General features: G+C 33.0%; 4 protein-coding genes across 4 annotated transcripts in view; 3 read left to right on the forward strand and 1 right to left on the reverse strand.

The window, feature by feature from the left end:
* Window positions 1-11,720: 11,720 nt before the first annotated feature.
* On the forward strand, window positions 11,721-12,703 carry LOC112031997 (uncharacterized protein At5g65660). The gene is made up of 2 exons (XM_024064707.2): window positions 11,721-12,080; window positions 12,277-12,703. The coding sequence occupies exons 1-2, from the start codon at window positions 11,847-11,849 to the stop codon at window positions 12,445-12,447; spliced, it is 405 nt and encodes a 134-aa protein (XP_023920475.1). The 5' UTR covers window positions 11,721-11,846; the 3' UTR covers window positions 12,448-12,703.
* Window positions 12,704-28,970: 16,267 nt separating this feature from the next.
* LOC111992077 (uncharacterized) lies at window positions 28,971-32,454 on the forward strand. The gene is made up of 2 exons (XM_065765070.1): window positions 28,971-29,972; window positions 31,555-32,454. Exons 1-2 carry the CDS (start codon window positions 29,016-29,018, stop codon window positions 32,308-32,310), a joined length of 1,713 nt encoding a protein of 570 aa, XP_065621142.1. The 5' UTR covers window positions 28,971-29,015; the 3' UTR covers window positions 32,311-32,454.
* Window positions 32,455-38,366: 5,912 nt separating this feature from the next.
* On the reverse strand, window positions 38,367-40,125 carry LOC136063988 (transcription factor bHLH93-like). The gene is made up of 4 exons (XM_065765066.1): window positions 39,437-40,125; window positions 39,070-39,240; window positions 38,807-38,974; window positions 38,367-38,711 (listed from the first exon to the last, which is right to left on the reverse strand). The coding sequence occupies exons 1-4, from the start codon at window positions 40,016-40,018 to the stop codon at window positions 38,625-38,627; spliced, it is 1,008 nt and encodes a 335-aa protein (XP_065621138.1). The 5' UTR covers window positions 40,019-40,125; the 3' UTR covers window positions 38,367-38,624.
* A 29,487-nt stretch (window positions 40,126-69,612) lies between these two features.
* The window catches only part of LOC111992066 (probable beta-D-xylosidase 6), a 5,375-nt gene continuing 2,898 nt past the window's right edge, over window positions 69,613-72,089 (forward strand). Inside the window, exons 1-5 of the mRNA XM_024023865.2 lie at window positions 69,613-70,558; window positions 70,657-70,823; window positions 70,931-71,028; window positions 71,132-71,482; window positions 71,899-72,089. The exon at window positions 71,899-72,089 is cut by the window's right edge and continues 226 nt beyond it. Coding sequence (XP_023879633.1) covers window positions 69,818-70,558; window positions 70,657-70,823; window positions 70,931-71,028; window positions 71,132-71,482; window positions 71,899-72,089 — 1,548 coding nt within the window. The 5' untranslated portion in view covers window positions 69,613-69,817. The remainder of the gene's footprint in view (window positions 70,559-70,656; window positions 70,824-70,930; window positions 71,029-71,131; window positions 71,483-71,898) is intronic.

The raw sequence follows: 72,089 nt of genomic DNA on the forward strand, positions 1-72,089 counted from the left end.
CCTAACCTCTCGAGAGCCCGAAGCGGCTGTATCTTCGTCCACCGGACCGCCGTTGGACGAAAGTCCAGTCTCAAGCTCACTCGACCTAACCACCGACATATCTACTCGCACCCCAACCTCGTCCCTAAACCAATCCAAAGACTGACGAAGCAGAGGCACCAGATCAGCCAAAGCAACACTTAAGCAGTTACCCTCAAAAACAAAATCCTCAATGTTTGAGGGAACCCCCAAAAATCCACCTAGCCGAGCAAAAAGAAACGAAATTGAGGGACAAGCTACCCTAACCTCTGAGCTACTAAGCATGAAAAACCCAGAAAACACAACAGCAAACTAAACCCCCATAAAAAAAACAACAACAAAACAAAAAGAAGAAGAATAGAATCAGCTTTTTTTTTTTTTTTTTTTTTTGGAAAAAGTTATATATATATATATATATATAAAGAACTTGTAAGTGTAACTAAAGTCTAATTACCATAATTTGGATGATACATTTGCCTAAAGAAGTTTGTGATGATTTAAGAACATAGTCAAATTTGGAGAGAGAAGGAAATTTCATCTTAGCAAAACGAATTTGACTTTATGTTTATAAAATCTGTAGTATAATATTGATAAAAAACTAAACCACACACTAGTTTAGCTAGCTAGGCTCTAAAACCATCAACTTTAACAACAGCATCAGGAAACTCACTCGGCAATAGAACCCTATTAAAATTACATTTAAGTCTTTACTGTCACATTTAGACAATTTGGGGAATGTATTATGAAAGGAACTATGTGTATTGTACTTGGTCTCTTTAGTTTTAAGGGTTCACTTAATCGCTTAGCCAAAAAAAAGGGGTTCATTTAATCAAGCATCAACAATTAAATTATGATACCTACAAATCCAACACAGAAACAAAGTTAGAGACATTGCGGGTAGAATTTGACAAATTCAAAACTATTATTTACTTTCTTCGTATTTCATAACACCGACAACAGTGACTTACACTAAACCTTGTTGCATTTTAATATCTATACTACTAATTAAGGGGTTTCCTCTGTTTGGATTCCTCAATTTTTTGTTTAAAAATAGCCCTACACTCATATGTTTAAGTAGAGACAAAACTAAATGACAATCTGGTAAAAATACAGCTTTAACTTCCACTAAAACGTTGCCTAAAAAATAGAACCACTCTTCTGTTAATTTTTAAATTGCCTTATCCACTTATCAATTAGATTAAAAAAAAAAAAAGTGTAGAGCCTTTTCTTCAGTGAGAAACCCATCACTGCATTTGTTTTTTGTTTTCATTTTGTAATTTGAAGATTGAAAATAGGTTTTACTGTTTGAGTGTTGTTCATTAAAAGATGAAATTTTTTCAAGAACCTAGAAGAGATCCTGTGGGTCAGGCTGGAGTCGACTTTGTGGTTGAGTCCACTACTGTTTTTAGCAAAACGAAAAGGTTGCTGCCCATTTGAAGGTTTGCCTTTTCTTTTTTATTCAGTTGTAAGAAACTGTGTGTTATACATCAAAAAATGTGTTTATGTTTTAATATCATATGGGGTTGTAAAATCTAGGCTTTTCTTAGTTTTTTTAATAAAATTCAATTAGGTTTGTTTTCGAAATTCTTTTTGTAATTTTGTGATATTAATTGACAGCACAAGAACAACAGTATACCTTCCTTTTTCTTTTTCTTCTATTTTCCTTAAAAATTGAATTCTTCATAGTCATCCTTAGTTTCCAACAATGGAGATTCTGTTTTGAGGCACCAAGTCACCATCAATGGAGATTAAGAAAGTGGTTTGCAATAAGTGTGGCTCTCTCACTTTGAGTATGATTTTTTTTTTCTATTATAGTAATGGGTTTTCATAGGTACATTTAGTGAACAGATATGTACATTTCTTATTTGTTTTTAATTTCATGTTATTATTGGCTCCTTAGATTACTACTTGCTATTTGTAATTGAAAGCTAGGATACATTATATCTCTTGGGTTCTCCTCTATGATTCACTTGGGTATGTATACTTTTTCCTCTCTAGAGACATGGCTATCGTATGGCCACAGTGTTACAACTCGAGTTTTGCTCGACATCAAAGAACTCATCACATGGGTATTATGTATTCATCTTCCAAGCTAGATTAGAAATTGTTTTTGACATTTACACTGGGGCTACCCATCATATGACGAGTAATATAGTTGCATTTGTCTCATCCTCACCGTACCAAGGCAAAGGTGTTGTCTTCACCGGTGACCACACCCCACTCTCTATTTCAAACATTGGTACGATCTCTTTATCATCTCGTTCTTGTAATATTCCTCATCTCAATGATGCTATGATGCTTCCTAAAGTCAATCTTTCAAAAGATTTGATCGGATGGACAACTTTTTGATGATCGCCAAAGCTATGCTATCTTTACTCTGACTTCCTCTGTGTTGTCAAGGATCTAAAATGGAAGTTATTTGACAAAATATCCCATTGGATGAGTACTTTTTTTCCCTTAATATTTTGTTTAGATTTTTATATCCATTATATTCATTGGATTTGGTATTTTACATTTTTTGTTTGAATGGGTGGGAATTCGTGGAACAAACTATTTTGTCAACATGGTTTTTAGTAAGGTGTTTTTTTTGCTAGCACTGATTGAAGACATATTGTAGTTTGGTTAATATTTTGTTATTCATTTTTATCATTCCTTTTTTTTTTTTTTTTTTTTTTTTTTTTTTATGACTTTTGTTTGTTCTAACTATAATCTATCGAATAATAGATTTGGGTTTAAACATTTGGAAGTTTTGTTGCGAGTGAAATAATTTTTTGGTATAAATATCATCACGCCCCCTTGATTTTTTATGATTTGAAAATTTCTTCGAATTATGATGAATGAACACTATTAATCTTTATACAAAAAATATAAGAGTCTCTGAACACGCGCGAGTGTGTGTTTAGAGGCTAGTTAACTACTAAGGTTTTTATTCTTTATGAGCGATTAAGTAATTTGTGGTTTGAGCATGCATGCTAAAGTGTGGTTTCCAGTCCTGTAATAACTCACTAACTTGCATATTTCTCTTGTAATCAATATATAAATTAGAAATCACCAACTTCGCTCCACAAAAAAAAAAAAAAAAAAAAGGCCCATGTAAATTACCATCCGATACCTTGGTTGCATTTTGGAAGTCCATGCATGATAAGTCCAACTTGGCAGAACTTGTACAGCATTTTGCTTTTTGCAGATGTTAGAACTTGTATTGTGCCCGTGATTCAAGCCCAATTTCACATCCAGAGAACCAAACAATCGGGCTTTATCAACTTCCCGTGGGCTTTATCTTCATAAACTACATTTATTTTATTTATAAAGTAAGGTCTTCAAAATCAAGTGGTTACATTCTCTGTGTGTCAACTGTCAAGTTTTTTTTTTTTTTTTAGAAAGAAAACTAGAAACTTTATTCAGAAATAGGCAAATCCCAAAACTATGTAACTTTATATAGTATGGAGTGGTTTTAGATAAAAACCAAAAATATTTAATTAAAATTATGAAAACTTTAAATTGTCCCAATTCACATTCTCAAAGAGTCACTATAAAGTATAAACTACTGTATATACAATGGCGAAGCCATGAATTATTTTCAAGGGTGACCAAGCATCAAGCTAAAATATAATCTCAAGTTTCAAACTCTCTGTGGTTCAAACCTCACTTCTTTCACATCTATTAACAAAAACAAAAAATTATATTTAACAATAACTTAATATAAATACTCAAACCCTTATTATCATATATAAATATCAAATAAACAATACATATTATAAAATAAAACCCTTGTAATGAAGATTCAAAACTAAATAAAAACAAAAGTGCAAGCTCTAAAAACAAAAAACACATACCCAATTACAGAACATATACACGACTCCAGTCTAGAAAATAGATAGCATTGTTTAATGTTTATTTAATTAATTTTTCTGAATCAAAACAGTAGCATTAATATCGAAACTAGAAACAAATTAATGTAATATAATATTAGCAATGCAAGCTAGAAAAAACTAATTTTGTGCTTAAACCAATCTTGTTTTAGTGTTTTATGCAGTTCAGATGAAAATGTTAACTCAAACATAAAAAGGAAAAAAAAAAAAAAAAAAAGAGATAGGACAAATTGAGAGCATCTCCAGCATATTAGGCAAATTTTTGTATTGTTTAGAGAATGAACAGTAACTTTTACCTTTTAGCTACCCACTTTTTCAAATATACTTTCTAACAGATTCTCTATCTCATCCTCTATTTCATTTAAATATTATTTCTTCATTCATTATTTATTCTTTTTTTAACAACTACACAACTTCCAACATTTTTTTATTCAATACCTTATTATTATAATAGAAAAAAAAAACATTTGAAGAATGAACAATAGCCCATAAGACTTGATGAGCTATTGTTCATGAGCCAAAAAAAATTCTAGGTATAGAGAGTCCATTGGAGACCTATTTTGTGAGTTTACTCTCTATAGTAGAGATGATTTTGTATTTAGCTCTCCTGTTGGAGATGCTCTGATAATTAATATGGAGGGGGTAGCCAACATCAGTCGTCTAGTGGAGGCTGGAAGTGTAAGGGAATTTTTTTAATCAAATCTGGGTTTTTCAGCAGACCGTAAATATTAAAGTTTTTTTTAAAATTTTTTATTTATAGTTTTCTTTTTTAGTTGATAATGTTGTTGATATGGGATTTGTTAAAGTTGTTTATCTCTGTTTGAAGGGGTTATCGGCTATGAATGGGCTATTTTCTTGAGTTATTTGTTTCATTTTTAAAAAAACTAGCTCTAATATTTGAGGAAACTGGAGGCCTGAATGAATTTTAGGAGAAAGAGTTATTAGACCAGGGGGGTCGAGAAGTGTATTTATAGGTAATTCGTGATAATATTTAGTTTTAGTAGTACTATTAGATGGAATTTTGAAAAGCCTGGGGGAACATGTGCCCCCCCTCCCCCCCCCCCCAAAAAAAAGCCCCCTTTTAGCTCTGCTCATATATATATATATATATATATAATTTACATAAATTATACGGAAACCCATCTAAACACACACACACACACACACACAAATTGCATGTAAAATTATAAAGCCTTTAGTTCACTATATGAGAGTTGTGAAATTATATAATCCTGTCGTTATTATTGATATGGGATTTGTTAAAGTTGTTTATCTCTATTTGAAGGGTTTATCGGCTATGAATGGGCTATTTTCTTGAGTTATTTGTTTCATTTAAAAAAAAAAAAAAAAAAAAACTAGCTCTAATATTTAAGGAAGTTGGAGGCCTGAATGAATTTTAAGAGAAAGAGTTATTAGACCAGGGGGGCCGAGAAGTATATTTACAGGTAATTTGTGATAATTTTTAGTTTTAGTAGTACTATTAGATGGAATTTTGAAAAGCCTAGGGGAACACCCCCCCCCCCTTCCCAAAAAAAGCCCCTTTTAGCTCCGCTCATATATATATATATATATATATATATAAAATTTACATAAATTATACCGAAACCCATCTAAACACACACACGCGCGCGCGCACACACACACACAAATGCATGTAAAATTATAAAGCCTTTAGTTCACTATATGAGAGTTGTGAAATTATATAATCATGTCATTATTGTCAGTTAAATATTCACAATAAAGTTACATATTATATAAATTCATATCCAAATCATATAAGTTATTATATAATTTTTCTTTAAAAAAAATTATTATATAATAAAAGTTGTCTTACTACATGCTGAGGTTGTGCTAAATGCTAACTGGATATACTCTCTCTCATATTTTCTCCTCATGTTATGTTATGAACTATAAGCACATTAAAAAAAATTAATATAGTTGCTATAAATGAAACTCTATTACCAAAGTTTTAAAACGTGTAAAAATTACAACCTTGATTAAAATTATAGCACTAATAATTTCAAGAAATTTCATTATTTAATTTGTATGTCTAGATAATATACTATAAGATTGATTTAGTAATAAAATTTAGGTTTACATGCCTGCACTATGTATATAAGAGCATTCACAACAGCTCATGCAAAAATTCATATCTATTTTAGCATGAATCTATTTTTTTTTTCTATTTTACATACTTACTTTTCAAAACACCCTATATCAGATTATTTACTTTACACTACATTTGATTAAATTATTAAATTTTCTTGATTTTTTAATTGTTTATTTTTCTTCATGTATAACAATCACCATCCACCATCTTCTTTCATCGTTGGGATATATGAAAATAAAAATAAAAAACTAAATGCAAAATAAATTGTACCAGTGTAATTTACACAATTATTATGACAATTTTAAATTTACATAATTATGCATTTACTAATGTGGGTCATTTTTAGACAAAAAATGTGTAAATTTTATGCGTTTTCTATTATACATCCATTGATGTGAGTACTCTAACTAAATGCAAGTATAATAAGTTGTGCGACATAATTTTTCCACGTGACTCATTAGAACTACATTAACATAATTCACTTTAAATAAAGCTAATATTACCTAAGCTTTAAGAAATTTAAATAGGATTAAAATTTAATTATTAAAAGCTTCAAGAAACTTATAAAGAGTTTTTATTTTTTATTTTTTATTATTTTATATATTCTATTTATTTTATAATCTATTATAATATTTGGTTTTAAATAAAGGATTTGGTTAATGTGTGCCATAAGGGCACACATTAAGCTTTTTATTTTTGAAAATATTTTTTCGGGAATTGAAAAAGCTGTCATTACTTTTTCAATTCTCAAGAAATTTTTTTTCAAAAATAAAAATTAATATATGCCCTAAGAACATACATTAGTAACATCCTTAAATAAATACTTGATCTTACACGATTTGCATTTGTTGGATAACCGTTCAAAGGATTTCTTTTTTCCCCTCTTTTTACACTTGTCACATGGCCCAATCTTGTTGGGTAAAAATGAAAATGAGCTCAACAAAATTATTCCACTGCACGGGTTGAGAACATTCTCTTCACTCCACTTAAAGATTTTTGGGCCTACATCTATCACACAAAAAAGGGCTTATAAACCCACCGTGTTACACTAGACCAAAAGACCCTAAAATCCCTTAGCCGAGTCAGCCAGGCCCACAAGCCCATTATTTTCCTTACGTGGGGTAGGTTATCCTTCCAACGCTCGCCCTCGCCCCAAAGCTACTTCAGCGGGGTAAAACTTGTCTCATTTGTGGCGGGTCGGGTAGGTTAACTCCGGTCTCTGCACCATTTATTAAGTTGTTATGAAAGGGAGAGTAAAACTTGTCTTATTTGTGACGGGTCGGATTTAAATTGCCATCTTACAATAATAAAAACTATTTTTTTTGTTATGCATTAACATATTAATTAAGTATGAAATTAGGTGTTTATCTAAAAATGAAAAAGGGGCGTGGCGCAGAGGGGTGTGGTGGGGGACAATGGTAATTGCCAAATAGGAGCATATGCTGATATGCATTGCACTAAAGTCTTATCAGGTAGGCAAAAAGTACAAGAGGTTGGATTTTCCAATCTTATAAGCCAAATCAAATCCATGGGCTGGAAAGGTTCCGTTACCAAAGGCATCTGGATTTTACTTTTATCTAAAAATGAACAAAAAGAACCTTAAGAATCATATGCAGAAATGCCTTGGCCAATTAAAAATTCTTTCACATCTATTTTGTGTTACGAACCCCTAAGATTGAAACCGTTAGGAATATGAAATATTTTGCTTCCAAGCTTACTCATCAATTTTTTTTTTTCAAATTAAACTGGTATACACTATACATAGTTACTTGTGAGTTCTAGAATTAGTGAGTGAGGGTGACTACATTTTGGACATACACAGTGTATATCACGAAAGCGTTGTAAGAAAAAAGAGAGTACAGTAGTAACCATTTTTGCTTGTTTCTTTTTTAAAATGGAGGGCATATAATATTCTTCTTTTTTTGCTTTTGATATGTTAAAGAGGATAAGAACAATAGGAAGCTACGATGAAGTTGCACATGCGCCCACAGGAGAGAGGTGGGGTGTAATCAGCATTTAGAGCATAAGGAAGCACTATAAGTACCCTTCTTGGGCAGCAAGCCAATCTCAGTGGGGCTGGTTGGTTGGACTAAGACATACGAAGGTGCCCAGGGTTTTGAAAATGACGTGCATTTTGTTTCATGCCTGTTTTTTTCTACAGCTAGAACAAAATGTTGATTAAGTAATGAGCTTAATCATGGTTATCCAAATTTTCTTTTGGTGATCTAATTAGGTCAAAATATTCCTTTTGAGCTTAGTTTTTGCGTACAATTCACTAGTAGTAGCATAATATCATCATCAAATCCTCCCTCAATTTTTTTTTTGGAAATAAAAATAATTAAAGACTGTAACTTACCCAGTTACCTTTTAATTATTATTTGTCGATAAAGTTGATAGTAACCTTCTAAAATTTTTTTTTCACCTAAAATTTCTTCCATTATTTTTCAGTATTTTACCGCAAGAAGTGTAAAGTGCAATCAAATTCTTGATTGACCATTACATAAAGATGCAATGCAAGTGGCTAAATTAAAAGGCCACCTATATTATTAAAGTTAGCTTAAGAAAAAGTATTAGTTAATTCGCATGGCTAATCATAAAAATGAGGCTCCACAATGCAAAGAAATATCGACAAAAATAAATTTGTAAGATTTGATTCAAGAGGAGTGTTTATGTTAAAAAACAGGAGAGCATTTCAATTTTCAAACTTTGAAATCCTCACGGCATATATTCTTGGTTAGCAAGCCTTTATGTTGCTATCAATCACAATTGAGACTGGACTTACGTGAATTTAGAAGTCTGCAGGCCAAAATGAGAATATACTCATTTCACTTAAACTTTTTAGCAAAATGCTTCATGTCTAAAACTATTTAGGAATATGTCTCTGTTTTAAACTTGATTTTCTAAAAATTAAGTTTCAATGAAAAAGTCGATTTGGTGAAAATCGAGTTATAAGCAATTAAACTAATAAAAAAAAAAACTGCATGGAACTTGAGTTCTATGCAGAATTTTTCAAACAACTCGATTTTTGACAAATCGAGTTTTTCATTAAAACTTGATTTTTTAAAAATTGAGTTTCAAAATAAAAAGTATATCTTTAAATAATTTTAAACAGAAAGTATTTTATTGAAAAATTCCGACAAAAGAGATATTTTGCCATATTAACCGACGTTTGCACATTTTTATTTTTTACACTAGTTAGCTGTACTCCAGGTCCAGGCGTGTGTACTTTGCATGGAGGATAAAGGTGAATCTAAAGTATCTTCTTTTTTTTAGTCGGTTGCAATATACAGTGAGAGTCCCTCCCTACAAGGGCTCTTCCACAACTAATTTCGAAGCTTTAACTCCCTGTTCCCACTTGACCAATTTCTGTTCTTATCAGAGATTTTAATTTGTACGACATTTCCTCTCCTTCACATGGCTATTGAGTGCCATGTAATGTACAAGCATTTAATTCTCAACTTGGCGTGCCGATTGCAGCTTCATGTTGTCACTTCCAAGTTCAGATGCCGAATTTTAAAATTGGAGGTTAAATTTGGTCGATCACTTGACACATGTTAGCCTCTCAAGGCGGTTTGGAAGGTTGGACTTCAAAATAGTTTGGAGCTAAATTTTGTCTGAAATGTAAATTTTGTGTTTTTTGAAAATTGGTGCATTATTACTATTATTATTATTATTTTTATTATTGTTGAAGTGAAATTCGGCCAATTAATTTATTTGAGAAGAGACACCAAAATTTTACTTGGTATATCTTCCTAAATTGTGTAAGGTTATGTTATTGGTTGGTCTACCCCTTTCATGACATTTTTTTTTTTGAGAAGAAAACTTGTGGGGTGATGAGGACCCAAGTGGCTAATAGAGTTCATATAGTAGCGGCCTCGGGGAGCATAGGCAAATTGTCCTCGGAGGGTATGCACGTAACTCCCCACTGGACTGCCCCAGCAATAATTGATGAGAATGTCAAGGATATCTACCTAACCTCGGATGGTCGAGGGGCAAAGTCAAAGGGTGCATGGGGCAACCCAAGAGGGAACAAGGGTAACTTGGTATTGAACAAGAAAGAGAAGAAAGAGGAAGTACAAGATGGTCGTCCCTTTCGCATTAAATGCACTGTAACCACTTAGCTGGGGCAACCCATGGGATAAGTATCAAGATAGTTTGATCATGGCCTAACAAATGTAAGATTCGGATGCATCTTTGCTAAGATATATAAAGCCAAGAAGCACCAGGATCGAGGGGAAGAAAAAATAGGAAAAAGATCATAAACAAAGAGAGGAGAGATAAATCATTTGTAACATCATGCTCGGGCTAAACTCGAGAACCAACACTTAGTCTTTTTTCATTGATTTCGTACTTGAATGTTAATCACTACGATAGTAGTTTTTTTTTACTAGATTTACATTTTTATTGCATTATGACAGGTACTAAAGGGTTGATCTCACATCCCATCTCTAGAAAATAAAAGGTGTGAGCAAATAGTAATTGAAGCCATAATTGAATCAAATTCGCGCTAATCTCTTTTTTTCCCGCACAAAACCTATGAACTTTATTGCACAAAAACTAACTGTAATTAGCTGAAAAAACAGAATATAGATGTGGAGGAACATCTTCCAGCGACATCTATAAACTTTTAACATATTTAGTATATTTACTTAAGTTGTGAGTTATAGAATTATCTAATTTTTGATGGAGGAGAGAGATGGTATTAAAACGTCACTTTCTCCGCCTCTAAATTAAGAAGACTAAAAGAAGTCCAAGTCACAAAGGTAAAGACAAAAACATGAGGCCCATTTCTCTCGGCAGGAGAGGGTTAAATCAGAAGACAAGTTTAATATTTTCAGAATTTTAATTCCACACGGCACATTTCTAGGCTATCATCTATTTATATTGCGACGGGCCACCAACACCTCCGTTTTACACATGGCTAGATTGCTGCCTCTTAACCTCTTCACACCCTATTATTGCATTAACCATACCATTTCCTTCATTTATTTTTATGTTGTTGAAATAGCACAGGTACGAGATTGCTTTTGTGAAAATTCAAACTTGATAAACTTCTTAATGATTACCCTTCTATGCATACAATTTAGGAATGCCAATCTTACATACATAATCACAAATAGGCTATTTTAGAAAGAAGCAAAGCCCTCAAACTCTTATTACTTGGAGATCTAGTATATGCACCAAGTATGCAAATACTTCTGTGGAGCTCTTTTAGTCACCACATCGTGATAAGCATGCGTTACAGTGTAGCAAACCAAATCCAACTGACCCAAAAAAGAAAGAAAGAAGAAAATGCAACCATTTTAATTAGTAACTTGCCAGCTAATGGGGCATTTTTTCAAAATCCATATCATGCACACACATATGGACTACAGGCTACAGCCACCGTTTTTTCTACATTTTGTTCCCATAATATCTCCATTATTTCATCTCTCCTTTCTGCTTCTCTGCATATTCTAACCAAATCTGTCTACGAACACGTCCAAATTCACACTGAATCTCACAACATTCACATATATTTTAAAATTATTATATTCTATTTCATTTCTTTCGTTATTCCCCGCAAAGAAAACAGCAGTTTTTTTTTTTTTTTTTTTTTAAGTAAAGCTGAAAAAGCAGAACTTGCCACGCACGTGGTCCCCCACCCTTGTTCCGTACCATGGCCCCGTTCGTACCTTTACACGTACTCTCTTCTCATTCTCAATTTTATAAATTCCCACTTCCCTCCCCATATTCACACTGCCTCAAACTCAAACCCCACTCCCCATTTTCTCAAAAATAGTTTGTAGTTTTAACCTCTTCCTCCTCTTAACACATGAGAGAAGGAACAGTATCAATTACAAGATATGGAGAGTCAGGATCTTTCACCACCCCAGGCGGACGCATCTCGTCCGTCCCTGGGGTTCCCTCTGGGCACAGCCCTCCTCTTGATCATCATCTTCAGCTTGAGTGGTATCTTCTCTTGCTGCTATCATTGGGACAAGTTCAAAGCACTCCGAGATTCTTTCTCTCAAGACCAACCCAATGATCCTGAGTCTGATATCGAATCTTCACCCTCAAAACCTAACCCCATAAGCACGGTATTAATTTCTCATCTTTTTAAGAGTTTTATAGCTCAGCTGGTTAATAAACGTTAAGTTAAAACCCCATCTCTCTGGCTATCAAGCTAAGAGAAAAAAAAAAAGAGCACCCACAAAACAATATAACATGATAAGTAAGAACTTTCAGTAATTACTTGTTTTTGTTTATACTAATTGTTTTTTTTTTTGGAAACAGGGTTTGAAGCAAAATCAAAGCCAAAGCTTGCCTGTATTGATGCCAGGGGATCGGATTCCAAAGTTCATAGCAATGCCATGTCCATGTAACCCTCCACATCCAGAAAAGGTAGTGGTAAAAGTGCAAAAGCCACCAAAGCCACTACCACGTCTTCCAGTGCCTTTGTACTAGCAAAGTGACCATTTGTTGTATAGGTTATTGTTATGTGTGACACTGATGGAAGCAAATTTTACTTTCGATTCCCCTGTAAAAGCACTTGGTTTACTGATGCTGTTATTAGCCACGACTAGAACAGGCCGATTTGTAAATTTTTACTAAAGTATTTCATTTAATCCAAGTGTTGTAGTAAATTTTGTAATTATTCAAAGAGGGAAGAGAATTGATCAGTCAGTGCCATGCAAATCCAATTTGGTTGCTGAAGTTGCAATGCTTGGTTTTGTTGGTTCGTTTATGGATCTTCAAATTTAACACACACCCCAGCACTTAATTAATTAATTGACATGATACTGATAGTCCTTTGTTTCTACTTTATTGGCGTATAAATTGCTCTCTTTGTATCCGTCCGGGTTTGAATTCCACAATTTGGAAAACCAATCTCAAAAATTTTAATTTCCTATAACCTTTGTTTTGGTAAAGCTACCAAGGTTTAGTTTCCCAAATTGATCTGAGAATATGGCCAATAAAATGCTCTACATGCTGATGACAAGACCACTCCAAATTTGGGGCTTAAAAATTCAATGTAATGTTTACCTTTGTAATCATTTAGGCAATCCCACAAGATTTTACTTTTTCATTGCAAGGATAATCGTATTTGATGCGCTCACACCTCACTGCTCATAATGATAGTTGATAAGTATATCATATCTTTCAAATTAGTTAGTTGGTGTGCCTCTTCTTGAATAAGAAGTGTGATCTAAATTTAGGTAAAAAGCCATTAGTCACTTATTAAATTATCTATGAGGTCTGCTATGTTTTAAGAAAAAGGAATTTTGGCAACAAATACATTCCTAGGCCTAAAAGGGCATTCATTCTTCACAGAGGTTAGCGTTAGTTCTGCTTTACCTTATTGTCAACAAGACATCAAATCAAGCGCGAAATAGCACCAGTCAGCCAAAAAAGAAGTAAAATTGCATCCTATTTTATCCTATATTTTGAAAATTGAAAATTTATTAATATGTTAATATCAAAAATTCTTATTTGACAAAGAACCCTAAGTTTGGTTAGAGAAATCGTCCCTATTTTCTCTTTTTTATTGTACGCCTCAGCAATCTTTAAATAAAACTTCACCGATTTAGTATAAAGACGAATATGAAAATATCAAGAATTCATAGAAAAATATTATAAATTTACCCATTAATAATTTTTAATACACCAAGCCTTAAAAAAAAATAAAAATAAAAAAAGAAAAGAAAGAGAGAGCATAAGCAGGGAGGGACACTCGTGGTATACAGCTATTAAATATTCACAAGCTATTATGAAAAGTGGTGCCGCAACATGATGATCAACAGAGGATATGCTCCACCACTTGGGTGTTGGTGCCAAAGTAGCCCCTCATGTCCTAATTTCACTGTTGCTAATCAAAGCGACTATAAGACCACTTTCTTCCCCAGTACTACAAGTTTGTACCCTTTCCGTGATTCTTGCGAGTACATTTGAGTTTGCTTTATTGAGATTTTGACCATCCCTATTCACAAGTCTGACACTTTAAAATTTCAAGACAAAAACTGTCCCCACTGCCCACATTTATCCCTTGTTCATACGGCGCTCAAATTAATATCATTCCTCCCTCAACTGCTCAACGTCAAAAGTAATCACATTTTATCTATGCATAAAAAAATATTTAAAAAAAAAGTTCACGTTTTATCTACCTTTAATTTCAATTTAGATTGTGCTAGTATTGGCCGTCTTTAGCTTCTTTTCCTAATTAATATGCACACAGAGCGTTAGAAATTTTACTTGTTGCTGGTAATGGCACGAGGAATGAGAGTGTTTGGGCATTATTAGGCTAGTCATTTAGCTTTATGTTTTCTTAACACATTAATGGATTCTCATGCCAGATTAGTAATGCTCCTAAGGACTCTTTGAGGGGGGACATACCTAGACTCCTTACTCGAGTTGGATCAATGAGCAGTGTGAGGGGGCAGCATGTGAAAGCACCTTACTCCACATAATGCCCCAAAACCATGGCAAAGTAGTGCCATTGTGGGCAGAGTTGGTTTTCATGATGGGCGGCAGCAAGTGGTGTCGACCTTATGTGGTAGTGCATGACATTGGTGGCTTATTGATTGATTGCTTGTGTGTGGGCTTGATGGCTTGTGTGTGTTGAGGTTCAAAAAATCATAATATAAGGCCCAAAGATTTGAAACCCAAGATCCATGAAGGAGCAGGTTTTGGATTCATAAAACAAAAGGCCCAACTTGCCAAGATCAAAAAAAAAAAAAAAAAAAAAAAAAAAGAAGAGGAAGAAAGAAACTGGGTTGGGATCCCAGAGATCGCCAAGAGCCAGGGATTCCTGGGATGCGCAACACAGTCAGAGTGGGATTGAGACAGCTCGAAAAGGAAGAATCAAAAAGCATAGGAAATGAAAGATAGATACGTCCTTCTCAAGCGCTCAGTAATGCAACAAAAAAAACTAGAAGGCTTGGAAAGCAACAAATCGTGAGAAAAAGGTTGGCACTTCGGGGAACTCAGAAAGATAAAACATAAGGGGAAGTAGCAGGGAAGACCTTCGACTTGGCAGGGAAGGATTTGGCTCATTTTGGAAAAATGACAAAGGGTAAAGGCATGGAAGCATTGAAAGAAAGGAGATTGAAGGTCGGCTACCTAGGAGCACCATCGAATGGAAAGTCAGCGACTTTCAGGGAAACAACACCAAAAAGAGAAAACTATAAAGAATGAGGAAAGAACCTACCATCTGGGTAACAGGCACAACACAAGCTTTGATGCATAGGGGAGCAAAAGAGAAAAATTGGTGGTACCTTAAAATCCTACCATGACACTATAAAAGAGGTAGGCGGCCAACATCAAAGGGGCATTCAAAAATAGTGGAATCATAAGAGAATCATTGAGAAAACTCTGTCAAAATTCAAAAGAAATAGAAAAATACCTCCCGGTATCCCATAAACCACCACTAGTATTTACTTGGATTCAAGGGGATTCAAACTTTGTAAGTCTTAGAGGCTTGAATAGCCATCTAAGTCTGTAATTTTTAAGCTTATTTGGACCTTGTATCATGTTTTAGTGAGCATACTGTGATCAATAATTAAAAAAATAATCAAATACTTCATAGTAGTTTGGAGATCCCTACTAGTTTATGAGCACCTTGTAATTTATAATTAAGAGAAAAAAGATAAGGAAATATCTCATATTGATTTGAGGATCTCTAACAGTTATTTCGCATATTTCTCTATTACATTGTCTTCCTTTGTTGTTTTTCTTGCTATTCAATACATACATTCTTTCTTGCCAGTGTATATGTGTTGCAGAATTTTTGCTTTGCGCATAACCTGGTTCATAAATAGCCTATTTAGCTGCGGTGAACCAAACCCAGTCCCTTCAAACTATGACAAGAGGGTCCGGGGTCCTTGCTTAAACTTGAGTTAGGATACAGTCAAAAATTGACCCTCACAGTGTGCAAGGTAGGGTTGGATTGCTACGATGAACAAATGTTGTGTACAAGGCATTGGGCTAATAGGTGCTGGCTAAATGCATGGATAGATGTTGGTGGACTAATGGCAATTACTTGGTGTGTTGCATCATGTTAATCGTGTCAATCGTGTATGGTGGTACTTGGGGCCCTATTTAAAGGTTTCGTAAAACTTAATTGACAATAAATTATAATTCTAAAGTAAGTTTTAATTAATACCTAACCATAATAGGAACCAAATTTAACCTAAAAAGCATTAAAAACAACTAAAAACAAGGAAATAACTACCATAAACCTAAAATTTCAAAAATTACAAATTAAATACCAAAATTAATAAATAACCAAGTCTAATTGTAGATTTTATCCTACATCAATACATATTTGGTTTTATAAAGTTAATGAGTTGGGTCATGCTAACGAGTGCCCTTAGGGCACTCATTAATAATTCATTTTAAGAAAGTTTTAATACCACTTTTATGGGAAATGAAAAAAATTGTCAAAATATTAATTTTTTTTTTTATTTTCCATAAAATATTTTTTTAAATGGATTATTAACCAGTACCTTTAGGGCATTTGTTAGCATTTCTCTAATGAGTTTATGTACAATACATCAATGACTAATGACTTTTTTTACACATGCACACTCATATGTGCTCATGTGCATGTGCATGTGCAAGCAAGTGCACACACAAATATATGTATGTGTATTTGTGTATGTGTTTTGCATTTTTTTTAACCTGTATGTCTCTTCAACAAAAATTTATAAATTTGTCATTTATTTAAATTATAAGTACTTTAATTTTAAATTCATTTACGGACATGCCTCTTTCCACACTTTGCTTATGTGTAAACTCATTATTGGATTTTTACACTTTCACATTGGTCCAACACAAGTACTTGAGCATGTTGTATCAACTTATGCACTAATCTTGAGTTGACACATAAAAATGTGTGAATTTGGACGAGAAAACAGCCGTGTTCCTAATATTATTATTCATTAATTCTCACGCATCAAACTATCAAGTATGTCTTTTCAAGGGCTTATCGCAAGTTGATTTTTTTTTTTTTTTTGGAGATGAATTACAATTTGCAAGTTGATTTGAATGCTTAGTTAATGGGAATGGCAATCCAATGACACGATGGAAAAATATCTTGTATGAGGGACACAAATAGTTTTAGGATGCATGACGCCCTCTTCAATTATTTAGAAGTTCTGTTTGGTTAAAGTATCTTGCAAGTTGCAATCTCATATCCATATGACACAATCCGAAAAGACTAATCTATTGGACTAGCTGGTGCAATTAATTATCAGAAGACGGCATACTAATTAAATTAATAATTACTACTAATTAAGCTTATGTATCATCATCAACCTAGCTAATGACTCCAACCGTACAACTGAAAATTTCTTCATGGAGCTCATTTCATTTTTGTCCGGCAAATTAAAGCATAGATGGCCGCCATAGACGCAGACTGGCCCATTTTGGCTAATTGCATGCGTTGAATTCAAAGAATACCTCTGTAAACGTACGGATGTCAAGCAGTTCATCTAATGGGTCCCTTCTGCACCAAATTCACATGGGACAGAAGCCTTTCAATGGACAATCCATAGTGCGTTCTGAGTCGTCTTATCACAATACTACTAATTAAGCTTATGTATCATCATCAACCTAGCTAATGACTCCAACCGTACAACTGAAAATTTCTTCATGGAGCTCATTTCATTTTTGTCCGGCAAATTAAAGCATAGATGGCCGCCATAGACGCAGACTGGCCCATTTTGGCTAATTGCATGCGTTGAATTCAAAGAATACCTCTGTAAACGTACGGATGTCAAGCAGTTCATCTAATGGGTCCCTTCTGCACCAAATTCACATGGGACAGAAGCCTTTCAATGGACAATCCATAGTGCGTTCTGAGTCGTCTTATCACAACAGTGGTTGATGATGTCTTTTTTTTTTTTTTTAATTTTTTTTTAAGCCATCTTCTTTGTGTAATGTCAAAAATTAAGAGTCTGTTGGGTAGAAGAGTTTGAATAATGTTGTTTACGTGTAAATAACTAAGTGTGTGAAAATGCGTATAATATTGTTTAAAAACTGAAAATATATGTTTAAAATGCTCTACCAAATGACCCTAATTGGCTTAATCAAATTTTAAACCACTATCTTAATGCCACTTAAATAATGGTGGGATAAAGATAAAGACAAACATAATTTAGCAAAAAGAAAGTCATGGATATAGTTTGAAACTTTGATCATTATGTTTAGTATCAAAACAATTATGAATCTTAAGAAGCCATCAAAAGATTCAAAACAGCCACATGCCTCTAGCTCTAGTTAGAGATTATTTGGCTGTTAAATTCTCATGCACTGACTGTTAAGTTGGAATAAAATTACCCTAAGATGAGATTATGAAATATGTTCATATATAATAGCTATAGTTATCAAATGTGAGTCTGGTTTAGCTCAAATGATGATGTATAGTAATGTATTTAGTCGTTGAATGATTAGATACATGAGTTTAATTATATTTACACTAACCAATTAAGCTTTGTCTTGACCAACCCTATAATAAAAAACAATTATCATAAAACATACGTTAAAAGTTTAAATCCTATTTATATATTAAAAAAAATTAATGACAAAAGAATATGAAATAATGCAATTTAAAAAAGAAAAAGAAAAAGTGGGCTTGCGCACGATTACAATTTTCCACTCACTTAAATCTTACCCATATATGACAAGAGGTTGCACGAGTAATAGTGAGACTTGCCACTATTCAAACCCTTAACTCTTAAACTTACACGGATTACAATAATTTCTTATCACTAAATCGTTTTTTTTGGTTTGAACAAATTTCTTATCACTAAGTCACACCCCAGATATCAAATAATGCAATTTAGATTGTATCTCATAATATATTGTACTAAAAATGGGATGCCAGGTTGGATAATGCGACCTGATCTCACATGCTTTCTCATCAGAATCTGCACAAAGCTTATTCCAAGCATATATGAACAAACATATATACAGGATTTGTTACCAATCAAAGCCAGGATAGTACTAATAATATTACTATTCTTTTCTGTAAGGTTATAATTACATCGAACAAAAGTAAAATAAGCCCCAGTAGGACCTGACAATAGCGTAAAAAGGAAACAAAACGTATAAGAGTTAGAAATTGTAGGCATTTTCCTATAAACCCAACAGGTTGATGATGTTGATGGAGTGGGCTACTCCAAGCACAAGAAATCAATCAAGTAGATCTTCAAATAATGAGTAGTTATAATGGAATTCCTCGTAAAAGTTAGGTATAAACCAGAAAAAGCATGAATGATAAATTTTCACCCATTCATTAAAATAAAAATTAAACAAGGAAACTTTTTTGTTTTTGTTTTTTTCTTGTCCTTTCATCCTTGGTCCTTTCCATTTTTATGGTACACAGAGGATTAGTTAAAAGAGTTGTCCTCTTAAAATAAAAAAAATAAAAAAATGAAAAAGAGGAGTTGATGCACATGTAATTTAATTAACCTTTGGAACCATCTAATGTGCGCCCCAAGCGTCTAAATGGATGTGCTTATTTATCGGAATCTAATGAATCATTAGGGTGAAAGTGGTGGGGAAGCCAATCACAAAAATTAGGTAGATAACTAGATAAGGGTAACCTTTTCATCAAATATTATAATGCGGTTTTTGGATGAGGAAAAACCGAAAAATACATTGGTCAAGTTGCATGAGTGGGATTCTTGCTCCAATGTACACCCTTCTTCCAAGCATTCACAGCAGTGCATCTAAAATTTTAGCTATTTAGCTACACAAAAAGTCATTTTATCTATTTTACCTACACACATGTTACAACAGTGAGTCTATTTTAGTTTTTAACCCAATAAAATAATATAAACACTACAATAAAATAATATTTCTACAACAATAAAATAATATATCAAACTACCAAAAAAAAAAAAAACATCACAACACCATCCACAACCAACTCTACCATCAGCCACAGCCACAGCCACAGCCACAGCCACAGCCACTTCCACCACCACTACCACCACCAGTCCATAGCAAGGAAAAAAAAAAAAAAAAAACCCAAATCTCTAATTTTTTTCCTCAGCCACAACCACAGCCATAACCATAGCAACCACCAACACCACCACCACCACCACTAGTCCACAGAGGGGAAAAAAAAAAACCCAAATCTCCAATCTTTTTCCTCAGTCACAACCACAGTCACAGCCACAGCCACAGCCACACCAACACCAACACCAACACCACCAGCAGTCCACAGCATGAAAAAAAACAAAAAAAAAAAAAAAAACCCCAATCTCCAAGCACTCCAATCGGTGAGAAGCACTCCAATCACATCAGTGAGCTGGGTCGGCGATCCACGAGCAAGCACTCGATCGGCGGCTTGGGAGACCGGAGTTGAGAGAGTGAGAGAACCAGTGAGAGAGTGAAAGGCCGTAGTGGAGAGTGAGAGGCTGGAGTTGAGAGAATGAGAGACCGGAGTGAGAGAGTGAGCTTGAGAGATGTTCAAGAGAGAGAGAGAGAGAGAGAGAGAGAGGTATTATTTTAATCATCGGTGGATTAAATAATATATATATATATATATATTTTTTACCTTTGAGCTACAGTGCACATCTATCTTTAGATGTGCATGTAGCGGAGAAGCAAAAAATTTTGCTTATTGCTCCACTGCTGTGCGCTTCTTTGTGTGCAGTGGTGCTAAAAAATAGCAATATAGCTATTTAGCAACTGCTGCGAATGCTCTTATTTATTCATTTTTGCTTCATTTTTCCCCCATACCACGTGATAAAATTAACTTTTGAAAGTGTAATAATATAATTTTTGGGTCACTTGTCACAACTTTATAGTAGTCGATTATGAATATAATAAAGAAAATATGGTAAGTTAATATGAAATGATTGTCTATTACTCACAGTTGATTACTTTATCAAGTTGTAGTAAACAAGGACAGAGCTAGACTTTAGACTTAGGAGGGGGCAAAACATGCGTTAAAAAAAATTCTTGACTTGTAACTAAATGAGACTATCTTATATAAATTAATGTTTTCATTAGTTTTTTTTTGTTATTTATTTAATTAATTTTCAAATCTTTCATCAATTTTAAAATTATAGCTCTACTAATTGAGAATTAAAAAGAAATATGTAAACAAAGAGAAGAAAAGAAAAGCTCATATATATATATATATATATTCTTAGGCTACTAAAAAACTTATAAGCCACGTGTTAAAGCATGTGGTTAGGTCCACTTCAACACATAATAAACAAATGTTAATTACTTTTTTGTGAACGTTTATCATATTTATCTACTAAAATTTAAAGCTCACTTTATATATATATTGAAGACAAAACTTAGATATAGTATTTTTCACCAATTTAAAATTTTTAAATAAAGTGATGGTTTTTTTTTTTTTGGTTGGTTGGGTTCGAAGGGCCATTTGTGGTTTGAAGGGGTTGTAAATGGGGGGGGGGGGGGGGGACGACCAAGAGTAATTATCTTGGACCAAAATGTTAAAAGAATTCAAAAAATATATATACTGTTAGAAATAAGTCTGATTGGAATGTGTAAACTTTGGGCAATGAAAAGATTATGTGAGTGAGATGTATATCCATAAGTGTCTATAGGGGAGATGTATATCCATAAGTGTACTGATTATTACAACCTTATCTCATAAACTCTACAAGCATTCTAAAGTCCTATATATATGTGAGATTACTTTACTGTTATTGTACACATCGAAAATAGATTAAAAGAATTGTGGATGACCACTTGAATATAAGAGTTTATCAATACATATTTCTTGTTTCTTTTACTTTGTTTTACATATTTCTATCATTTCACAACACATTATCAGCACTAGTCTCTACCCAATTTCAAAAGGAAGTTGTAATCCAATTGCTCTTCAAACATCAAAGATTATTTGTGTAGTTCTCTCAACTTACTGTAAGTTTTCTTTTTAAGGAATTAGTAATTATCCTGTTTGTTTGTATTTACGTTTTATGCTCATAGTTTTAGTGATTTTTAATTGATTAAAAATTTTATGAGATTCACGTTATCCTATTGTTGTATATTGCTATGAGATTCACGTTTAATTGATTAAAAATATATTGTTAAAAATGGTTAGTGATAAAACAACTCAATCATACCTATAGCAAAATGTAATGTGTTTTGATAAACTTTAAATATGTAAGTATTGTTTCATTACAATCAAATTTTGAATATGTATGTGTAGTATTGTTTCATTAAAATTATTTATTGAAAAAAAATTGTAATTTTATATCTGATATAAATGTCAAACCTTATAAAGCTTAAATTTGTTGCCTTTGACATCTTAGGCAATAATTCTTTATCATGGATCCTTGATACTAAGATTCATCTGGAAGCAATGAATCTTGATGAGATCTATGTTGATGTAATAAATCATGAAGATATTATTATGGCAACAGAGTATCCTAGAAGGATTGTTCAAAAGCAATAATTTTTATTTGTTATTATTTACATAAAAACTGAGTACTTTAATATAAAAGACCCCTTAGCAGAATTACAAATTCTAGAAGAACTTGATCATCCTAAAAGCTCAATATGACTAAAGTTGCAATAAACTAAAGGTGCAAGTGAGTTACTCTGGCACTTTAAAATCAGCCCACAATTAAAATTATATAATAGAAGACACATATATCATGTTTCGAATGTGCTCCTATAGTAGCAATATCGAATGCATATGTTCATAAAGTGTTATGAATTAATGTTTAATCTTCTACTGGCTGAACTAAATAATGAATTGTTGCTGAAAACCATCGAAGGGTCATGAAAATAAGTGTTAAAGGCGTGGTATGGAAGATCATTGCTCATGTACCTATAGTACTCCTAAACATTTGGTAGATTTGTACCAAGCCTTCATAAAAGAAAAGGAAAAGGGAATTGAAATGAACTTTGCTAATCATAATGATCCTGAAGATCCTATGAATTATCTTCATTTTTCCAAATGGAATGGATATGACTCATCTTGATGTCTCTAATATCTTTGAGGATGTTAATGGAAAATTTGATAATTTGATTGGTGATAGAAATGTCCATACCAATTAATTATTTTCTTTTATTATATTATCGTATTCTAATAAGTATGACTGGTGATGGAAATGTTCATACCAATTAATTATTTTTCTTTCATTATATAATGGCATTGTAATAAGTATTTTTATATGTTTTATTTATGTTTAAAGTAATAAAGTTTAATTTATGTTTTGCACATATGAAGATGCATGAGTTCTACTGGTAAAATCAATTCCAAGATGAATAAAAAAGATTTCTGTCTAGCAGATAGTGCAACAACTTATACGATCCTTAAGGATAAAAAATATTTTCAAATTTTAAAATTATGTAAAGCCAATGTCAATACCATATCAGGTTCATCAAACTTAATTGAAGGCTTTGAAAGAGCGATTATCTTGTTGCCAAAGGGCACAAAATTTTGTATTGATGATGCTTTGTATTCTTATAAATCAAGTAGAAATTTACTTAGTTTTAAGGATATACGTTATAATGGTTATCATATTGAAACTAATAATGAAGGCAATGAAGAATTTATTTATATTACTTCAATAGTATCGGGCCAGAAGCTCATATTAGAAAAACTGCATATTTTCTCTTCTAGGTTATATTATACTACAATGAGAACAATTGAAACAAATGTTGCAATACACCAAAAGTGTTCAGACCCAAAGGCTTTTATGCTTTGGCATGATCGTGTAGGTTAGGGCTGTCCAGACCCGACCGGAGCCCGACAACCCGGACAACCCGCCCGCCGGAGACCCGATTCCGGCCCGAACCGAAGGTCCAGTCGGTCGGCGGCGGGTTTCCGTTCTCTAGAACCGACACCGGCGGGTCGAGTGGCGGGTTTGCTTCTCCAAAACCCGAGCAACCCGAACCCGACCGGAGATGTATAAAAAATCCGGCCAAACCTGCAAAATCAAGCCAAATTCGAGGAGATCTCTACCAGATCCGGCTAGATCTAGTGGGATTTATCCAGATCCGGCCAATTCCAGCAATTTTTAGTGAAAAATTTCAGATTCCGGCGAAAAAAATGCAGATACCGGCGATATTTTCCAGATTCCGGCATAATTTTCCAGATTCCGGCGATATTTTTCAGATTCCGGCGACCTTTTTTTTTCAGATTTCGAAGATTTTTTTTACTCCGGCGCCCGACCGACCTGACCGACGCTCACCCTCACCCGAAACCGACTCGACTGATTTTTCCGGCGGTCGGTTTCGGTTTCCTCCACCCTCCCACCCGACGCCGGCGGGTCGAGTCCGGGTTGGGCCCAAAACCGACCCGGCCCGACCCGTGGACAGCCCTAGTGTAGGTCATCTAGGATCAATAATGATGCGTTGAATTATTGAAAACTTCCACAGACATCCCTTAAAGAACTAGAAAATTCTTTTACCTAGTGATTATCCATGTAATGCATGTTCTCAAGGTAAATTAATTACCAAACTATCACATTCAAAGATTGTTGTTGAGTGTCCATCCTTCTTAGAAAGAATTCAGGGTGATATATGTGGACCAATACAACCACCTTGTGGTCCATTCAAGTATTTTATGGTTTTAATTGATGCATCAATCAGATGGTCACATGTATGTTTACTCTCTACTAGAAATAGGGGTGTTCGCGGTGTGGTGCGGTGCGATTTTGGATCATTTTTAGCACCGCACTTTGTGGTACTGTTTAGCTAAAACTATAACTATACCGCACATTATTTTTGCGGTTACTTGTGCGGTGCGGTATGGTGCAGTGCGGTTTAAAGTTTAGGCAAAACCATAACTGCACCACACCTCATTTTTGCGGTTACATATGCGGTGTGGTATATAAGATGCGATTTGAATGATTTGAAGTTAGTATATTTTTCAAATTTTAGGCTTTTTCTACCCAGTCCAAAACTAATTTTTCCCTTTGTTTTGGTCCAAGTTTTAAACTATTGAGCTAGTTTTTCTTTATTTTGGGCTAACTTTCCTAATCAACACTTACTAGGATTATCAAACTATATATATATATATATATATTTAACTAGGATTATTAAACTATTAATAATATATTTAATATTAAAAATAAATAAATATATTAATATATAGAGAGGGTGCGGTGCGGTGCGGTGTACTATTACTTGCGGTGCGGTGCGGTTATGTAATTTTGCGGGCGGTTTTGGTGCGGTTTTTGCGATTTATGCGGTTTATGTGGTTTGGTTGAACACCCCTAACTAGAAATGTTGCATTTGCTAGGATTTTTGCTCAAATAATTAGGTTGTGAGCACAATTTCTTGATTATCCAATTAGGAAAATTCGTTTAGATAATACTGGTGAATTCACATCTCAAGTTTTTGATGACTATTGCATGTCAATTGGAATTGATGTTGAACATCCTGTTGCCCATACACATACTCAAAATGGTTTAGCTGAATTACTTATCAAGAGACTTCAAATTATTACTCGACCTTTGCTTATAAAATCAAAATTACCAGTTTCTGCTTGGGGTCATGCTATTTTACATGCTGCATTATTAGTTCGTATTAGGCCAACTGTTTATCATAAATTTTCACCATTGCAACTTATACTTGGTCAACAACCAAATATTTTTCACTTGCGCACATTTGGTTGTACTGTATATGTACCTATTGCACCTCCACAACGCACTAAGATGGGTCCTCAATGTAGACTTGGAATTTATACGGGTTTTGATTTCTCATCTATCATTAGATATCTTGAACCTCTAACTAGTGATGTTTTTAAGGCATGTTTTGAGGATTGTCATTTTAATGAAACAATTTTCCCACCATTAGGGGGAGAAAAGTCGTTGCCTGAAGCACGACGTGAGATTACTTGGAATGTCACACCTGAAGTGTGGAAGACCTATCGGTGTTAAAGATAAAATTCCCCGGAAGAGAAAAATACAAGAAAAATAAGTTGCAGCCTATAAAGAGGCTATACCCAAGAAACAGGTCACATAAATAATTGATCTATCCAAAACTTATGAACAAAAATCTCCTAAAAATAAACCTCTTGAAGAGTTATCTCCTGAAGAGGATCAAGTACCTGAAAATAACGAGATCTCGATATATTATGTACATACAGGAGAAATATGAGATAGAAATAAAATTGTTGTTGACAACATATTTTCATATAAAGTTGCCATTGATATTACCAGAAGTAATGATAATGAATATGAACCACAAATTGTTGATGAATGTCAACGTAGAAATGATTGGCCAATGTGGAAAGAAGCGATTCAAGCAGAATTAAATTCACTAAGTAAACGTGAAGTTTTTGGACTTGTAGTTTGAACACCTAAAGGTGTAATGCCTGTTGGATACAAATGGGTATTTGTACGTAAAAGAAATGAGAAAAATGAAATTATAAGGTATAAAGCGCAACTTGTAGCACAAGGTTTCTCACAGAGACCTGGTATTGATTATAAAGAAACATATGCTCCTATAATGGACGCAATTACATTCAGATTTTTTTATTAGTTTGGTAGCAAAAGAAAATTTGGATATGTGATTAATGGATGTTGTTACAACATATTTGTATGGATTATTAGATAATGATATCTACATGAAAATCCCTGAAGGATATAAAATGCCTGAAGCATATAATCTTACATCCCGAAGTATGTATTCTATTAAGCTACAAAGATCCTTATATGGGTTAAAGCAATCCAGACGCATGTGGTGTAATCGTCTCAATGAATATCTTTTGAAAGAAGGATTTGAGAATAATCCAATTTGTCCATGTGGTTTTATCAAAAAATCAGAACTCGGATTTGCTATTGTTGCAGTATATGTTGATGATTTAAATCTTGTAGGGACTCCAGAAGAGTTAACAAAAACAGCAAATTTTTTAAAGAATGAATTTGAGATGAAAGATCTTGGTAAAACAAAATTTTGTCTTGGCCTGCAAATTGAACATCTTCCAAATAGAATTCTTGTTCATCAATCAACGTACACAGAAAAAGTCCTGAAGTAATTTTACATGGATAAAGCTCGTCCTTTGAGTACTCCAATGGTGGGTTGGTCACTTGATGTCAAGAAAGATCCGTTTCGACCCCAAGAAGATGATGAAGAAATTCTTGGTCCTGAAGTATCATATCTTAGTGCAATTGGTGCTTTGATGTATCTTGCAAATTACACACAACCTGATATAGCATTTGTAGTTAACTTACTAGCAAGGTATAGTTCTGCACCAACTCGAAGACATTGGAATGAAATTAAACATATTTTACGTTATCTTCGTGGGACTACTGATTTAGGATTATTTTATCCAAATAGATCAAAACCACAGTTAGTTGGATATGCTGATGCAGGTTATCTTTCTGATCCACACAAAGGCCGATCACAAACAGGATATTTATTTACTTATGGAAATATTGCTATTTCATGGAGATCTGTTAAGCAAACAATTTTTGCTACTTCCTCAAATCATGCAGAGATTATTGCAATTTATGAAGCAAGTCATGAATGTATTTGGTTAAGATTGGTAATTCAACATATTCGTGAGAACTGTGGATTATCATTAATCATAAAAGGTCCAATGATATTATACGAAGATAATACCGCTTGTATCACTCAAATTAGGGGAGGATATATCAAGGGTGATAGAAACAAGCATATTGCACTAAAATTCTTTTATACACGTGAGCTCCAGAAGAGTGGTGATATTGATGTTAAACAGATACGATCATGTGATAATTTGGTCGACATGTTCACTAAGCCATTACCAACTGCGAATTTTAATAAGATGGTGCACAACATTGGTATGTGTCGACTTAAGGATATTCAATATACTCATGAGGGGGAGTAAAGTTTCTAAAAGATGTGTGCTGATTGTACTATTTTTCCTTCGCTAAGGTTTTTTCCCACTGGGTTTTCCTTTGTAAGGTTTTAATGAGGCAATCTTAAGGCACTAGAAGTTATACAAGAATATTGTATTCTTTTTCCTTAGCCAAATTTTTTTTTCCACAAAATTTTTATTTGGCAAGGTTTTAACGATGCATATTCTTAAAAAGTGGTCATCCAAGGGGGAGTGTTAGATAAAGTTTGATAGGAATGTGTAAACTTTGGGCAATGAAAAGATTATGTGGGGGAGATGTATATCCATAAGTGTCTATAGGGGAGATGTATATCCATAAATGTACTTATTATTACAACCTTATCCCATAAACTCTACAAGCATTCTAAGATTCTATATATATGTGGGATTACTTTACTGTTATTATACACATCGAAGAGAGATCAAAACAATTGTGGATGATCACTTGAATATAAGAGTTTATCAATATATATTTCTTGTTTCTTTTACTTTGTTTTATATATTTCAATCATTTCACAACATATACATATTATAATTTTTTTTTAAAAAATTGGGTGGCCACTACCCCCCCTAGTCAATGAATAGCTCCGTCCCTAGTAGTAAATTGTGTGATTAATTTGTTTAAGAAAATCACATATGACCATATTCAAGTTGCACAAGATTTTTTTATTCATATCAAATAGTAAATAACAATTAATTGACATAAAATTTGGTGTACATATTAAAAACATAAAAACGTGTATTTAATGATAGGTTTGTCAAAATATTAATATAATAAAAATCTATTAATTGGTGTAACTTTTAGCAAGAGTTACACTACATAATTTACATTGTCATTGTATACTTAAAACATGTTTGAAAACTAAAATAAAAGAGTATTAGTAATTAAAATAAAGAGACTTTTGGTCTTTATAACAAGTATCTAAGTAGAGAGACACTTGGTTCAACTCTTAAAGAGAGGAGGTGCTCCGAGTTGGAGAAGAGTGCCACCAATTGTATTGCCCTTAGCCTTATTTTCTATTGATAAAAATAAATAAATAAAGAAATAAAAGGAAACCCGAATAGTGGTCTTAAGGAATTCATAAAGAAGCCCAATACCGTTGGATCCGGCCCATCGAACCCCACTTCTTCCTTTTTATTCTTGTAAAAATTGAGAAAAGCCCATTTCTCTGTGGAGTTTTATCTTTGAATATCTTTTTCCCTCCTAATGAAACAATACCATGAAGTGTTTGTGAAAATGCCAGAGAGAACACCGATTGTGAGCACCGAGCAACCCAGGAGTCTCCGCAGATCTCCGAGATTTCTCCTCCATAAGAACACACCAGAACCACAGCAGCCCACGAGTCTCAGAAAATCTCCGAGACTTCACGGGAAAAGAATAACCTCAGAACCCGAAGATCTTAAAACTCCCAAGACCAACTCCAGAAACAACAGGTTTCTCAGCTCTCAGCCAGAAAGCAAAAAATTCCCAGAAAAATCTTCAAAGAAATTGAGTAAATCCGCTTGTGGGTCGAGAAATTTGAGGAATTTTAGTTCTTGGTCGAGGAGATCTCCAAGGCTGAATAGTTGCGCAGAAGTGTTTCGGAGTCTTAGACGGTCTCCGAGGTTTACTAATCAGCAAAATGTAGATTGTGAGGAGAAAGTTTCAACGAAAACAAGGAAATCTGATGTTGGGTTGAGTAGTCGTGGGAATATGAGTTCTGGGTCGAGGGAGGCTTCAAAATTGAATGGTAGTGTTGAGGAAGTTGTAGGGCATAGACGATCTCAGAGGGTTTCTAATCAACGAAATGTTGTTGATGAACATGTGGAAGAGAGTGGCAGTGGCACGTCTTTGGATGAAGTGGATTTAACAGACGATGAAAAGTCTTTGGATGAAGTGGATTTAACAGATGATGAAAAAGCTGACAAGGTTGTGAATTCTTGTGAACAAATTGTGAGGAAACGTGAGAGGAGCACAAGGAGGAGTTCTATTAGTCCGGAAGCGGTTATTGTGGAAGACGAAGAGAGGATGGCTAAGGACATTGGGAAAAACAGGAAGCGAAAGCGAGATGAGGAAGATCGTGGGATGACTAAGGAGTGGACAAAGGAACAAGAATTGGCTTTGCAAAGAGCCTATTTTGTGGCAAAGCCAACACCCAATTTCTGGAAGAAGGTTTCCAAACTGGTATTTTTCTATTTCTTTGATTCTATGGCCTATAATTTGCTGTTTTTTTTTTTTTTTTTTTTTTGTTCTGTTTGTTTATATTTACATGAGGTAAGTGTGCTTTGGGGAAAGGGCATAGGTTTGTTGATTTCTTTTATAAGTATAGTCTTGGAATAGAATTTGCAAGAGCTAGGATCATATTCTTTTCAAGGAGTGGCAAAAGTTGCTTACTTACTGGGAACTAGGTGTTTTTCAATAACATGGTTGAGTTTAAGTCTTACAGTTGAGATTGTTTAAATTTTGTTAGCTTCCATAAACTTTATGAACTACTGTTTTTTGGAGATATCATTGTTCAACTTGGAGTACAAGTCTAGGTACTTCCAACCAATTGCAGGACTTATAAGGGAGCTTCGAACCTCTATTGTCATTTCAAATAATAGATATTAACATAAAAGCCCATACTAGAGTCAGTTGTAAAGTGTCTATACTCGTTATATTCCAAATTGTTTGGTTTGGATTGGATTAGATTGTATAAAGAGTGTTGTTTTGTGGACGTCTGTTGAGTCCTGCATTGGGCATGAACTAGATCAATCTGGGTTATATTAGTATTTAAGAGGAGCCATAATTGTAATGTAGCCAGCCCTTTTAGGGCATAGCATAGATGCAGCTAATCTTCCCTCGGTTGGTGACAGTGATATTTGAAAGATTTAATGGTTGTGTGTCTAGTATGCCTTTTTGATTAATGCTATGCAGACGGGAGTCATGGGACAGGTGAAAGAAAGGAAAGAAATTGAAAAACTGAGGACACAGAGAATGAAATTTGTATTCAAGATTTAATGGTTGTCTGCATCTGTTATTCCATTGATCAATACAATGCCAGATGCACCGGTGAAAGAGAGGAAAAGAAGAAAATGAAAATTTGAGAAAGAAATAGAGAATGAACTCTGTATTTAAGATTTGACGGTTGTGCATCTGGTATGCCTTTGATCAATGTAATGCCAGATGGCACAGGTGAAAAGAAAGGAAAAGAAGATACTGAAAAACTGAGATGGAAAGAGAGAATGAATCTGTATTCAATCATTTGTCAAGCACTGATACTAACTTCGGTGAGTCTGTTATGTGTTAACTGCTGTTTAACTAATCTAGGTGCTGTTACTAACTGCAAGGAACTGCTTAACTAATTTCACTGCTGTTGATCACTTTTTGTTGAGACACAGCGCCTTGATGAGCTGCAGTATGATCACTAACACTATTCTGTCAAAAAAATGGGGGAAAAAGGGGGAAATTAACCTCTCTTTTTTTGTATGAAGTCATAAGAGAACTAGATAAGGACATATTGCATCAGTTTTGTTGTGATTATCAACTACATATTCAATCAACAAATTTTTAACGTAGCATTGGCATATAAGTCTTGTTATTAGATTTATGTGAAAAATATAATTGAGAATGTTATGCTAAAGCCTGCTGTCAGCATTTACTTCCTCTTTAGTATTTATTTAGTGCACTAACTCTGCCATTTTTAATCGTGGAGTTAGCTTTATCAACAATGTTTATTCAAATTTTGTCAATGGTGAACTTATATCCATACAAAAATATATCACAGGTGCCAGGAAAGTCTGCACAGGAGTGCTTTGATAAAGTTCACTCTGACAATTTAACCCCACTTCAACCTCAGCCTCGATTGAGGACTAAAAAAGCAGAGTCTTCACCCATTCACAATTTTTCTCTCTCAGAAAGTAAATTGCTTAAGCCAATGGTTAAAAGGTTGAGTTGCAATAAACAGAAGACTCGTCCTGGACGAAAAATTTTCAGACACTTAATACAAAAGCATTATTGTGTGGACCAGGATTATGAGGCAGATCTATTTTCAGTACTTGAGCCCAATATGGATCCGTCTACTCAAGCTATTCAGCCGGGTGTTATACTTTCCACTCCAATGCAGTCTTCAGGAAAACAAGGATTTCTTAAAAAGTGCCATGAGAGACCTTCAAGCCATAAAAAGCCCCTTTCTAGATTAAGTGGCTCATCGTTGACAACCCTTGCTAGTCCCCCAGTACTGAAGCAGGTCAAAAACAGGGTCTTACATGATAAGTATATTGACCAATTACATTGCAGGGAAGTTAAAAGAAAAGTAGCATCAGCACGGGCACGCAAGTTCTTTATCGTTAAAGAGGATAGAAAAGATATCCCTGTTCAGAATATTGACGTTGTTAGGGCTGCAAAGAATGCCTTGGCATCTGATGCAAGAGACGTTATCATTCAGTATCAACACTTACAAGCTAATGCCATGAGCAACTCTGATTCCAATGATGATGATAGTGTTGATAGCGATGATGATGAAAGTGAAGATGGAACTTAGTTCTTGTTTGAGTTGAAAGTTTTCAAGATCAATTAGTATGTAGTTTTCTTCATATTGCTAATGGAAGCTGCCATGTATAACTGGTGACTTTTGTATCTAACCCATTTTGGAAATCCTACACTTGGTAAATTTGATTTTTGCTAACGTAAGGGTGAAATTTACCTTCATGGGTTCATTCCTTTGAAATTTAGGAGAAGCTATTTTTATTTTTATTTTTTATATTATAAAATTTTTTAATTACTTAATTAAAAAAGAAAAAGAAAAAAGAGTTAATTGTGATAGGCCAAAAATGTATTGACCATTTGTGATGAATTAATTAATTAGTCAAGTTAATTAATTCAATTAGCATGCAATACGTGTGGTAGCACAAACAAATTACCAACTAAATTAATATGTAGCAGAAAATAAATTTGATACGGTAATTTATTTATGAATGAGAAAAACTTTTAAGGTAAAAACTCATCAGGTGATTTTAAAGTCACTACTTCTAAGAATTTACTATTATTACAATAATTGGTTACAAGTAAAGGAATTCCAATATCTTATACTAACTTAAAGTTGAACATTTACCTTAATACCCAGTTGAACTTGTTCTGTAGTGACAATCTCTCATTTTCAATGCATGGCTCCCAATATATGACTAACCAATCGATGCACGAATCCAAATACGTAACTAACCACCAACTTGAGAAGGATGTTGACTGTAAAGTTCTCTAGTTCATTAACACGATGAAGATCACGAAACTCCTTGGTTACAAAACCATACAGCGTACAAACACAGTAGCTTTTTGAAGAGAAAAATGAACCAAGACAAATTGTCTTCAGTCATAATATGCTTATGAAAAATCTTTGCATCAAGTTGCAGCGTACAAACATAGTAGCTTTTTGAAGAGAAAAATGAACCAAGACAAATTGTCTTCGGTCACAATATGCTTATGAAAAATCTTTGCATCAAGTTGCATTCACTTGCATTCACTGTGACAACCCTTAAAATAATCCTTATATATGTTTAGGGCTGTAAGAAAAGAAAACCTAAACATGTATACATGGATTAGAGTGAAATCAAAATTGAAAATCTGATTTTCTTAAATCTCGATAGATAGGGTATCTATCGAGCAGCTTTCGAGCATCGGGCAAAAGCTGGATTTCGATAGATGCTATCTGTTGAGTTAACTGTTGCGCTTTAAAATTTAGCATTTCTTCACTTGATTCTTGAACAGATTTACATGACTTTAACATTTAGACTTGAAACCTTGTTCCTTAAAGTATTAATCACATCCTAAATCTATCAAATTACAAGTAAAGTACGTTTTGTCGAAGGATTAGCCAATTCTACATTGATATGTGTTCCTAACATGATTCACATATGTTTTAACAAATTGATCAACCAGTAAATAAAAAAATTTGTTAGTATTTTTTTTAAAAAAAAAATCTAAATTTATAATATTTTCAGATGCGACACATTTGGGTTGGATTGTTTCTTATGGATCATTGTATATTTGGGTCTAACCTACCTAAATGGGGAATATGAAAGACTACAGACGATTTTGATGGGTTGGATATGTCGGCTACTTGTTTGACAAACTAAATTCTATGAACCAAAATTTAAGCATGGAGCGTCAATTGTGGGCTTGAAGACAAGAAAGACAGTAACAATTGAAGTTTTGTTCCGCTGTTAAGTTTGCAATTTAAAAAATAAGTTTGGATTGTTTAGCTGTGTTCCTGTTTTGCTTAAATAATTCTCATTCCAAATTAAAATAATTCCAAAGTTCATGAATGGTGTCGTTAAGTATTTGGTAAAGGACAAAAAGTCCTTATCTTATGCTAGAATTTTCGTAAAATGATGAAACTTCAATCCTTATCTGATTCAAGTTAGTCGTGGTTGCACTATTTTAGTTCCTTGTGCAGGATTTCTTTTGATTAAGGAATAAGAAATCAAACATGGCTTTCAACTTTTCAACCACATATATTATTTCTAGCCCCTTCAGACTCTTAAAGAAGTTTACTTTGATCATTACTATCAAAATTATGAAGCATGCTGTTTTTTCTTTCCTTTTTTTTTTTTAAGAGAAAAGATTGAGTAGCATGCTGTTGAACCTTAAGATGTAGTACTTTTAGGAAAGCTTTGTGGATAGCAATCATTTGGCATTTCCCGCCAGCGTTGTTCAGAAAAAAAAATTTAGGATTTTGCCAAACCAGGTGGGGATCATACATAATCATACTATACAAAAAGAGAGGAAAAATAATAGCCACAATGAAATTCTAAACCAACCCTTGTATACATTATCTCTCTCACAGCAAATAGGTCCCACAATTGGGACCCACCTTTTGTGAGAGAAACAGTATATACCCAAAACAAGATATAATTTTTCCTACACTAAGTGTGAAAAGCCATTTGGGCTACAGCCCATTGATGAAAATTCTACTTGGGATTCCTTTGGGGGTCTATTTTGTGTGGAGATGCTTACTTAAGAACTCTTAATCTGCTACATGACTGAGTATCAATCCTGGATTGCTTCTAAAATCAACCTTACCGTACTAATAATAGAATATTAAAGTACTACCAAGGAAATTAAGTTTGCTAATAAGTCACTTCTGTCTTTTATTTTTTATTTATTTTATTTTTTCGGCTCTTTTTTAAAGTTTCCCATATGAGCATGAAGTAACTTACCCTACCAAAAGCCTAAAAAAAGAAAGAAGAAGAAGAAGAAGAAGCATGGAGTAGATATACAGTACTAAAAGAATTGAATAGAACATTGGAACTTGCGGCTCGCCTGGTTCAGTCCTGGCTTTGCTGTCTCTGATTTGCTCCGTTTGCTTAGTTGCTTTCAGATATCTCAATGGCTGCCACTCCACAATCAATAAGTTTCATTGGAGTTTAGACACGAGTGCCATGTTGATAACCATAGTACTGGTTCTTGAACTGGACTCCACTTTTGCAACTGGTTCATGGTCCACCGTCTGTGGTATACTGGTATTACATGAAACATAAATCTACTATATAGACAACCCTTCTCTCTCTCTCTCTCTCTCTCAGACACATACATAATAAACTAGATTCTGATGTCAAAAGTTAGATTCTTCTAAATTATATTCTATCAAATTACCAAAAAAAAACTACTATAACTAGATTCCTCCTGTCTTAGACCTAGCTATTAGACTCTGTAAAGTAGCTTTTTGAAGAGAAAAATGAACCAAGACAAATTGTCTTCGGTCACAATATGCTTATGAAAAATCTTTGCATCAAGTTGCATTCACTTGCATTCACTGTGACAACCCTTAAAATAATCCTTATATATGTTTAGGGCTGTAAGAAAAGAAAACCTAAACATGTATACATGGATTAGAGTGAAATCAAAATTGAAAATCTGATTTTCTTAAATCTCGATAGATAGGGTATCTATCGAGCAGCTTTCGAGCATCGGGCAAAAGCTGGATTTCGATAGATGCTATCTGTTGAGTTAACTGTTGCGCTTTAAAATTTAGCATTTCTTCACTTGATTCTTGAACAGATTTACATGACTTTAACATTTAGACTTGAAACCTTGTTCCTTAAAGTATTAATCACATCCTAAATCTATCAAATTACAAGTAAAGTACGTTTTGTCGAAGGATTAGCCAATTCTACATTGATATGTGTTCCTAACATGATTCACATATGTTTTAACAAATTGATCAACCAGTAAATAAAAAAATTTGTTAGTATTTTTTTTAAAAAAAAAATCTAAATTTATAATATTTTCAGATGCGACACATTTGGGTTGGATTGTTTCTTATGGATCATTGTATATTTGGGTCTAACCTACCTAAATGGGGAATATGAAAGACTACAGACGATTTTGATGGGTTGGATATGTCGGCTACTTGTTTGACAAACTAAATTCTATGAACCAAAATTTAAGCATGGAGCGTCAATTGTGGGCTTGAAGACAAGAAAGACAGTAACAATTGAAGTTTTGTTCCGCTGTTAAGTTTGCAATTTAAAAAATAAGTTTGGATTGTTTAGCTGTGTTCCTGTTTTGCTTAAATAATTCTCATTCCAAATTAAAATAATTCCAAAGTTCATGAATGGTGTCGTTAAGTATTTGGTAAAGGACAAAAAGTCCTTATCTTATGCTAGAATTTTCGTAAAATGATGAAACTTCAATCCTTATCTGATTCAAGTTAGTCGTGGTTGCACTATTTTAGTTCCTTGTGCAGGATTTCTTTTGATTAAGGAATAAGAAATCAAACATGGCTTTCAACTTTTCAACCACATATATTATTTCTAGCCCCTTCAGACTCTTAAAGAAGTTTACTTTGATCATTACTATCAAAATTATGAAGCATGCTGTTTTTTCTTTCCTTTTTTTTTTTAAGAGAAAAGATTGAGTAGCATGCTGTTGAACCTTAAGATGTAGTACTTTTAGGAAAGCTTTGTGGATAGCAATCATTTGGCATTTCCCGCCAGCGTTGTTCAGAAAAAAAAATTTAGGATTTTGCCAAACCAGGTGGGGATCATACATAATCATACTATACAAAAAGAGAGGAAAAATAATAGCCACAATGAAATTCTAAACCAACCCTTGTATACATTATCTCTCTCACAGCAAATAGGTCCCACAATTGGGACCCACCTTTTGTGAGAGAAACAGTATATACCCAAAACAAGATATAATTTTTCCTACACTAAGTGTGAAAAACCATTTGGGCTACAGCCCATTGATGAAAATTCTACTTGGGATTCCTTTGGGGGTCTATTTTGTGTGGAGATGCTTACTTAAGAACTCTTAATCTGCTACATGACTGAGTATCAATCCTGGATTGCTTCTAAAATCAACCTTACCGTACTAATAATAGAATATTAAAGTACTACCAAGGAAATTAAGTTTGCTAATAAGTCACTTCTGTCTTTTATTTTTTATTTATTTTATTTTTTCGGCTCTTTTTTAAAGTTTCCCGAGCATGAAGTAACTTACCCTACCAAAAGCCTAAAAAAAGAAAAAAGAAGAAGAAGAAGAAGCATGGAGTAGATATACAGTACTAAAAGAATTGAATAGAACATTGGAACTTGCGGCTCGCCTGGTTCAGTCCTGGCTTTGCTGTCTCTGATTTGCTCCGTTTGCTTAGTTGCTTTCAGATATCTCAATGGCTGCCACTCCACAATCAATAAGTTTCATTGGAGTTTAGACACGAGTGCCATGTTGATAACCATAGTACTGGTTCTTGAACTGGACTCCACTTTTGCAACTGGTTCATGGTCCACCGTCTGTGGTATACTGGTATTACATGAAACATAAATCTACTATATAGACAACCCTTCTCTCTCTCTCTCTCTCTCTCAGACACATACATAATAAACTAGATTCTGATGTCAAAAGTTAGATTCTTCTAAATTATATTCTATCAAATTACCAAAAAAAAACTACTATAACTAGATTCCTCCTGTCTTAGACCTAGCTATTAGACTCTGTATTTATTCACCATAATAGGTTACTCCTTTACCACCTAAGGGCTCATTTGGTAAAATAATTTAAGTAATATTGTTTGTATTTTTTTGAAATACGCGTGAATAAAAAAGTATGTTAAAATGCATATAATATTATTTAAAAATTGAAAATAAACTGCAACTCTACCAAAAGGAGCATAAATGTTTTGAACTGCAATTAACAGGAAACTTAGTAAATGAAGTTAGTGATAACTAGAGCTACCATTGGAAGACTAATATCCCCATCAAACAAAAAAAGGATAGGAAAGAATAGTTTGATGGCATTCCATTAATTAGCATGGTATGTCATGTTACCGACCATTTTGCCCATTCAAATTGAGTTTGCTGTTTTGGCCATTATGATTTCTATTTTGTTTATCAGTAGTGTTCTTCATATTCTTATGTAGATTAAGGGACAACAGGTCACTATTGTTTACATCCCAAATGTGCCAATTATGGTGGATGCTTATGTCCAATATTGCAATATGTATCTATAATCAGTTGTTTCAGCTCCTAGAAAAAACTTTAATCAATCAACAAATTCTGTACATATATTCCACATATGTATACATTCTAATTCCATTAAAAATATTTTCAACAAAACTATTTTGTTATTGATTTATTGATAGAATTCTGAGTTAGAGAGGGACCAAAATGATCCTTGGAAAAAAAAAATTCTAGTAGACAATACATAATTGCTTTGAGATGGACCAGATAAATGAGTGACACTTTATTTAGAAGACATTATTATGACAACTTCTCACTTGTAAAATTCCTTGAAGAAGAACAACTTTAAAAGCCCATCTCTTCAAGCCTTGTATCCAGAATCCTTTTTCATCTTTTTCTTCTACAGACATCTTCCTCCATAACCTGCGTTTCTAAACAATGCTTGCTTTATATCTTCAGAACTCACAAATGTTTGCTGCTCAGCTCCCTAACACCATCATATATTGACAAATACACATTAGAAAACACTAAGGGTAATAATAAATAATGTGAGGCGCTTACTAAGACAATGTATATATATACCTCAGAACAAGAAGCATGCATTGAAAAATCATTGAAGCAGCTTATAACACATTGTTGAATCTCAAGGCCTAGTGCTTCAATGGTGTGCACTGTTGATAGCAACAATCCTGGCTTAGCTGCACAGCATATACCAATCCGGGTATCCATGTCTTTCCTCTCCACATCAAACTGTGAAGTCATGGAGGCATAAAATTCAATTCAGTAACTGAGTAATATATAGGACTTAATGGGTAGTAATAAAAGTGCAAGACAAAAAATATTACCTTTGGGGAATTTCTCACCAATACTTCATTTGGCTTTAGCTCCTTGGAGATGCCCATTAAGTTAAGCTGATTTTTAGACTCTTCCGTTTCTTCTTCTTGCAATTTATTAATTCTTTCCAGGAGCTCTTTCATGTAATCTATGGTGTCTCCGAGTATAGATGTTCTGTCCATCTGCTAACATTCACATTCTTCAATTTAATCTTAGTGATCATGAAAATTATTTTATATTTTAATGGTATCTCTCCCTCCCTCTCTTTCTATATATATATATGCACACAGCACACATGAATTGGCCAACTTCAGAAAGAAAATACTAAGAGATTTACTGTTTATGGAACAACAAGAACAGATGAAAATTTTAGATCACCTTGCTTATCTTAGGAACTATTGACCTGAGCATGGAAAGGCGGTCATTTAAGCGCTTCCTTCTTCTTCTTTCTGCCATTAGATTCTTTGAGGGCTGCCCTTCTAACTTCTTAGACTTACTCTTTTTCTCTCCGCAGAAACCCATGTTGAAACCTGGAATATCAGCAGCTTGTTCCATGACTTCCATCTCAACTTTGCAGCCAGAACTATTTCTCTCTTGCAAACTGAGATTTTCACAGCCAAGAAAACCAAGCTCTTCATCCTCCACCATCGATGGATAATCTTCTTGGGATAGAAATGGGAGTGGTTTTTCATTCTTTGAGTATGATGTTTCAATCTCTGTGAATCCATCAAGAAAAGGGTAAGCTTGGTCACTAAAAGGACATTCAAAGCTGGGTCCTGTTGGTGTGGAGAATCCTAGAAATGGAGGAGCTGTTGGAGTAGCCAGAACTGGGTTCTCTTCTATGGCATCGAAGTTCCACCCATTAGGGAACAACTCGTTCACTCCATTAGAAAAAGCACTCCAAGTGTCTCTTCTTGGAGCCAGCAACTCCTCCAAGAAACCATGTTGTGTGAGCTCCATCTATCTCTCTCCCTCTCTCTCAAACACAGATCTTACTATAAAGTGGTGAAAGAAATAGTCCTCCAAGAGAGAGTCTTAGTGAGAAAGAGAGACTTATTAATAGCACGAAGCCGCACCAAGTTGAAGGGTATATATAAAAACATTTTATTATAAGCCTGGGTCCATTTTTCATAAAAAAAATGCCTTGTGTTCATTATAGTGAGTTTTGTATGTAGTAGCACCTAGAGCTAGCCTCAGATGGAAATGGAATCTACTTTTGGTACCTTTCTTTCTCTCTCTCTCTCTCTCTCTCTCTCTCTCTCTTTAGGTTGATTTTTTTTTTTTTTTATATATTAAATCTCTCTAGGTTGATTAATATCTTTTTCACCGAAATTATCAATTGGACAAGTTTAATATTTTTAATTCCAATTCCCTGAAACCTTTGACCCATGGAGTTCGTATTTGGAAAACTTCTTCAAACTTCTATCATATTTTTTTATTAGATAAGAATTTTAATAGTTAAATTTAATAATTTTATTATATCTTTTATACTTATAAAATTTCATCAAGAAAATAAAAAATTAATAGTTACATTATTTATTAAATGTTTAAATTTTGTAGTCTAAAAGTATTTATATAAATAAGTTTATTGAGTAAACAGTAAATAACATTCGATTTAAATGAAATTTGACATGTATGTTAATATAAAAACATGTAATTATTAAATTTTCAAAATTTATATCAAATAAAAAGATATAAGAGAAGTTTAAAGGATTTCTCTCCAAACTAGTTTTGGAGAGAAATCTTATTCTAGTAACTTAGCATGATAGACATTTAAAAAAATATATATTTTTGAGAGAAATTATTCTAGTAACTTAGCATGATAGACATTTAAAAAAAATATATTTTTAACGCGAGATGACTATAGGTTCCTTTTGTATGTCTAAATAACATCTTAAAAATTACTTACTGATTTTTTTGGGTATATAATCAAAATTAGAAAAATAAAACTTTCAAGTGTTTAGTGTACTTGATGGAACTAATCACTACTTCAACCTACAACCTTAGACTCACAAGGTGATAGGCCACAACTTCTTCATAGTTCCTATTTATTAAATTCCCTTATTACTTTAACTACTGTAAAATAATAAATTTAATCATTTACCTATATACTTTTAATAGACCCCTTGGTGGTTTAAAAATTACTTATTGATTAACATAATTAATGCAACCCATATCTTTTTTATTCTTTTTTTCTCTCTCATTGCAATAAATCCATGATGATCTCACATCTAATACTTTTTTTTTTGAGAAAGATCTCACATCTAATACTCTAATTAGGAAAACATTATCTTATAAAATGGTCTTTGGATCTTACATATTATGAGAGGATAATTTTTTAGACTGTGTCATTGTCTCATACTTTCCCACTATGGGGTTGATTGTTCATCAATTTTTCTCATCATAAAACAATGTTCAAATTGCCTCTAGATTGTTCTTGGGACCAATGTCTGGCTAGTCCTGTACTTCTTTGTAATGAATGGGTTTTCTTTGTTAACTCAGTTTGCTTAACAATAAAAAAATGGACGTTATATTAATTTTTTCAATAATCCTAGCAAGAGAAAAGAAAAACATTTAAGAAAAAGGTTATATAGACACTACTAACGATAAAATTCTCTATTCATTTAATTAAGGAATAAAAATTCTGACACTGCACTTGACAAACCATAAGAAAAGAGGAGCTGAAAAAAAAAAAAAAAAAAAAATCCCCAAACCCATCCCCTTCCCCAAAAAATAAAAAATAAAAAATCAATTTAGTGGAATGAGTATATTTCTTGAATGCTACTACAAATTATTATATTCCGTACATGCATAAAGCAATGATCAATTATGTTTTTTTTCATACATTTGCTTGTTCACAAACTGCCCTTAAGCAATAAAGTAGAGTTCAATGAATAATTACTCGAACTTCATTTATTACTTTACTAACTTAAGATAGCTATAAATGCATTAATTAGTTTCAACACTCCCACTTAAAGCATTTTCTGACTAACTTGAGCATTTCTCTTAAGTGAATAAAATTTTCATTGGAAAGTGCCTTTGTGAAATTGTCAACAAGTTGATCATTTGCTTATAATATATGGGAAATGTTAACTAATACCCTTAGAGTATTGGTTTATGAACTATTTTTAAGAACATTTTTTTGGGAGAATGATAAAATAATAAATATTGTTGATAGCTTTTTATATTTCCCATAAAAGTAATGTCAAAACTTTCTTATTATGGTTTATTAACAAGGTGTGGCTTTTGTTTAGTGTCCTGTGACACTGGACCCGTTGTGATCATGACACGTGTTCATTTTCGAACACGTGTCATGATTACAGCGGGTCCAGTGCATTAAAGGCACTAACAGAAGTCACAGCTTATTAACAATTGCCCTAAAGACATCCATTAATATGACCCCTAATATATTAGTTTTATCTTGTCATTTTCAATTGCTTCTTGTATAAAGTGGTATTTGATGGATATGTGCTCTCTGCATTCATGGCTAACAACATTCTAAATAGTGAACTTGTTGTCGCAACGTATCTTTGTAACTCTTTCCTATTTCATCCTAATGTCTTCCAAAAATTTTCGTAACCAAATTGCTTGAGATGAAGCTGTTTAGCTGCCACATAGTTTTTCTGAAGGGTGTGGCTTCCAATGTCCTGAGACACTGGACTCGTTGTGATCATGACACGTGTTCATTTTTGGACACATGTTATAATCGCAGCGGGTCCAGCACTGGACAGAAGTCACACCCTATTAACAATTGCCCTAAAGACATTCGTTAATATGACCCATAATATATTAGTTCTATCTTGTCATTTTCAACTGCTTCTTGTATAAAGTGGTATTTGATGGATATGTGCTCTGTGCATTCATGGCTAACAACATTCTAAATAGTGAACTTGTTGTCGCAACGTATCTTTGTAACTCTTTCTTGTTTCATCCTAATGTCTTCCAAAAGTTTTCGTAACCAAATTGCTTGAGATGAAGCTGTTTAGCTGCCACATAGTTTTTTTGAAGATTGTGCAGCACAATTTTGCTTTTTTGAAGCTCAAGAGAATACTCCTAATCCAAAAATGCATACATAGCTCGATGTGCTTTTTCAATCATCAACCGATCTTGCAACTCAAAATATAATTGGACAAGGTTTTGGAAATGGGTTGGCAACACATAATAATTTTAAACCTAACATGTTGTAAGATGGCTTTAATACTGAAATATACTGGGGTTTAGTGAAATAAGATGATGTCTTCGTGATAATGGAGAAAAGGAATATATATATATATATATATATATATAAAGTTCACGTTAATAGGTGTTCTTGGAGCAATTGTTAATTAATCTTTTTAGAAAAATTTTGATATCACTTTTATGAAAAATATAAAACGTCATAAAAAAATATTTTGAAGATACTGCTACAAATCATTGTCTTTGATCATACATAAAAGAATGGCCAACTAAGCCTTTTTATACTTGTTCATGTGCATTAACCCTCATATAATAAAGTAGAGTTACTTGAATAGTTACTTAAGCTTCATTTATTACTTTACTAACTTAAGGCTGTTGAGAAAATGCATGGACTTTGATACTAAGCATACATTAGGCTTTGAAAAAAAAAAAAAAAAAAAAAAAACAAAACTAAGCATGCATTGCAAGTATTGTCGAAATCATAGTTATCAAACCATACTGGAGATTGACCCGGCTAAAAAATTGGTTTATTGTTTTAACCAGTGGTTCATTGGTTGAATTATAAGTTTATTACTACCTCCGTCCCATTTTTTTTTTCCTCTATTCCATTTTGAGATGTCTCAAAATATTGTCCTGTTTCTAAAAATAAAAGTCATTAATTTACTAATGTTCCTATTATACCCCTATTAATTTACTAATTCAATTTTTGATAAATTTTTTTAAGGGTAATTTTGAAAACTTATACATTTTTAAAATATAGATAAGACAATAAATGATATTCCCTTAAAAAGTTTGACTTTTCAAACAGGACAAAAAAATAGGGACGAATGGAGTAATTAATTAATATATTTTATAATTATAAAAAGCAACTAAATAAAATAAAAATACTACATTTAGGTAAATTAATAAATTATAACAATAAAATAAATTACATCACATCACATAAAGTTAGAGGAAAAAAAAAAAAAAACACATTTCATCCAATAACTAAGTTATGTAGTCCAAAAGTCTTGAAACAACATATCTCATAGAAATTCAAAAGAAAATTTTAGCTTAATCATTAAACCCCATAACAAAATTATTTAAATCTCCAAATACAATTAATGACTTTAAAGTTCAATGACTTCAGTAGTTTAGTTAAGTATTTTTGAGTTTTTTCACAAATACACGTGGTATTTTTTTTCTTTTATCTACGCGCGGGTTAAAAAGATTAACCTATGTAATCTGTTGGTCTAGATGGTTTGATAATAGGTCATTGCAAATCTGGTATTGCAAATCCGGTATTTTACACCAAACCATTCCGGATAATTAAATTTCATGGTTTAATCAGTAGTTTGGTACGGATTTAATAACTATGGTTGAAATCACTGTTAATTAAAAGGACCTCCGGTGATTTCTGCATTATTAGAAACATGAAATGTCTAGCCTGTGAAGGTGCTAGCCATCACCTTCTAAAAAATATTATTAGTCATTCATGAAAACGAAGCCTGGGTTACAGGAGAATTACTACATCACTTGCACACAAAAAAAGTGTGAAAATGGCCTAGACGAAGCCTGTAAGAATGTGGAAACGAATAAAATGGCTACGTCACTTAGAGAATTGCTAGCATTGTTACCGGAGGATCCAGCTATTGCACCATGCAATAGTTAATTAATGAGTGAGATTTGGATCTCATGCAATAATTGCATGATGCAATTACCATGGTGTTATGAGATGAAAAGTTTAAAAGGTAAAAAATTAAAAACTTAAAAAAAACTTCTGATCCTAATCAAGATTGAGATTAAAAGTGATTTTTATTTATTTATTTTATATAGATCTCATAACTAAAAATTGCTAGCATACAATGCCTATAATTAAATACCTAATTAATGTTGGTATTATATTATTCTACGAGACAAGTAGCTTTTTTGGCACATACTAATTGTTGGAATATTCACATGAGAGTAGTGTGGTTGGTTAAGTAATAAAGTCTCACGTTGGATATTAATAAAAAAAAAATGTATAGTTAGTATAACATAGTTGAATTCATACTCATAATAAGGCTTAGATTTTTTAGGTAAGTGGTGTTTTTATATGTTATATTAACCACTCAAGAAATCTCCCCAAGACGTTTCTCTCTCTAAAAAGTAGTATCAAAGCCGAAAGGCAAGTGTGGTACTAGGTGTTTTCATATGTTATATTAACTGTCTCTAAGGTGTTTCTTTTCCCAACACTATCTAATTGCTTTCTCATTATTTATATAATTAGCTTATAATAAGGACTTCTTTTGGATCAAGTTCTATTGGAAAAAGTGTACTGCATGTAATGTGATTTTATTAGCAAAATTACCATTGATAAGAGCGAATAACTTCAATTGTGACTTATTAAACCATGCAAAATGCGAAGGATGGCCCAATAGTTATTAGCAATAATCAGATGGAATTGAAAGGTAAGAAGGAAAAACACCATAAAATGACTTGGCTTGACAATGTAGTGCGGTTGGTGAGCTCGGCAGTCGGCACTTGGTTTGGGCAGTGGGCACACACACAAACTGTGCAACAGCATCTTAAATTTGTTATGCCATCATGAATTATCATTATTAGTGCTACTTGTTTATATCATTAATGAAAGACTTTTATTTTGTGAGAGGACAATAATGGTTAAAGAAGGGAGACGCTGCACTAGCTTTAAGAGAATAATCCTTCTAAAAAGAAAAGGCTTTAAGAGATCATAATTACATTAATTAGCTCCCAGCTAATGAATGTTGCAAATGGAGCTCTAATTGATAAGCTGATACAGTCAAGTTCTTGAATTTCAGGGGACAGGAGGAGTTAATTACTTACTGTGCCTAGTAATGTGTTCTTTAATGAGCACATGTCCATATTGCAGTAATGTAATCGGACCTTTAATCATTCACATTGATCCCCTCTCCACCTCTAACATGGGTACCAAATGGTTCTTCTCCCTTAACTTTATTGTCTCAAGCAATCAGAAAGTTCCTGTGTAAAAAATAAAATGAAATATTACTTCTGAAATACTGAATAATTATTCTCAAGAGTCAATCAAACCAGAACTAAAAAAAAAAAAAGAAATCTTTTACAATAATACACTCTCGACCATGGCTTAAATCACTTAAAAGAGATGGTTGATTTGAATTGATTAAAAGGAGATAAATTTCATGATAGAATTAGAAGGATCGAGATCATTATTTCCTCTTGATTTTTCCCTCTGAGTTAGGTATATATAAAACAAGAAAATTGAGGTAGTTTGTTAACTTGTTTGTTTACTTATAGTTTTTACTTGGTGCTATAAATTTTTTTTTTTCAACTGTTATACAATGAATTTATTAATGTTTATTGCAATTTTCAAATCAGTTATGAAAATTTAATAATTATAAAAATCCATTGAAATGGCACAACTTTTTATTTATTTATTTAGAAAATGGTAAATTTTTCATTGAAGTTTATACTTATGTAAACAATATAATTGGTAAGACAATTTGGATTAATTTTTATTGATAAGAAATAGTTTTAAATGGGTGGATTGATCTTGTGCTTTTATGAATTTGCTAGTTTTCCTTTATGGGTATGGCGGTGGCTATTCATGGTGGTTGGTGGCTTTTCTTCGTGAATGTTAGTTGTGATTTGTTTTGGGTGAAATGGAGGTTTGGTCAACATGGATTTTGTTTTAGCCATCGGCAAGGCAATTATTAGGTGTTGATTTTCCTCATGCAGTAACTAGGGTTTGAATTGCTCGCGGGATACTTGCAAGACTACTATTTGTAGTGTCAGTGTGTGAGTTATTGGGTATTTTGATCAAATTCATAAATATTTTAATATTATAATTCTTGCTTGCGACATAAACTTTGACACAACTTGATGACATGTTATGTAATGGTTTTAAGTTTTGATTTGGTTTCTACGTACTAACTTGGCAGAGTGTATGTATCGGAAAACTTTAGTTGTAATTACACAATAATAGAGAAAATGTATTTACTATATGTATTAAAAAAAATGATTTTTTTTTTTTATGTAAAATTTCGGTTAGAATTTTGGAAAAACTATTGTATATGTTCTGAGCTTATACTTTTTTTTTTTTGATGAAATGTTCTAAGCTTATACGGTGTCTTTTTTAATAAGCACAAAAATAATTTGTACAATTAACGTACAATTCAGAGTTCACACACTATAAATGATGCCAAACACACGTATCAAGGAGACTATTCGACAAAGAGTTACCCCGACAGCGTGAACATAATCGGCAGGAGACAAGGACAGATGACTCATATGCTCGACTGTTTAAGCAACCAACAAAAATTCCACTATGCGCCAAACTACTTTAAAAAAAATAGATGGTTATATAATTCATTCTTATAAAATCTATATATATATATATATAGTTTTTCATTATTCTGTCTGTTAACTTTAATACACTGTTCATGCATTGATGTGATCTTTATCATGCATTACTCAATTAAATATAATTTGATATCTTTTTATTTTCTTTTCCAATTTTTTTTTGTCACTATATCTATTTTTGTTGAAACTTTAAAACTTATTATGAACAAAAAAAAAAAAAAAAAAAAAAACCTTTAACCGTTCACATTATGAAATTGAAAGAGCAACAATAACTAGTAAAGTAGTAAGTCATATAAATTTTAGAAACTGATATAATCATTAATATTATAAACTGATATAATGTGATACAAATCACAAATTAATAGTCATTTTAGCATTTTATTTTATTTTATTTTATTGTATAATATCATCAATGGATCCAAGTGTGTACGTTTGAATATGTACAACGTGTCAACTTCTTCTAAGTGCCCAATTAATGCTTTATATTTTCTATTTGCCTTGTCCTCTCTTGCATTCAACCTTATATATATATATATATATACTTTGATGAATAGATTGCAAATGTTTGATACCTTTGTACAACTATTATATCTGTGCACTAGTTGATCCGTTCAAAAAAATTCTTATCAGAAAAGAAAACCAATATAAACGTAATTAATTAAATATCATTGTCAGGCACTTCATGTTTTGGCTTATGGTTTCAGCAAGGCATGCACGGAGAACATCTTCCCTCGTATATTTGGATTTAATCCAGTTGTTGGTGCATAGGACCCATTATCAGTTGACGAAAATATACATAAAAAAAAAAAAAATTATCAAACTTTTTGATTGAAAGCAAAAAGAGAAATAATTGTAGTTGCACATGAATTATATAAATAAAAAGTTAATATATCCTGTTTAGTTAAAACATTAAAGTATTTAAGTCGACATCATATTATATATAAGATCATGTTATAAGATGTAGATGGACGTAATTGTAGCTTAGCTCCAACACCCCCTCCCCCCCCCCCCCAAAAAAAGAAAAAACTTTGTATAGACTATATATACTGTAGGGGAAAAAAACCCAAAGCCACTTAATGGGTCCGGAACCCCCTGCTAAAGACTATTGTATTTCCGAGGATCAATAGGTGGTTGGGGCGGCCCATCTAAAGCAGGAAGCCCAGAAGCAGTGGGGGAGTGTCGACCGAAGAGGTCACCATCGGTTCGAAGACGTCTTGCTCCTCGGCTACGATGAGCCTTGATCAAACGAACGTGTGGAGGGTCCGACTAATCTGCCTAACAACCCCAACGGTAATGATAGGTCCTGAGTGGATCCGGGGATGATTAGAATTAAAAAATATCTAAAGGAAAAGTTGCTACCACCGCATTTAATGCTCAGCAACAGCTTTTCTGGCCGCATTTATGTGGAGAAGACCCCTGAACAGTGCAACCTCAGCTACCGCCACTCACAAAGAACTAAAGTAGACACATGACGTGACATGCACTTGAGTAGATGTGCGGATGAAGAACAGGTGGACGATGGAGATGATAGGAAGGGATGCTATATAAAGAAGAAGGGTCACTGGTAATGGGGGACCGGGAAAAAAGAGAGAGAAAGAGAGAGAAAAGCTCTACTGTAGCTCTGAATGTTGTAATCACCGTTCACTTAATAAACACCTCTTCGGACATTCATTCATGGAGTTATCTGGGTTTTAGTTCATGTTATCATCACTGCACGTAACCTAGCCAACTGTTCTGTGCTTCATAACCAGCCCAGCTCTTTCGCCCACTCTCTACAAATTCATTGTTCTGGGTTCGTTGGGCCTTTAACCCATATCCTTTGGGCTTGGGCAACAAAAACTGACCCTACATATACTATTTAGGCAAACTTCGATTTTCCTTACTTAAACGGCAAGTTATGACTTATGATAGTCCATTTTCTCTATTTAATAGGATTAGACCAGTTGTTTTGGTTAGGATTATCTGAGAGTAATGCATCTCAAAATATAGTTTTTAAAGTGAAAAAAAAAAAAAATTCTTAACAATGTTATAATTTTCCAAAATAATCTACCACCTCAAGTACGAATGGCTCATAAAAAAAAAAAAAAAGAAAAGTTAAATACAGGAATATGGTAAAATTATTGTATCCCAATTTTATTGCAAAATATAATAATCTGTATTTAATTTATGTTTTTTTTTTTACTCTATATAGAATTTATTCCATGATGAATACTAATTACCGAAATTGTTAGTGAACAAATGACTACCCTAACCAAAAAGCCTTCACGCTAGAAATTATATTCCAAAACAAACTAATATTATGCAAAAGTTGATGGCAAAAAACTACAAACTAGTTTATCCTTTCACTAATTAAACTATGTTTTGTAGTTTTATTTATTTATTTATTTATTTTTATTTGAAAAAAATGAGTTTTTCTTCACATTAAGGTGATGAAAAGTGAAGAAAAGTTGAAATATAATTTTTAATAAAAAGAATTAAAAAAAAATATTTTTCCTTACCTGGATTAAGGTGATGCATGGTAAAGGAAATTCGAAATCTAATATACAATTTTGATTTTAGTATTGAGAGAGAGAGAGAGAGAGATAGCTATAAGAGGGATGGGGAGATTGTTTTGTGTATAACCGTATAGGAGATTGTGTGCTAATTTTGACAACAAATTATGTGGAAGATAGGCTAACAAAAATTGAAGCTTTAATCTATTAGGGAAAATTGATTGTAGATAATAATTCAAAACACTCTTAACATTGTTATTTTTTTTTTCCTTAAAAAAAGAAAAGAAAAAGATAAAAAAGGGTTTTCGATTAGATTTTATTTCTATTTGCCAACTTTTTTGGGGTATTCTTTGGAGTGGGGAAGACAGTACATAGTCCACCTATACTTTCTTTCCATTTTTTGGTTTAAACTAATTATTGACTCACAATTTTGAAGTCTTTTCCTTTTTTAATGGAGACTCTAGGCAATGGCCTAAGCAACCTAGGCCAAGATTTGGCCTTGAGTGTGATGTATTTTTATGGTGTATGGTGTCTGTAAGCATCACCCTGTAGGTTGATTGGAATTTCACTAGACTTAATGATTATTAGAAAGCATCTTGTCTAGCCTTCTTTCAATCCCAAATTTTTAACAAAATTTTTCATTAGGTTTGGCTTACTTCTAATATTTTTTAACTGAAATCTTCTTTTATTTAAATAAAAAGTTGCTACATCATCCATTAACTAAATAAAATATGAAGATTAAAATTCACTACCACTTGTTATTGTATATTTAAAATAAAGGAATATGTTTAGTTAAAAAACTACTAGAGATAAACCAAACCATTTTTTCATTTTGGTGGACATAATTAAATTAAAAAAAATTTCCCAAACTTTTCTAAACGTTTCAAGTAAAATTATACAATGTTGAGAGAATCAAAAGTACAATAATATTGTATTCATTTTTCTCATATAAATAGTAAATTTCACCCTAATTGTTATATGATAATGACATTATTGTACCATCGGGATATTGTATAATTACTCACAATTATGGCATTTATAAGTCTCTCTCTCTCTCTATATATATATTATAATAATAAATTCTTTAGATATTTTGTTTACCCTTTATTATGCCAATACGCTCACATCATTCCACGTCATCATTACAATATAAAACTTTTATGCTTATTTTCATTACATGTCAATTGCAACCTATTAGAAGTCAATAGATACAACAACCCAACACTAAACAAACAATGGAAGATTTTGACTTTTTGGTTGAATTTTTATTTGTTTCACGTAAGCTTTGGAGAGTCCAACATCAACATTATAATTTAGTTTTTTTAATATGTTAGTAAAAACAAACTAGAACTCACTGAATAAAATAACCTAGCAATAAACATATTTTGATTGAGTTCTGTTTGGTCTTTTCCAAAAAAAATCTAATTTATAACGTCGCATCTCTACTATGAATTTTATGATTTTACCTCTTTATTTTGTGTGCATCATTCATAAAAATAAAATAAAAAATTGTTAAAATTTTCCATGATTTTTTTAAATCATTATTTTATTTATAGGATGCATCATATATGTTAGTGACTACTTCTTTGAATCATAAAGTAGAGGATGCGATTATATTGAAGAACACCATAAGATCGTTATTACACGAAATTGGAAAGGAGGTGAGTTTTAATTACTCGTGTTTCTTTTATTAAGTAATTAACTTAGAGAATGTAAAAAGTGGATAAGGTGAATTTTTATTATAAGGTTTAATAAAGGTTTGAAATAATAATATGAGAATTTCAGGTGAGCCTTTTCTTCTCTATCGGGCGAGGGGGGCAGAGAAGCTAAGAAACCAATTGCACACAGTCATTCACAATAGAAGAAACAACATTATTAGAGGAGTTAGGATTTTCAATCAGGCCAACTATAGCTTTAGCATCTAGTTTTATCCCAACAACAGATAAGTGAAGGTTTTGACACCGATGGAAGCCATCACGCAAGGCCCACAATTTTGCTACAATGCTGATAGCAATACCATTTTTTTTTTCTTCGAGAAACCCCCAACTCGATTCTCTATGTCATCACGGATGATCACTCTTCCCACACCCCCCCCAAAAAAAACACAAATCAAGCTAGGCATTCTGACTTTCTGGGCGAAGAACTTTCAATGTTTAGTAGCATTTGTGATGTTGTGGATTTGAAATAGTTTTTACATTTTCACACACGAGTATATACCACAAAATTAAAATTTTTTTTTCTTTTAACATAGATATGCTATTTTAATGTAAACAATAACATGTGAAGAAGAAGAATTTTATAAAATAAATAAATGTAAACGAACATCATAAGTGCTACAAATTTTTATTTCCTAATGTGTTTATGAGAAAAACCAAACAAAATGAGTAAGAATCCAAAAGTCTTTATATCATAGACATAGTTGCATTGGCATTTGCGCAGAAAGGGCAAGGCCTTGTGACAAGATCACGAGAGTGAGTAATTAATCAATCATACGTGCGTACGTAGACATAGATAAGGACTAAAGAGAAAAAATGATGCATGAAAAACCGCGGCGATTTTAGAACGGAGCACAACTATCACATAAATAGAGAGAGTGGTTTTTGTTTTTTCGCTGCGAGGAAATGTGTGTGTGGTAGTCGTACAACACATTTCACACTACACAGTGGGACGTATATAGTAGCTATTTTGTTTTTGTTTTTGTTGTTTTTGTTTTACTTCTTGTCATTTTGCTTTTGCATGGGATTTTAAATTTGATTTTATGATCAATCCAACAGGCAGCGCCCACAATATGAACCTCAAAACCGCTTTTTTCATTCGCTTTTGTTTGCTTTTTTCCTTTGACTAAGGTCCCACATCGATTCTCTCTGCTAAATATGTACTGTTCAGACCGGCCTTCTGCATGAGTCTCGTATGACTCGTGTCAGTTGTGCCCACGTCACACCTACTTACGTGCATTCACATTCTTTATATAAAAAGTCATATATGTAGCACTGCAAATAAAGCTGGGGTTTTAGAATTTTTTTTTTATTTTTTTATTTTTAACTTGAGTTTGTTTAACTTGAATTTAATGTATTATGAACCAAAAAAATATACAATGCTTCATAATTAAAAATGTTTTAAGATAAGTGAAACTTGAACTTGTTCACTTAATACATGAATTTAACAAATTCGAGTTTTAAAAATGTGCTACATAAATAATGAGCTTGGGTAGAGTTTTTTCAATAATTTTTTCTTGCAAAATCAGAATATTTGACCCAAAAAAAAAAAAAAAAAGCCACAACACCACAACATCAATTAGTATAGAAAAAATAGGATGAATTATAAATTGCATCATCTAATTTTGTTTAAAATTTAATTTAGTTCTCTAATTTATTTCTATTTAATTTCTTATAATTTTCAAGTTGATTTAATTAAGGCTTTTTGTCCACTTTTATTAGATAGGTTGCCGTTAAGTGTCTTAAAACGACATTGTTTTTAGGTATCGTTTAGGAATCTTTAAAAAATTATTGAATTAAATAAAATTGAAAGTTAGAGAACTAAATTAAACAAAAGTAAAGTTAAAAAGCTAAATTTAATTTTAGATAAAATTAGAGGATATAATTTGTAATATAGCCAAAAAAAAAAAAAAACCAATAGAAAATTAGAAACTAACTAATTTTTTGCTTATCAAAGCAATTTGTATAAAAATGATGTTGTGGAAGCCTGAAGAAAGCACACACGATGCTCCCTTTGATGAAACAGAAATTAAACTGTTAGTTTCTAGTAGTAAATCTCGAATCCACGTGGAGTTTTTTTAAATCCACCAGAAGAAAATTTGAAAAAATGTCTGTGTTTATTGATAATGATTTGATTTACCTCTGATAGCTACAAAATATATAAATACTAAGAAAAATGTCTATCACCCTAATTCACATTAATTACACGATTAGGTAACAAAATACCAAAATTTACTAAAAGTGGCAAAATTGAGTTAAATGTATAATTATAAACTAATGAACTTAAGAGTCATCCCAAAACAAGCAAGACCAAAACATATAAATACTAAGAAAAACGTCTAACACCCTAATTCACATTAATTAGCGATTAGGTAACAAAATACCAAAATTTACAAAAAAAAAAAAGGCAAAATTGAGTTAAATACAGAATCATAAACTACTGACTTTAAAAGTCATCCCAAAATAGGCAAGACCTTATTATGAATTTTAAGCAAAAATTTATTAAAGAAACAAATATTACTATAAACGGTAAAATCACAGTTTTTAGAGCATAAATTAGGGGTGTCAATTCAGGTTAGCGTGTTGGGTTCATGTCGTGTCAAGGTAGGGGTATTAGACTAAATGGTTCAACTCTAACCTGATCTATTTAATAATCATGTCATGATCTTTTAACCCTAACCCGACCTATTAATAAGGTAGGTTAACCTGACCCAACCCATTTAACACGCTTAATGAACGAGTCGTGTTGGGTTGACATGAATGTATCATAACCCATTTAAACCTATATAATATTAAATATAACTTCCATCTAGAAATAGTTTTTTTTTTTTTTTTACCATCCCAAAAATAGTGCATAAATTTCAAGTATTTAACCCACATTCAAAATAATATAGTTAAACAAAAATATAACATTCATCTAGAAATAAGTTTTTTACACTTTAAAAAAAGTGCATACACTTCAACCCAAATTCAAAATAACATAGTTTCACAAAAATGAAATAACATAGTTCAACAAAATTATAATATCCTTGGAACTTGCCAAAAGCTAAGTATCAATATTGAAAGAATTGGAGCAAACAGTAGTCTAATCTTGACTATGATTACTATTATCACCCATAGATTTTTTGTTGATGTCCAAATTCATAACATCTTCCACAAACTCATCCAATTTCATTTGTGCAAATTCTATGCCAAATACACACACACACACAATAATTAGTAGTTACAAAATATGATCATGCCTCAACAGTTTTAAAAGCAATACCCATTAGATCTAGTTTATAAACTATCTCAATAAACCCACTTGCAAGATTTGCAGACAGTGTCCAACACTAATGCAAACACCAAATAAAACACATGGCACAAGAGTTCAAAGTTTATAGAACAAAAATATTATGCAGAAAAATTACTATAGAATTTTGAAACATCAAGAAAATGATTTTCTTTAATTCTAAAACTCACTAAACACATGAGAGAGAGAGAGAGAGAGAGAGAGAGAGAGCAATAATTGGTTTGAGACTTTGAGTTTGAGAATTGGGCGTGAGTTTTTAAGATAGTAGAGTAAGTAGTACAGCTAAAATAAAAAAATAAAATTAGATATTTATAAAATGGTTTAGAGATTTAGGGTTTGAGGGTTTAGAGATCTAGGATTTGTAAAGTTTTAATTTCAAATTATATCCCTTATAAGTTTTTGAAATTACTCATTTTTCTTTTTAAAAAATATATGTTAGATATAAAAGGTATTTGACAAATCTAAAATAAAATAAATATTTATTTGTTATATGAGTTAAACGAGTTATGTAAAGTAGGTCATTTCATGTTGACACATATAAATTGGCGTGTTAAACGTGTTTATTGCGGATTATGCAGGTTGACCCGCTTATGACACGTTTCTTATTGTGTCACTTTCGGGTCGACTCGTTTATGACCCTAATCCGCAAAAACTAGTGTCGGATTCATCTCATGTTCATGGGTTGTGTCAAACATTGACACCCCTAGCATAAATGAAGGAATTCACCATTTTCAAGGGGTACCACATAGCAAAGCAATGATTATTGCTTAGAATACCGTTTCGCTTCAGTTTGCCAAATTTCATGCGACTCTAACTTAGAGGCCCATGATTTCTACTTGTGCCTTTTTGCCTTGCGTATTAATTTTAAGCACACGTGAGAGTATAGGAAAGTCATGACATTTTGTTTTACATAAAAAAAGAAAAAAAAAAGAAAAAGAAAAAAAGACTAATCATATATTCACATTTTTCCATAGTTAGTATAGTATAAAGTGGTAATTAGATTATTTTTAGATTAGTAGTTCACGTCTTTGGTGGCGCGTGGTGATGACAAATTGTTCCTAAATCTGTAGAGAGGAGGGGTGGTGGTTTGGTCTACAATGGGTACGTTGTTGGGTCTGAAGGGAAAATGAAAAGAGGTTGTGACATCTCTCACGGGTCATTTCAGCACAAGAAAACGAGGGCTGACCCAAAAGAATGTGCACATCAAAAGACGTGTAATAAAACTAACAGTAACAAATACTACTTCTCTCACTTCTCAAGCCATTTTAGAAAAATGTTCATCACGTCTCCAAATTTTTTTGGCAATATTGTTCTGGAATTTGATATTTTACAGAGAGAGTGTGCTCTCTCAATAGTCAAATCTGGAAGGGTCTTTTACATGAAAAGGTGTCTGTCGTGTATATATATATATATATGCAAATTAAGATGAGTACTTTTTTTCCTATAAAAAAAAAAAACCCCCCCCCCCCCCCCCCCCAATTCTTTTGCGTACAAAGAGAGAACTCATCAAAAAGTGTAATAGCCATACTCGAAGATTTTGGGATTTAAGCAGTACTCTACTCTGGTTGTCTAGCTTGTTAATTACATGACTAAATTAAGTGAAAATTTGATATAGCAAACTTATTGACTAAGAATTAAGTGCAGCCTATTCTAGCCAATTGATTCAAGTTGATAACTAGTTGAATATTCATGCAATCAACGTTGCAATTTAGTTACCAATGGAGCAAAGCTATTTGGTCGGAATGCAATTCAGAAGGGAAAATAATGGTTCTTCAATAATAATGCCTAATGGATGAGAAAGGGACATTTTTGATCCCACATGTAGGGTTGGTTTTAAATTTTAATAGTCCGCAATGTCCATTATATATCATAAATAAACTAAGACTTCAACATTTAAAATACAATCATTGTGGTAGTTAGGTCTTCCCCACCCAGCACGGCAGGCTATATCAACTAATGCTACATTTTTCTCCCAAAATAAGAAAAACTATCAAACTATCGTACAAAATAATAATACAGTGGTTAGTAGCCTTAGATTTTGGGTAATCGCCATTCCCATAGGCCCATATAACGATTAAAATGAGTAAAATGAAGACTAGTAAGTGTTTTGGAATCAAGTCAAAATTGTAAATGAGTAAAATCTTAAGCTTCTTGTTATTATGTATAAGGTGTCCCCCACCCACTTCCCCCAAACCTCATTATATACGTAGTACTATATCCTAGGCCCCCAAATGCACATGTCTTGGCTAAGTCCACAAGGCAGAAGAGCTACATGGACTACCTTGAAGTATAATTCTCACTGAGTGGTGGATAAAATCCTTTACAGACGATTTAAATATACAATGTGGTATTGTAAGTGGCAGAGTGATCTTGCTGCTACGATCCAGTGAGATCTCATTTGTAATTGTAATGTTAGCTTTCCCCCTTGACAAATAGAAAATCTTTTTTTTTTTTTTCATTTTTTACCATAAAAATAATAGTCTTTTTTTATTACAACTAAAATTCAATGTTCCATATTCCATATCACAACCTTTTTACAGTTCAAAACAAATTAACAAGTTTTATCACAATACTTGGAACTCAAAATAGCGGGCATTATACTTTAAACTAAAAAAAAAAATTAAAAAAAAAAATAATGCTTCTGTCTTATTTACGGCAATAAGTCCCTCATGTCTCCAACCTTTCACTAAGATTTTTCAATTAATTTATTGACTTTCTCATCGTTTCAAACTCTAAGTTTTTGTTATAAATCTAAATTTCAAATAATCAAAAGAATAGAGAAAGAAAGATTGAATTCTACAATTTTTTTAAGCAATCAAGACATTGAGTATACATATTTCGAAGCATATTGTTAAAATTTTAAAGCTTTTACATCGATTGATTTCCATAATTTATTTTAAGTAATCAAATTATCTAAAATGAAAAAAAATCATGAAGTAATTTAAAAAAAAATGAAAAACTGTCAAGGGCAACTGTTTAAATTAAAGGTAGATATGAAAAATAAAATATAAATATAATTTATATTATATTATATTATATTTTGTATGAAAATTAAATATTATATTATATATATTAAAATTTATTAAAACTTTTAGTATTAATTTTATCTTCAACTGTATCTTTTAAATTTACCCCCGAAGTAAAATCATGGTTCCCCCACTAGACATAGGTGTTGGTTCCTCCATTACCTAACTTCAATATTCAAGAGTGCAAATGGGTGCCTTGCAATACATGACCACACCTATCTGACAGATTTTGCCTTCAACAAGGTATGTCAGTTCATGCACAAACCCATGCCTTCTTTAATGTCTCAATCAAACCACGGATCTTAGTTTGTTTATCTCAAAGCATTTTGTTGGAAATACATATGCGAGTGAAGTTTCACATTAAATATTAATGATAATGGTGAATGGTTAATATAATATAATTGGGTCCAAATTCAATTAGCTTAAATCTTTTGCATCAGGTAGTGTTTTTATATATTATATTAATTATTCAATTGAAGGCTCCCCAAGATCTTATTTCCCCAAATAATGGTATCAGGTCTGTTCCATATGGGAGTTACATACACTCAATGTTGCAACTTTAATAATTTTTGGATGTAGATAGGGGCCGACTATGTGTATGATTGATGCTCTATTGACAATTATGCAAGCTTTCTAGGTCACAATCTCATTTCTTGCCTTCAACAAGGTATGTCAGTTCATGCACAACCCATGCCTTCTTTAATGTCTCAATCAAACCACGGATCTTAGTTTGTTTATCTCAAAGCATTTTGTTGGAAATACACTTGTGAGTGAAGTTACACATTAAATATTAATGACAATGGTGAATGGTTAATATAATATAATTGGGTCCAAATTAAATAAGCTTAAATCTTTTGCGTCAGGTAGTGTTTTTATATATTATATTAATTATTCAATTGGAGGCTCCCCAAGATCTTATTTCCCCAAATAATGGTATCAGGTCCGTTCCATATGGGAGTTACATACACTCAATGTTGCAACTTTAATAATTTTTGGGTGTAGATAGGGGCCGACTATGTGGATGATTGATTCTCTATTGACAATTATGCAAGCTTTCTAGGTCACAATCTCATTTCTTGATCCTCTAGAAAGTTACACGATCGATTTTGCTCGTTCCTCAACTAAGTCTAGATACAAATTAAGCATTAGCAGATAGTGTAACTAAAATTTCATGGTTTTGATCCTTTCTAGCTATTCGACCTTAGTGTGGTGCTTACTGATGCTTCAATCCTTTTATGTGACAACATTGAGACCATTTATTTTGCTGCCAATTCTGTATTTCATGCTCATACGAAGCATGTTGAGATTGATTTCCACTTTGTTCATGACGAAGTTGCCCACCATGCTCTGAAAGTTCGTTTCATCTCTACTAAAGATCAGTTAGTTGATCTCATGACCAATAGGAACTCTCTTCCCCGATATTTATTCCTACATGACAAGTTAAAGTTCTACTCTGCAAACCCTTTAAACTTGATGGGGGCGTATTTTTTTTTTTTTTTTTGGGTACTTATCTTTCTAGCACTTTTGAAATGATATATTCTATATATGTTTCAAGCCTTATTTTATACTCTACATTATATAAAAATAATACATACAATACATCCATTGATTTTGTGTGTGACAATTCATTCAAACTTATTGTGTGTTTCCAATAACATAGCAAAATACATAAGTTGGCCTTATTGAATGAAAATCCACATAAGTTATATAAATATTGATGTAGGGTGCAGAAGCAATAAGAAGCAGACACATTTACTTCTAAAATATAAGAAACAAAATATGTTTGCTTTTGAAAAGTAACCTTGAATCCACGAGGGTTCCTTGAATAAATGAGAGTCCTTAAATTTACAAGGAGAAAAAGTTCTAGAATCTATTAGAGAGAAATAATAGACAAAAGATAAACCTGGTTAATACTGAAAGATACAATGTGTTTAAATAGTAAAAAGAAAACCATAAGGTAACTAGGAAAACACTCAGAAAACTCTAATTCACGCTAATCATGAGATTAGGTGGCAAAATAATAATTTTTGCCAAAAATAACAAAATTGAGATAATTGCCAAAATGAAAAACATTGTCTCTAAAAAATGTCCAAAAACAGATGAGATCTTATTTTGACTTCTAAACTAAAAGTTAAATAAAATAAATACTACTAAAAAAAAAGACATATGTTAGGGGCTAAATGAGAATTTGCCAGAAAAGCGGCTTTAGTCATGGCCAATGGATGGCGACGAGTTGTGGTCCTAACACTGTTTCCCTTCACATCGCCAATTTTCTTGAAATTCCATCATTGTTGCTGATAATTTCTACAAGTACTTTTCTATTTTCTTGAATTTCTTGTGCACTGACTTTTGACGATCTCTTTGCTCAAGAAAAGTCTGTGGCATGTTCTACATCAAATATGGTATGTTTTGTCCCCATGAGAAAATTCGTATCACTACTCTATTTTTTGGCTGAAAATCGCTACTATAATTTGCTCCATTATTGGGGAGGAGGAAGAATGAGGCAGAGTTACTTAACTTATTTTGTCCAAAGCAGTAATGGCAAAGGCTAGATTGATAGGTAAATTTATTGGATTTAAAACCGTTGTATTTGTAGAAGGCTGCAAAGTGCAAACTGGTTATACACATGTCCATCTTGTAAGGACTTCGCACTTTGAAAAACAACTTGATTATTTGAAGTAATTGCAGTTTGTTCAGGACATGGATGTTTGATAAGGGGGAGTCTGAATTTTAATTAGGCAAGCAGTTAAACTTTTATCTGCTAAATTTCATTTTATAATGAAAAATAAACACCACTTAGCTACTAAAGGTAGTTGTCCTTTAAAAGTAGCTTATACTTCTCAAGAACTTTGATCCACAGAAGTTGTCTTTCCTAATTAGCCAGACAACCTCTGCATTGGCATTGAGAAATTCTTGGTAATCAACCCATTATGCACTAAAAGGCTACCAATGCATCTGAAGTCAGTCAATGTCTGGCTATTAGGGCATACTATATATAAATTGAGCATGTAACATTAATGCTTGCAGCTGAGACAGGCTGTAGTTGTAGCAGCAGCTTTTGAAGAAAATTTTCCAGAAGAACCAGAATCTAACGTGCATATTCTTAATTGGTAATGATGAAAAGAATATTTTCCTTTGTCAAACTTTATAGCATATCATCATTGTGGTGATTGATAAAAGTAAAAGCAGCCCCAGTACGTAGTAATTGCCTTTTAATGAAGTCAAAGTGGGCTATATATGTTAGGACGTCCTATATGATTGAATCTTTACGAGTCAAATGATGAAGCACTATTTATTTCTTTTCACCTTCACCTTCACCTTCATTTTTATTTTTATTTTTATTTTTATATTAATCACATTTCACAAAACCCATGGGAGTCCATTAGTGATCATTCTACTTGCAAAAAAGTACTCTTTGAAGATGGTCCCAAACCTTGGTAATGATCATGTCTAGCTGATGGATGAGTTGGTTTCTTTAGGAGATCAAAGCCGAGAGGTCTTTAAGTATAACAACTTTCAATTGGACACGTGTGACTCTCTGTCTTCCAAAACCTCAATTATATTTTTTGTATTTAGCCCTTTCTTCACCTTTTTCATTTTGTTTTTTTCACGACAGTGTTATCAACCAAAGGAAGAATTTTATCAATGTCATTAATGCATGGCACACCACAACCATATTCTTGTGGTGGAGTGTTATCTAGCTAGGGTTCTAGCATACTTAAAAACCTAAACTCATCCCGGGTCATGAACTTTATCTTCTTTTAACCTTTTCCAATCTTGTTAAAACTTCAATGTCAGTTTACGCCAATATATATTCACGTGTTAAAGTTACTAAAGACGTACTCTAATTATCTTCAGTTTAAATTCAAAAGTCATTCCTCTAACTCAGTTACTCTAATTACCTAATAATCTCGTCATATATTTATATAAATTCATTGAACACATACATATATGATGTCAATCTATATAAACAATTACATAATTGTACTAAGGATAAGGCAAATAAAAACCTATCCAACCAGATGTTGGGCTTCATCATAATTTATTACTAAGATTAACTTCTGAGAATATATTTTGTTGCTTAAGTAGGGCTTCGGATTGTTATAACTTTATTGAAGCCAAATATTTCCATTCAAATGAAATGACTTAGAAGGTTATTGGATAAGCCTTACTTTTGGTGCCGCCATCACAAACGACAGTAGGTGATGAAGATGTTTCATACAAATGGGTTGCAGAAATTTGTACATGTTCAGGTCCACCTCCCCATTATTGTCTAATTTGTTGTTCTCAGCCTTGGAAGGCTTTGTTTGTTCTGTAGAAAGAATGTGACATGACGACGACGTTTGATCCCATGCTAGTCGTTATGTCAGATTTGCGAGTCCTCTGATTGGTTTTAATACATTGATTCAGCTGAGCACTATGGTTATCTAATCTAGACAGAGCACTGGAATTTTAAATGAGTTTGAAGGACCATGTGATGTAGTATAGGAGCATGAGAGGTTCGTAAATTCTACTGTCTGCTAGCGTCAAGATTGATACTTCTGTATATATTCCAAAACTGAAAGTCAAATCTGTCTTGCAGCTCTACAATTGACAAGATACATAATGGAATAGACCTCTCCCTCCCTTAGTGTCTTACTGTTTCAGCGTTTTTTAGCAAATTAAATGACTCAAAACTTTGGCGTGAGTGGAAAGGCAACAACAACCCACAATTTACAAGTTACTAAGAGCTAGAAGTTAAAAATAAAACTCTACGATGTATCTAAAGGTGGACTCATTGATGTGAGGCATGACATAATTTTAGAGATTTTAAGTTCAATTCACTATATATTATCGGTCATGGGATTTTATGAGCAGAGATTGGTACAGAGGTTGAGAGAGAGAGAGAGAGAGAGAGAGAGAGAGAGAGAGCTTGTCAAGCTTGTTGATGTAGAGTCACTGAAAATATTATTAGCGGACACAATTAAATCTTCAGCCCATCCAAGTCCATATATTAGACAATAAAGTTACTGGGTTTGTGTTGAGGCCCAAATCTGAGGCCGATTACAGACATACATAATCAGTGTGAAGCCGAATACGAGCCCACAATTTGAGGAAAGGTTATGCAGCCCAGGACGAGGTCATTATTTGTTTCAACAAATTAGACTCCCACAAGCCCACAACCCAAATTAAATTAGGCTGATTAATATGGAAATCGAAGGCAATTGTGAAATGGCATACTAAAAACTTATGTAAAAGGTGGAGGCTAAAATTTTCATGTACAAATTATTGCTATAATTGCTCCGCTAGATCAAACTACAAGTTCCTTAATCGTTTGATCTTTAATCGTGTTGGGCAAAAACCTAACTTTAATGTGTAATATCATGTTGGGTACTTTGAGCATGCAATTGCATTGATTTTTTTTTTTTTTTTTTTTTTTGTGAGAGAGAGAGAGAATTTCAATCTATGATGTTCTTGCCTTTTATTATCAGACCAAGACACTAATTGGTTTTTGGTGTAGGTGGGAGTTTAAATTTCATATCTTTTATTTAACAATAATAAATTATACCAATTGAGCTCCCTAAACCCAATTAACATTGTCATGTGTTAATAGAGTAAATACATTTATTTTAAGAGAGAACCTTCTGTCAGGAGCTGGTGTAAAGAGCTTTCTTTACGCCACCAATGAATAAACGCCCCATCATATTTCTATTGAAAGCCCAATACACTCCAACACACACAATTATAACTCAATCTCAAACATGTATCAGACTTGAAGAACTAAACAGCTCCAATGCCTAAACCCATTCCGTCTCCTCTCCTTATACCACTGGACCTCCACCCCGCCACTGAAGCTGCCGCACACGTCAGTCAGGAGCTGGCGCCGCCGCACTGGAGCTCCACCTCGTCGTTCAAGGTTTATCCTTTTTTCTTGATTCTTCTCTGTTTCTTACTTAATGGGTCTTCATTATTTTGATTCTTTTGGCTCTATACTTGTTGTTAACATTATGGGTTTGTCTTTTTCTCATCTGGGTATTGATTTGTTATTGATTTTTCTCTTCTAAACGTTGATTTCTTATGTGGGTGTATATTTGTTATCAATTTGTGATTGTTCTTTTTGTTTACTTCAGGGCTTGTTTTTCTACCTACGATGTTGGTTTGGCAATATGGTTCTTGATTTTGAGCGATTCTTGGTCATATATTGTCTACTTGTTCTTGTTTTGACATGAATGTATTATATGAGTGTGTTATCCAGAATAGAAGGGGAAAATTTTGATTCTTTCTTTCCTATTCTATGGCTTTTCTATTTTCTGTTGTGGGTGTTTTATTTGCTTTATGTTGCTTGGTATATAGCCCACAAAGCAAATATAATATTGTGAGGAGAGGAGAGGAGGAGGTGAAATGGGTTTAGACGTTGGAGCCGTTTAGTTCTTCAGGTCTGATACATGTTCGAGGATTTTGAGTTATAATTATGTGTGCTGTAGTGTATTGGGTTTTCAATAGAAATATGAGGTGGCATTTATTCATTGGTGGGTTAAAAGAGGCTCTTTACGCCAGCTCCTGACCGAAGGTTCTCTCTTATTTTAATGTATTACTTATCTATATGTGGTTGATTGATTAAATATGAGAGTAATTTATATGATTATTTTTCTAAAAGTGATATAAAGCTATTATAAACAATTTATTTGAAATGCACGTAGTAACCAAAAAAAAAAAAAACCAAAAACCAAAATAGGAAACCTAGGGTGCAAAAGCTTAAATTTGTGTCATATGTCACTCTTTTTAAAAAAGTGAAGTGCCAAAAGTCTTATAACTCAATTGACACCTCCCATGTTTCCAACGAAGGCATTTAAGATTTAAATATCTCTTTCCCCTTGTAAGTATTGAATTAAAAACAAAAGAGGAATTGAAATATTTAAACTTGAGTGATAGTGGAAAGACTACAAATTTTAGAATTGATTATCGTTTTGGTCGCTAACTTTTTCCTTATGTGTCAAAATGATCCCCAACATTTGAAATGTGTCAGTTTAGTCTTTAATATTTTGGTGTTGCGTTAAAATAGTCACTGGCTAATGACGATATTAAAATATTATATTTTATACCACCTAAACATTTATGGATCATTTTAACTTCACAATAATAAAATGGTAAAATGTTAGGAACTATTTTAACACATAAAACAAACGATATAAACCAAAACAGTAATTAAACCCAAATTTACTAGATAGGTCTCACCAAATGATGCGCCTCTTCCCATAAAAAAAAAAAAAGAAAAAAAAGAAAAAAGAAAAAAGAAAAAAGAAAGAAATGATGTGCCACCAATCAAAAAAAAAAAAAATTCAAGTACTCGTCTATTTTCTTATTGAAATGGTACCAATTACATTTATTGCCATATGACGAGTACTAAAACTATAGGCTCATCCAAGCAATGGACGAGAATTATATCTACAGGCTCGTCATACAAATGACAAGCATCCAATCCATAGGGCTGTCATAAGAAAGGACAACCATACAACATTAATGGCGTTCTTATTAATACTTTTGTAATCGACGAGCTCTAACGATTAGAAAGGTCAATCATGGGTCAATAAAACATCCATTTAAGCTCAGACAGACATTACTCAAAACAACCAAGAGAGCCATTAAGAGGCCACCAATAGTTACACTCATAATGAGGCTCCCAACAACTGTTTTAAGGCTATAAATAAGCCACACGGCACCAGAAGAAAGGTACACAATTTCAAACACATAAAATTACATTATGATTCTCTGAGAGATATTGAGAACTCTACTGACTTTATCATCGGAGAACCATAGGCTAACGACACTCTGGTGTCTTTCTCTCTCATCTTTGTAGGGAACATTACTTCGTCATAAGCTCTGACGAGGTCATCGATTGACGACCATTTTTGGCTTCATCACCACATAATCTCTCTTTTTTTTTTTCTTTTTTTTTTTTAAGACAATATTGCCATATCATTTTGAAAGTTATTTGCAGAAAAATTTGAAGCCTTTTACCTCTCACATTAACACATTTTTATCAAAATATTTTTTGATAAACATCAAATTTCATTAAAGACAAGATCAAGCTTTCATGCATTCCATGTAGAAGTACGGATGGAAGAACACATATAAATTCATTGTCATATATATATATATATATATAGGCAAAAATAAAATGTTGGTCTCTGAAGTTAGTCTATTGTGCGTTTTTTATCCTTTAAGTTTTGAGCAAGTGTTATTAGTCTTTGAAGTTTAAAAAATGAGCATTGTTGATCACTCCATTAACTTCTATTAAATTCTTGCTTAAGTGACTAATAAAACAATGACATGACACTTATTTTTTTCCATGTGCGAACTTATTTTGTTTGAAGAAAAAATAAAATAAAAACAAAATTACACTCATAAATCCGACCCATTCCCATTTGCATCCTTATTATTCACTGACATCAAGAAGCTTGGCAACGTCTTGGCACATTGTTTTATCTAAATCTCTCTTATGTTCCTTAGAAAATTTAGCCATGTTGTTAATTTCATAATGGTTTTACCATTGGTCTAATCCGGTAGAATACAATGGAAACTCTTAATTAATAACTATATTATGATTTATGCCCAATACTTGTAAACAGGAACATAAAAAAAAAAAAAAGGTTTTGAAATCAATCTAAGAGAGAAAACCCATTTGGTAATTTTATAGCCCTTGTTGAAAAACGAATACCAATTGAATACCAAATGAAATTTACGACTTGGAAGTGAAAAATAGTAAGGCAAATGCCAAATAAATTCAAAGAAAACACATCCACTGAGATATTTGTGGATGTGACGGCGCGTTGCTGCGTTGGTGTGCGTTCCATCTCAATAAGTATGATTTCATTTTGAGAAAGTAGTCAACTACCAAGGTCTTCCAGATTTGGGTTTAAATTGGGGAAAAAAAGCTAGTTTTGATTTTAATCACGTGTGATTTTTTTAATAAAAAATAAGTTGCCATAGGGAAAAAAATAAGTGCCATACCAATATTCTGTTAGAGACACAAGCAAGAATTTAACGGAAGTTAATGGAATGACCAACAATGCTCATTTTTTAAATTTCAGAGACTAATATTGTATTTTTGCCTATATATATATATATATATAGGATTTTACTAATATATGCTCTTAGGGCATACATTAGTAAACTATTAAAAAAAAATGTATGGAAAAAAATAAAAAAGTGACTATCATTACTAAATATATAATTTAATTATTTTTCTGTGTAAAAGTATACATTTTTAACTTTCTATCTCAACTTATTTATTTTTTTCCCAAAAATAAAAGTAACATTTATTTCCATTTAAAGAATAAAAGCTACTAGCCAAAAGATCTTTTTCCAAGTTCCAACATATAGTTGGGTGGAATAAAGTGACTTTGCTCAAGGACCTTAGAGATCTTGGTATTTTTTAGATGAAAGAAAGGAACCCTGTCATTCTTGCCAAACAGTGTTGGAGAATGGCATAGGACTTTGAAGCTCCATGGTCCAAATCCTAATTAAAAAGTACCTTACTCAATCTAGAAATCAGTGAAAAAGGAAGGAGGTAAAGTTGCCTGCATATCTTGTATTTGGACAGCGTGCAAAGATTCTGCTTGCCTATGGGGTGCTTTCTGGTTGTCATTAGACCCCCAAGGAACCAAATTGAACCTCTCAGTCAAGGATTTTATTGTCTCTGGAATTGGGGCGTCTTTCATCTTGCCTGAAAGAGTTATACAGGAAAGGAAATAAAAGGTATCCCCCCCTTGTTTCAAGCTCGGGTCAGGATGATAAACTAATATGGGCCTTCTCCAAAGATGGATCCTTCTCATTAAAATGAGCCTACTCTGCTTGCGAAAGATTTAACTCTTTTGAACCTAGAGGCTCCTCCTAGCTTGTGGTTTTGGAAAAACAGGACTACACTAAGAATAATTTTTTTTTTTTTGGCATTGCTCTCATCATGGCATTCCTACAAGAGAAGTTTTAGGTTCAAGGGGTTTTAATCTTTAACCCCACTTGTGATCTGTGTGGATTATAAACCAAGTCTATTACTCATGTTTTGAGAGATTGTATAGTGGCCTTTAGGAAGCTCTAGGTATCCATGATACTAGGCATGGTTTTTTTAGGCAGCCTCTTTTGAACTGGTTGAAAAGGAATTGTGAATTTGAAGATAATTTAAAGCATGCTCATATCCCTTGGAAGATTTTGTTTCCTCAAGCCATGTGGCTTATTTGGCTTCACATAAATATATTTTTGTTCCGAATTGGAAAGGCTTAGAACAACATCCACTCCCACTTTATAATGAAAGGAGCAGAGTTTTATGCAATTGTAGCAAATAGCATTAACAAACCACCAAGAACGCAGGTGCAAGTGAAATGGAATTATTCCATATAAGGATGGGTGAAGCTCAACACTGATGGATTGGTAATGGGGAGCTCCAAGATGGCTGGTGGAGGTGTTGTCCTTTGTAATAGTGATGGTGATTGGATCTTGGGTTTTACAAGGGATTTAGGGACTATTTCTAGCATCATGCTGAACTCTAGGCCTTTAAAGATAGGATTTAACAACATTAATTTTGAAATGGATGTTGAAGTTCTCATCTATTAACCTTATGTTGGAAACCTCTAATATGATCTGATTGCAAGAACTTGATGAGAAACTTCTTTAAATCCACAATAACTCATATTTTCAAAGAAACTAATAAATGTGCTAACAATTTAGCTAAAATTAGTACTATACAACTTTTAGACTCTCTTATTTTGAATGATCCATCGCCTATGGTGGAATTTTTGCCGACTTTTGATAAAGTCAAGTTATTTTGTAATAGACTTGTTTGTGACTATTTAATAATTCATAATTTTCAAATTTTATAATGTTCCACCCAGAATGATTATAAATTTTCATTCCAATTAGTTAGCCAGTATGAATCATTCATCTATTCCATCTCGTTTTGAATTTTGGCCCATTTCGCTTCATTTCACCCGTTTCAATCAATTCTACTAAGTTTCACCTGGTATGGTGATTTTGGATGGTATGTAAACGAATCATTATTTTTTTCCTAAACTTTTTTTTTTTATTACTTCATTTAAATATGACATTTTATTATTATTTTCCTTTAATAATATGTTTTTCTTGTTTAATTTACTCTCTCTCTCTCACACACACACATATATATATATATATTTAGTTACTCATATATGACATGTTATGTACTTATATTATGTAGCGATGACATTAAGAGTGTACACTATTTGATTTTGAATTAATAATTTAATATGGTATAATAATATCATGTAATGCAGAATTTTTTTTATTTTTTTTTTATTTTTAAAGAAAACATTTGATGCAGAATTAGGTATATAAGTTTGGTAATATGTACATAACTTTAGCAGCATCCTCGAAACGATAAGTTTAAATATGTCAGTACTAAAATCTTCCATTCTAATGGACAAACTGAATCTGATCTGAAGCGGTATTCAGAATATTAGTTAGTATAATGCTAATGTTTGCTTTAGCTAAAATTGGTGTTGTTAAACGCTTAGACTTGTTCTCCTTATTTGAATGATTCTTTGTCTCTTTGCTGGCTTTGGATAAAATTGATCTATTTTGTAAGTACTTAATAGTATATAGATCATGTTTAAAGTCTAAACCAAAAAAGTACCCAAAAGTGTCGACCTTTAAAAAAAAAAAAAACAACAACCTGCGGTAAGTCCAAGTACAACCTCACCTGGTCCCAGATGCGTTCCCAGCAGAGATTCGCGTTCTTTGTTTTCCTACTATTCCTCCAATTCTGCAGCTCAATCTCCACATCAAATCCACACCCTGAGTTCCCATGCAAGCCACACCACCATAACTCCTATCCCTTCTGCAACACTTCCCTTCCCATCACTACCAGAGCTCAGTCCCTCATCTCTCTCCTCACACTCCCAGAAAAGATCCAACAGCTCACAAACAACTTCACTGGCATCAAAAGGCTCGGCATACCCGCCTATGAATGGTGGTCTGAATCACTCCATGGTATTGCCACCAATGGCCCTGGAGTTTCCTTCTCTGGCACCATACCTTCTGCCACTAACTTCCCTCAAGTCCTTGGCACAGTCGCTTCTTTCAATAGAAGCCTTTGGTTCTCCATTGGATCGGCCATTGCTGTTGAGGCTAGAGCGATGTACAATGTTGGTCAAGCTGGCTTGACATTTTGGGCACCTACCATCAACATTTTCAGGGACCCCAGATGGGGGAGAGGCCAAGAGACACCAGGGGAAGACCCTATGGTCGCTTCAGCTTATGCTGTGGAGTTTGTGAGGGGCTTTCAAGGTGGGAAATGGAAAGGTCAACGCAGAGATGGGTCTGGATGGAAAAGAGTGTTGAAAGGGGATGATGGGAGTGAAAGACTAATGGTCTCTGCTTGTTGTAAGCATTTCAATGCTTATGACTTAGAAAAGTGGCACAATTTTAGTAGATATAGCTTCAATGCTGTGGTAAGACTTATTATTCTTGTTTTTTGTAATAGTATGTAAGTTAATTTCAACTGGGTTTAGTTTGTTTTAGCTTTGATTGATATCACTTTGGTTGGTAGGTTTCTAAGCAAGATTTGGAGGACACTTATCAGCCGCCATTTCGTAGTTGCATTCAACAAGGCAAAGCAAGCTGCTTAATGTGTTCTTACAATGCAATTAATGGAGTTCCTGCGTGTGCGCGAGGAGATCTCCTACAAAAAGCTCGATCTGAATGGGACTTCAACGGGTAAAGCTTTTTTAAGAGCTCTTTATTTGATATGAATGATAAAATTGCACATTCAAATATGATTGTAGAAGATTCATAGGCATACCCATTGGTGGCATTACATACAGATATATCACCTCAGACTGTGATGCTGTGGCCACAGTTTTTGAATATCAGAATTACACAAAAACCGCAGAGGATGCAATTGCTGATGTCCTAAAAGCAGGTCTTTATAACTGTTAATTTTGATTATAGTTCACAATTTCTAGTGATAAATCCAATTAGTGGATCTTTCCCTGCAAAAGTTACAATGTATGCTCTAATTGTAGGAACGGATATAAATTGTGGAACATACATGCTCCGAAATACAAAATCTGCTATTCAAAAAGGGAAGGTGAAGGAAGCAGACATAGATAGAGCTCTTCTCAATCTTTTCTTGGTTCAACTCCGTCTTGGGCTGTTTGACGGAGACCCCAGGAAAGGGAAATTTGGAAAGTTGGGACCTCAAGATGTCTGTAACTCCAAGCATAAGACACTGGCACTTGAAGCAGCAAGGCAGGGAATTGTTCTTCTGAAAAATGATAAAAAGTTCCTGCCTTTAGATAAAAATGTTGTCAATTCAATAGCTGTTATAGGTCCAATGGCAAACAATGCAAGCCTACTTGGCGGTGGCTACACCGGTATGGTTTCTATTATGATTTAAGTGTGTAGTTCATGGGTTCATCAAAGTTTTCATTGATCATGCTAAGATTTTATTTATGGTTTTTTGTGCATTTCCAAAATCTGTTTTCTGATTTACTGCTCACAAGTTAGTTATCTGATTTTGGGAACTGTATGAATGACTACATATGGATTGTGGTTTATCACAGACCCTTCTCTTTGATTACAGCATGCCTTCCTTCCCCCATTCAATCCTGATATATAAATAAATAATTTTTTTTTTTCTAAACTAGGCTCAATGTTAATGCTTATATTTGTTGATACTTATCAATTGTGCAGCTTTAAAATGTTTAGAAGTAAAAATAAATAAAATGAAAATAGAACTTCTTATTGGAAACTGATCTAAAGGCTTTTTGGCGGTTTATTAATTGTGTAGGAATTCCTTGCAACCCAAAGAGCCTTTCTGAGGGATTTCAGGCATACATAAAGAAGACATCTTATGCAAAAGGTTGCTTTAATGTATCTTGTGATTTTGATAATGGATTTGATGAAGCAATTCTTACTGCCAAAGAAGCTGATTTTGTTATCATAGTTGCTGGGCTGGATTTATCCCAAGAAACAGAAGAT

Source organism: Quercus suber, unplaced genomic scaffold (genome assembly GCF_002906115.3).
Source record: "Quercus suber isolate HL8 unplaced genomic scaffold, Cork oak 2.0 scaffold_605, whole genome shotgun sequence".
Classification (NCBI taxonomy): Eukaryota; Viridiplantae; Streptophyta; class Magnoliopsida; order Fagales; family Fagaceae; genus Quercus; species Quercus suber.

Coding starts and splice junctions, on each gene's coding strand:
- LOC136063988 (XM_065765066.1), bottom strand. CDS start 40,018: ATGGAGCTCACACAACATGGTTTCTTGGAGGAGTTGCTGGCTCCAAGA. Junction 38,975..39,069: donor TGGTGAGAAATTCCCCAAAG/GTAATATTTTTT, acceptor ATGACTTCACAG/TTTGATGTGGAGAGGAAAGA. Junction 38,712..38,806: donor TGCATGCTTCTTGTTCTGAG/GTATATATATAC, acceptor TGATGGTGTTAG/GGAGCTGAGCAGCAAACATT.
- LOC112031997 (XM_024064707.2), top strand. CDS start 11,847: ATGGAGAGTCAGGATCTTTCACCACCCCAGGCGGACGCATCTCGTCCG. Junction 12,081..12,276: donor AACCTAACCCCATAAGCACG/GTATTAATTTCT, acceptor TTTTGGAAACAG/GGTTTGAAGCAAAATCAAAG.
- LOC111992077 (XM_065765070.1), top strand. CDS start 29,016: ATGAAACAATACCATGAAGTGTTTGTGAAAATGCCAGAGAGAACACCG. Junction 29,973..31,554: donor GGAAGAAGGTTTCCAAACTG/GTATTTTTCTAT, acceptor AATATATCACAG/GTGCCAGGAAAGTCTGCACA.